Raw genomic sequence first — 72,089 nt, forward strand, 5'->3', positions numbered from 1 at the left:
GAAATATCACATCTTTTGTTTGTAGATGACAGTATTCTTTTTTTTAGAAATTCGGATCAGGTTATTCAGGAGGCTAAGGAGATTCTCCAACTCTACTAATTAGCATCTGGACAAAGGATCAATTTGGACAAGTCAAAAATTACATTTAGCCGAAATGTGCCACATCTCAGACAAATGCTTATACAAGATTGGTTAGGAGTTTAGGCAGTAGAACATCATGCAAACTGCAAAGTACCTGGGGCTACCCACTTTTGTGGGCAGGTCCAAGAAGAAGATTTTCAACTTCGTCCAAGAACGTGTCTGGAAAAAACTAAAAGGGTAAAAGGAGAAGAGTCTTTCAAAGGCTGGAAAAAAGTTCTAATTAAAGCTGTGGCCCAAGCAATTCCATCATATATAATGGGGTGTTTTCAACAACTTAAGAGCCCCTGCCAACAGATTGAGAGTTTAATACGTAACTTCTATTGGGACAGCAACAGGGGAGAAAGAAAAATTCATTGGGTCGGCTAGACAAAATTCTGTAAAGCTAAAGAAGAAAGCGGCTTAGGATTTCGGAGTTTTGAGGCTTTTAATCAAGCTTTGTTGGCGAAGCAGGGCTGGTGGCTTATCCGAACACCAGCATCACTAGCTGCTAGACTTCTCAAGGCAAAATATTATAATCGGACAACCTTCCTGAGATCAGCTATTGGATACCATCCAAGTTATACATGGCGCAACATATGGTCTTCAAGATGGGTACTAAATTTAGGAGGTTTTTGGCGGATAGGATCCGATACAACTACTCGTATTTGGGGAGATCCGTGGCTTCCTAACCAGAACGGTTTTAAAATTTGGAGTCCGTGTTCTTATTTTGATCAGGAAGCAACAGTCGACAATCTTATTGATAACGATTACCTTGTTTTGGAAAGAGAGCCTAATTAGACACATACTCTATGACTTCAAAGCAACACAAATCCTAAGTCTATCCATTGACATCAATCAGCAACAAGATAGTTTTGTATGAAAAAACATAAACGCCGGGCTATATGTAGTAAAAAATGCTTACCATCTTATACGATCATAGCTGCAACATGCTGCAGAATCTAGTGAACACCATTTCAGACCTCAGTTCAAATGGAAAATATTATGGAAGTCACAAGATCCAAGATGCACACTTACTTTTGTTTGGCAATTACTCTTACAAGGTCTACCCACTAAGAAAAACCTACAAAAAAGAGGTATTTGTAATTCCAGCCTATGTCCCAACTATTACCTTAAAGAGAAAACTGAAACTCACATTTTTAGAAACTGTGAATGGTCTCGCCGATTTTGGTATCTTTTTCACTCTCCGGACAGCACACTCTGTAGATCAAACAAGAGAAGAATGGATTAATTCACTACTTCATCGTTTTGATAACAATGAAAGGAAAATTTTTTTGGAGTGCCTTCATGTTTTGTGGTGGAATAGAAATCAAACAATTCTTGAAAATCATACCTCCAATCCAATGATCTGTTATGCAATGCAGTGCGCAGGGCCATGGATTACGCTGCTGCTCAACAACGCCAACACCTCTCTTCCGCAGCACCTGGATCTACCAGGAACAACCGCATTACCTGGGAACCACCTCCACCGCGTATATATAAAATCAATTTAGATGCCTCTTTTTTCATCGACAAAAATACAAGAACAGGGTTGGTGGGAGGCGATACCAGGGCAACGGCGGTGATTTGCAATGATGACGGTAACATCATGGTCGTCGCAACATGGTTCCTCTAAAAAGTTGCATCGGCGAAGGAGGCAGATGCTTCTGCATGTTTTCTGGCACTCAAATTAGTTTTAGACAGTGGCTTCACCAACATCGTGATAGAGGGAGATAACCTTCAAGTAGTGCAGGTCCTAATGCACACTCACCTCTCAAACAATTATTTTGGACTCACTATTTTTAATTGCCAAACTATTTTGAGAGATTTTAGCTATCATCATATTTCATATGTAAAAAGAAAAGGTAATTTAGTGCCGTAGAGGTGGCAACGGGACGGGTAGGGGCGGATTTTTACTCTATCCGACTCCGCCCCGCCCTACAATAACTTGTATAGAACCTACTCTATTTCTATCCACGGATAATAAAAAGGTGAATCTTAACTCGTTCCACGAGTACCCGTCTCATAATTATTAAAATTCAATAAATTTAATTAAATTTTAAAATTTATATAACTATCATCACATATATAATATAAATTAAAATAAAATTTTATATATGATACAATATTATTAATTATTTTATTAAATATTTTATATATATTACACATATTATATATTAATATTAAAGAGCGAATAATCCTATTCAAAAATTCGTCCCAAACAGATAAAGACAAAGTAGATATCCATAAATTTAAATAGTGTTCCTATTCTTAAATTAGTGGCGATAGATTAACATCATTGACTTTCTCTATCCCCAATAAAATTTGCATACAAACAACCCCTCATGATATTCGTAATTTGATCTACTTAAATCTATTGAGTTCTTTGACTCACTATTAATAATACATATACTTTCAAACAAAAAAAAGTTGACAAGTGCTTAGGAGCACGTGACTGTAATTATGAATTTGTATTGTGATTGCATCGCAACCAAAATTACAGAAGTACCCCTGGAATAATGTAGGAGGGGTTAGGTAGCCGGAATGATTGGGACTTTGGGAGAACATGTGATTTAGCAGACGGAATATAGTTCACACAAAGGAAAAATAAAAATTATATTTATACTATTAATTGTATATTTTTTTAAATATAAATATGTATTAAATATTTAAATATTAAAAAAAATACAGATATAGGATATAACATTTATGGCTACGACTTACCAAGTTAAAAGCAGATTAAAGCATAGCAGAAGTGGATGTGGATGGAGGCACTTGTGGCAAAAAAACATCTCAGTAGTGATCACTTTTATTAAAATTTAGTATTTAACTATAAAAAATATATAATTTTATATTATTAAAAATATTAATAATAATTATAAATTATAAAATGTATTGACTTCTAGCACTACTACACTCGTGGCACTCGTGGCGTGATAAATGTGAGTTATGGAAAAAATGAGAATCTGAATATTCAGAATTTTAAATTTTCAATTTTCAATAAGCTTCAACTTGGACATAGAAATTTACTAAACAGATTGAGTAGGTATATTTTTCCTTTTTTATTTTTTCCTTTTAAAATTAAATTGGATTATTGATCGTGTATTGGATTTGGAGTTGGGAAATGATTTTTATTTTTAAGAAAAAATGGTAAAAATGTTAGATACTTGTCTAAAAGGGCCAAAAAAGTTAAGTTCAAAAACCATTAATACCAGTAACAAATAAGTGAAATAACACACACAGAAAAAAAAGAGTCTCGGGTAATGATTTCTCTTGCTAGTTTTAACCCCTTTTTTTCTAAAGTTATACAATATATAAGAGAAGAGTAAATGAAAAGAAAAGAATTATAGGCTGCGCCATCGGCATTTTTGTATTCTTTTAACTTTAAAACTTTTAATTATTATTTTCTTACTTTAATTTAGGAGTGTACCATGCATCAGAATGAAAATATTAAAATTTTGATACGATATGTATTAAAATGATGGGATCAGAATTAATATCTATATATTTTAGTTTTAAATTTTATTTGATCCGTATATTTACAGATTGAGTTAGATTAGATTTTAAATATATCTGTAAAATATAAAAATGTTTAAAAAAATATTTTTATTAAAAAATATTAATAAAATATATTTTTTATTTTTTTAAATAATAAAAATAAAATAATACAACATATATTATAATTATTAATTAAAATAAAATATAAAATTTATTTATTTATTTATTTATTTTTTGTAAATCCATAAATATACGAATACTCATGGTTCTAAAAATCAGATTGGACCGGTCAGTTCAATCAAAAAAATTGAGAATCGGTGACCTAACCGATTCGGGTAACGCTAATAACTGTCTGACAAAAAAATGGCCAAAAAACCGGTTAAACCGGCGGTTAACCGGCGAACTAGAAGAACCGTCCGATTTTTTTGTGGTTCAATGGTTTGCAAATTCAGATGCCAAACGACGTCGTTTTGGCATTTTAAAATAAAAAAAGGAGAAAGCCGTTCGCGAAATGTCTCCTAAGCCACTAACCCTAATCTGATACTCCCCTCTTTCTTCCCCTTTCTTCCCCTTTCCCCTAACCTAATTGAGCATTCGGCGCCAGCGTCCATAGCCACCCACAGCCATCAAGGCCACCAAGCCCACCATAGCCGAGCCCGCGACCACCACCGGCCGAGCCCGCCTCCTCGTCGCCACCCACAACCATCGACAGCAACAGCGACCACCACCGGCCGAGCCTGCCTCCTCGTCGCCACCCACAACCATCCACAGCAGCCGCGACCACCACCGGCCGAGCCCGCCTCCTCGTCGCCACCCACAACCATCGACAGCAGCCGCGACCACCACCGGCCGAGCCCGCCTCCTTCTGAATTTGGTAAGACTCTGTTCTTTCACCTATGCTTCTTGATTTAGATTTTCTGAGGTTTTGATCTTGTTCTGTGAGCTCGCCTGTTCTATGCTGCCTTGTTGATTTTGGATTTTGATTTTCTGAGGTTCTGTGAGCTCGCCTATTCTATGCTGCCTTCTTGATTTTCATGATTCATGTTTTTTATTTTGAATATGTTTTGCATTGCTGCTTCTGTTAGCTGCTTCATGAATCATGATGAATATTTTTTGCTGCTTCTATTAGCTGCTTCTGTTTTGCATTGCTGCTTCTGTTACCTGCTTTTGTTTGCTGTTTCATTATTTTCATCATTGCTGTTATTGATTTTGAATATGTTTTGCTGCTTCTGTTTGTTGCTTCATGATGAATATTTTGATTATTTTCATGGTTTTCTGAAGTTGTTTTCTGGTCTTTGATTTTCTGATTGTTATAGATGGAACAATCACAAAGTAACCCACAGCCACAAGATTCTCAAACTGGTTCATCCAGAGGTAAATCTGATCCAGCTTGGCAGTATTTTACAGTGAAGTATGACAAAAATAACAAGGCTCAATATACATGTATTTTCTGCTTGAATACTTACAATGGAGGGGGATATATAGAATGAAATATCATCTTGCAAAGATCCCTGGACAAATTAAAGTTTGTAACAAAGTAACTGAAGATGTTGAACTTCAATTCAAAGGGCTTTTGGAGGAAAACAAAAAAAATAAGGCAGAAAAAAGAAAATATACAGCTGATTATTATGATGTGGAAAGTGAAACACAAGCGGAAGAAGAGGGTAAAGCGCCTAATCCTGTACAACCTCCGGCTCCTGCAACAATGGGAGACAAAGGAAAGAGAAGAGCGATTGCTGCTACTCCAATTGGAAGTTATTTTAAGAAAAGGACTACGCCAGGCTCTCAACCAGCTTTGAAAAGTGTCTTGGCCAGTAAACAAGTTAAACACAAGGTTAAGTTGGGGCTTGCAAGATGGATCATTGATGCACGGATTTCATTCAATGCAATTCAATCGCCTTACTTTCAACCTGCCTTGGACGGCGTTGCTGCAATTGGACCTGGTTTCAAGGGACCGTCATATGACGAAATGAGAGTTCATTTGCTGGCCGATCTTAAGAAGGAGCGTCAGTTGCTTGTGGAAGGTTATAGGAGCTCGTGGAAAAGGACTGGTTGTACACTGATGGCAGATGGCTGGACTGATCAAAGGTAGCATACGTTAATTAATTTTCTAGTTTATTGTCCTGCTGGTATGTCATTTGTTAAGTCTGTTGATGCTTCTGATATGATAAAAACTGCCGATACCTTGTTTAAATTGTTTGCTGAGAAAAAGAAATTGTTCGACCAGGAGTAACACGTTTTGCTACTGTTTTCATTACTTTGAAAAGTATATATGATCATAAAGAAGACTTGCAATCATTGGTGATTGACAAATATTTTACTTCTCATAAATTATCCAAGAGTGTCAATGGAAGATGGTTAGTTCAATTATCTTGGATAGTAAGTTTTGGGAGGATTGTTTTACTACTGTTATGCTTGTTGGTCCTCTAATTAAGTTATTGAGGCTTGTTGATGCTGATGAGAAACCTTCTCTAGGTATCGTGTATGCGGGCATGCAAAGAGCCAAAATTAATATCAAGACAATGTTTAGAAATAGAAAATCTGCATACACACCTTATACAAGTATCTTAAAAATGCGGTGGGATAAGCATTTGAAGCGTGACCTCCATGCAGCAACATACTTTTTGAATCCAGATTACTTCTATAGTGAGGGGTTTGTTGAGAAAGCAAATATCTTGAGGTCTTTGCTTGATTTATTTGATATTGAAACTCTTTGCGATGACTTGGTCGCCGCAATGCAAGAGATACAGTTGTATCGAGATCGAAAAGGAAGTTTTGGAAGGGAAAGTGCATTGAAAGCAATTAAGAGACTTGAACCTGGTAAGTATTTATATTTCTATGTTCAATTTACTTTGAATATTTTTTAAATATTGAATGAGAATTGATGGTTGAATTACATATTCTGGTAGGTGAATGGTGGAGGCTACATGGTGGGAGTGCTCCTAACTTGCAAAAAATGGCAATTCGTCTTCTTCATCAAACATCTTCATCATCCGGCTGCAAGAAGAACTGGAGCCTCTTTGAACAAATCCATTCAAAGAGGAGGAACCGATTAGAGCATCAAAGGCTAAGTGACATTGTTTATGTCACTTATAATCTACGCCTTCAATCTAGAATGCATCGCAAGAAGAAGAATTATGATCCAATTGACATTCAAAGCATTGACACAGTAGATTTTTGGATAATGCCGGATGAAGGTGATCCTGAATTTACTAATGGAGACATCGAAGGCATTGAAAATTTAATTTATATGGATAATGCTATGCCTTCATATCCTACAGGTGATTGAAATAGCAAAACTTGTTTCATTTCCTCTCAATATCTGATGTAAAGTTGTAACTTTAATTTTTTCTTGGTTTTCTATTTTATTTTATTAGATGGAGGAGATGTGGAACTTGATGTGGATTTCCCTAATGTTGCTGATTCTTCAAATACAGCTTCTTTTGGTGGTACTTCTGATGATGGTGGCTTTGGATTACCTGTTTATGATGGAGATGTTGGAACACTTTTAGTAATTGTATCTTTTGAATGTAGAACATTATGGATTTGTGATTATGTACGTTTTATTTTTTGTTTACTTATAAACTTTGATGTTTGAAGTTGTTTGTGAACCTCTAATATTAAGTAATGGATAATTTATTATGTGAAATATTAAATTTTATTAAGTTAGAGATCATTGAATTTATATACTTAAGATTATTTTAAGTTTTTTAATAATTTTATTTAATATTTAATTAAACCGGTTGAATTTCGGTCAAACCAATAAACTATTGAACCAGTGACCTCACCGGTTTATTGACCGGTCCGGTTCTCGTAACTTTGCGAATACCTATCCAAAATCTATAATTCAATTTTATTAGTATGCGAGTCGGATTCGATAACCTTATAGATGAAATAATAGCCGTAATTTTTAGATTCGATTTAGATAAATACTATAGATAAATGAATCGAATTCGATTCATAAACATTTCTACATCAAATGATATTTAAAATTAGAAAACTATTTAATATTAGGGAATTTTTTGTTTCCTAATTAAATGGGTGCATGTGTCTTTTTCTTTTTAAGAAAAAACCTAAAAAAATAAATTTTATGTGAGCTCTTTAATTTATTATTTTTACTTTTATTTACATAGCAACTGGCCAAAATTTTAAGGACATCGATAGAAATACAACCAAGTTGTATTATTAGTGTAGACTGTGCAGTAGTGGCACAAAGACAATAATACACGTGACTATACTTGAGGTAGGTACACAGTGCACACACAAAAAAGAAGGGAAAATGTTGAACAAACAAAGATCGAGAAGGGAAATTAATTACGAAATTAAACAAGAAGAGGAAGAAAATAAAAACCCACATGAATACATGATATTGATATTTCGTTTTTTTAATAAAATATTTTGACGATATTGTCAGATTTTGTTTGGAGTACTTGTTTGTTCAGATTATTTACAATAAAAATAATTTAATTTTTTATTAGATACATACATGTGTTAAAATGCTAATTTTAAATGTCAAATAATAAATTTTACTTTAATATAAGTGTTTTAAGACATGACAACAAAATTCTAATTTTTTATATCCACTAGCAGATCAAAACAATTGACAACATAAGGGAATCACGTTCTACTCCCTTCTAAAATGTGCATACTTATGATACATTAAAAATAATTTACCCGAAACTTATTTGGTCTGGTTGTTAATACACGCAAGATCTTAACAACCTAATATTTCACATTAAAAACAGTACGATGCTTATTTAAAAAGTGATTGGTATAATATTTAACAAACAGAAATATTTAATGATAACAAAATATTACTTATGTATTAAAATTAGTTATTATTTATTGTTATATAAATATATATATAATTTGATTAATTTTTAGTATATATTTTATAAAAATATTACTATATATTAAAATTAATTATTAAATATATAAATATATATTGTATACGAATAACTAATATATATTTACAGTGATTAAATATTTAATTATTAAAATTAAAATTATAAGGCCATGCATCAACAGCTGTTATTTCGGGCACAATGGTACGGATATAATGTGGAAAATTCACCACCACATTTTATATAAAAATAAATCTGAAAACTATTCAATACAAACCTCTCTCTTGAGAATTGAGATACGGCATAGGAGCGCATCCCTACTACATTCAATTGATAACGATATTACTAAATTGTCCTTGAGCGAACGTACATATATGTGTCCAAATGTATAAAATATAATCTTTGGTAATTATGATTTGTAGTCAAAATATCAACACGTTGAGGTCGTGGTGGCTTAATTATGATTTGTGCATTTTGGAAGACAGTGGGGTTGGTTGGTGTGTTTTCTTAATTAATGTCAAATTGCCAAATGCATGTGAATGTGATGGGTAGCTAGATGAGAGTGTAAAACTGTTACTCATGTCTCATATTACTCCTCTTTTAATTTAGTAACCATATTTTCTTCTATAAATAAACTAAACCTCATATACTCCACTCACCAGACCACAATAAACCAAATCATTCAATTGCTCTAATTTGTGAGTTCTCACCAAGTCTTGTTATATATTATATAGTTTATCATTTTCTCTTCAATAGTAACCATTTCAGATCAATCGAGGATGGTGACATCAGAGGCATTCGTGGAGATCCAGGTTCCACAGCAGAAGGTTTACGACGGAGTTAGGTTTCCGGCCGTTTTGGCTCCTCCTGCAGCAACGACGGTGTCTCTTACGGAGTCTATTAAGGGCAACAGAGAGTACCTGGACTCTCTGATTCGGGAAAGAGGTGCCGTGGTGTTCAGAGGATTCCCGATCCAAAACCCCTCTGACTTCAACGACGTCGTAGAAGCCTTCGGCTGGGAGGAGTTCCCCTACCACGGTGGCGCCGCTCCCCGCACCAACGTTATTGGCCGTGTGTTCACCGCCAATGAGTCCCCACCGGAGCAGAACATCCACTTCCACCACGAGATGGCCTTGGTCCGCTCTCTTCCCTCTCTTGTCTTATCTTATAAGCGTGTATTTGGTGTCTAAATGTTTTTTATTATGGTGGTTGGACAGTACCCTGAGTACCCCGGGAAGTTGTTTTTCTACTGTGACGTGGCGCCGGAGAAGGGAGGAGAAACACCAATAGTATTGAGCCACGTGGTGTATGATAGAATGAAGGAGAAGCACCCTGAGTTCATTGAGCGCATAGAGAAGCTTGGCTTGTTCTACACTAGGCACACTCAGGAAGAAGACGATCCTACCCCTATTGGCCGTGGCTGGAAATCTACCTTCGCCACCAATGATAAGAAAGTTGCTGAAGAAAGGTCAGTTAACTGAAGATAGTGATTTAGAGTATTACTCTGTAATTAAAGAGAAATATTAGTTAATTAATGTTTTTATTGGTTCAGGGCTGCTAAGCTGAACATAAAGTTGGAATGGTTGGAAAATGGAATAGTGAAGGAAACCATAGGGCCAGTGCCAGGAGTGAAGTATGTGAAGAGCAGACAAAAGAGTATATGGTTCAACCACTCCATGGGCTGGGATGACCCTAAGAAGCCCGTGATATTCGCGGACGGGGAGGCGCTGCCGCTCGATGCGGCCAAAGATGCTCTCAGAATGTTGGAGGAGGAATCTGTTGACCTTCCTTGGCAGAAAGGAGATATTCTCTTGATTGACAATTTGGCTGTCCTTCATGGCCGTAGAGCATGCAACACCCCTCGCAGGGTCCTTGCTGCACTTGTTAAATAGATCTTAATTTTGTAGGTATCTATTGCTCAAAATCAAACTTGCATTGCAGATCCAGTTTCCCTATGAAATAAGGGTGCTTCAATCCATGAAGCTATGTATCATGGTGTTCCATTCTCTAGTTGTCGTTGGATCTTGGTGTTTCCTCTAATTTTTTTGGAAGCTAGACCGAATGTTTTTTAAATTTAATCAAATAAAGATTGTTGCTATTAATTTTAATTTTAAATACTTTTAATTAGTTTTTTTTGCTGTCTGTACTTTTTAATTAGTGGGGCTATGAGTGGACCATTTCATTTTGTTTCAATAGTACAAGATTGATTATTACAATATAGTGCACATTTTTTATTCTTAAAAATATTTCATATAGTACAGTAGTACACCACTTTATTTAAAGGTGGATTTTATGGTGTAGAAATAATTTTTTTTTATACATAAGAAAATTAACGTGACAAATTTTGGAGTGATATTTATCTTTTGTTATAATTGTTTTGTTCAGATGTGATAAGATAAATACATAAAAGTTTAGATTTTGTTTTTTTTTAATTAAATATTAATACTAATAAAACTTTAATTACAGATATATTTTTGTTATATTAGGCCAAAAAAATTAGGCAAAAAATAAACAATAATTTTTTGACTGTAATGAATTACTATTAAAGAAATATATTTTATTGTGTTTACTTTATTAATAAAATTAATTAGTTTTTATTAAATATTTAAGTATGCATAAATAATATTAAATACTACAAACAATAAATATTAAAAAAATAAATAAGTGTTATTTTTATTTTGTGAGAGTATCTTTAAAAAATTTTTTCAGTAATACTAAATTTTTTTACATTTTATATAAAAAATTAACAAGTGTTATTTTTATTTTGTGAGAATACCTTTAAAAAAAATCTATCATTTGATTTATGAATCAATTAAAAAAATTTTTTAGTCCATGAATTATTTATTTTCTAAAATTAATTTATAATATTTCGATTTATAGTAAAAATAATAATTTATTTAAAATTATAAATATAACAACAAAGTTAAATTAAAAAAAATGAGAAAATATTCATATGCAAAACTGGAATATAAGTAAATATTCATACGTATCAAATAATTTTAAATATTAAACATTTTAAAAAATATTCATACGTACCAAATAATTTTAGTTATGTTTCAGACTCCAATTTTATTTTTTAAGTTATTTTCCCTCATCTTTTTTAATTTAACTTTGTTGTTATATTTGTAATTTTAAATAAATTATCATTCATATTATAAATCAAAATATTATAAATTAATTTAAAAAAAATAATTTATGAACTTACAAAAATCTAATCTTTCAATTTGTAAATTTTAACTTTTAAAAATTTTTAAAATATAAAACTGACTCTCTGATTTATGAACTACTTACACAAAATCGATTCTCCTATTTGTGAACTTACACAAATTTAATCCTCCAATTGATGAACTTTATTTTTTTTTTAATTTTTAAAATACAAATAAGACTCTCTTATTTGTGATTACATCTATACTAAATTAAAAATACCACTTCTACATAACCGAGAATAATACAACAATAATTTCATATACAGAAATCAGTCATTCATAAATGAAATGACAAACATTTTTAAAATTACTCTCATAAAATGAAAATAATACCTATCAATAATAACAAAAGATAGGTGTCACTCTTAAATCCATACCACGTTGATGTGTAAAAAAAAATATTTTTACACCATAGAATTTACCTTATTTAAATTATTCTTTTGAGCAATGCTAGGGGCCAGCAATTTTGTGATTGTTAGACATCAACTAGCCATCAATAATGATTTGATGGTATGAGATTGGTGTGAGATTTCATCCAATGGCTCACATTCCTCTGATGGTTACATGCTGGCCAAAATTGAATAAAACTGTTGGCCCCTAGACTTTTTCTATTCTTTTTTTTTAATGTTGATGTACAAACTCAACAATACACCAATTGTCTTTCTAAACCGTATTAATAATTGTTACGTACTTAACTTGAAGATAAGTAGATTGGACTAGACCAAATACCCAAACTGCGAAGGAAGGTGGCTTCGACTTGTGTTCGCCTAGAGCCACTCTCCGAGATATGTGTTTGAAGAATGGGGGTGGTACCTGCAAGAGATTGCGATGCCTAAATCAACAAAGGATTAAGTAGACTTTTAGGATATTAAAACTTAACTATATCGGAGTGTGTCAGAATATTTATAGGAGACGAGCCAATAATCACTGCTGAAGTAGTTCTACTTCTGATGGTAAATAACTATCTCTTTATTTTAGAATTGTTGGGATCTCTCTTCTGAAAGCGGATGAGAGATATAAAAAACCAATTACTTACTTTAAATAAGTATTACTTGTATTTATGTGCTGATTCACTTTTTTTAAAAGGCCAATTCTTAGAATTTAGATTTCTTAGCTTAATTTAGATCTAGTTTATTATTTGAGTGAGAATATAAACAATATTAATAATAGTAATAATAATACAAGGAATCCGATAATGTAAGTAGTGCAATCTAAAGACTAAACTAATAATAAGTGACTTTTACCGTTTACCCTTTACAGAAGCTTTAATTTACCTTTACCATAAATAAAAGAAGCTATGTACTTATGTCAAGGTTATAAATGATGATATAGGCCAATACAGTTGGCAATGGTGGCACAAGGTGTACGTCCATAGAAATCCTAATAATTAATAATCAAATATTGTTAACATATATACTCGTTAAAATTGTTGATAGTAATTAAAAATTTTAGAAAAATATTTGATAGGAAATAAAAATAGGGAATAAACATGTTTCACTAAAAATTCTATAGAAAGAGAGTAATTGGACCACACTACCAACCCCAAAACGTTGATATTTTTTTTTTTAGGGACAGTACTGACAAGTGACAATGAGGCTTCCATTGTGGGAGACAAGTCATCGGTGGCCTTGGAAGTTAGAGGGCAACCCCACATGGGGTCTTTATTCTTTGCAATGATGTAATTAACTAATAAGATTACGAATATTTTAATAATTCCTTTTTAATATATTATTAATTAATTCATGTTTGGATATTTTATATTTTTGAAATGATATATTTTGAAATCATTCATATCATACAATTTTCACTCTTGAAGTTAATTGAGAAAAAATACATAAATAATGTGTACTGTATGATTTCCTTTTGTTTTTTTCACCCGAAACAATCAAACATCTTGTTAATCAACTATGCTCAAAATTACATTCTGAAACTATTATGAAAATTTATTTTATTTTATTTTATTTTGGTTCTTTTTGTCTGTGAATAATGCCATCTAATCACAAATATTTTTTGGGCTAAACATGGCGTCACTTTCACTTAGTAAAGGGGGAAAAAAATGGTCTGAGCCCCATTACATTCCGTTTGGGCTAGATATCAGTTTCTACTCAGGCCCAAAAGAACAAAATCTCATACCCAGAAAAACTCGTAGAATACTTAGGTTTACCAAAAATCCAAAATACAAGTTCCAACACGTTAAAAAAAAAAAAAGAATCGAAATACCAAAAAAAAAAAAAAAAGAATCGTAATATGGTGAAAAAAGAACTTCACTTCAAGACCATTTATGTAAACAAATATGGTGAAAACTCACATACATATGAAATTAATATTTAAGAATCGTAAGATGATTTGACAAATTTAATTAAATCTTTATCTAACGATTTTTAAATATTAACTTCACATGAAGACAACTGCACGTGAGTCTTTACCAACAAATATATTCCCTGTCCCGAAAAAAAGAAACAAATATATTATGTTATCTTTTAAGAATATAAAAGATATAGCATATGATTTTGGATTAATATCAAATTTTTTAAAACATTTTATAATATATAAAATTTGAATCCAACAATTAGTTTTTTTTTATAGAATTATTCAATAATATAATATTTACTACTTAAATTGATATAGAATCGCTTAATACTAAGCTTTTTCACTCATCTTAAGGGTGAACTTTATCAATCACTCATAACTTGTCCCATTTATTAATTTTGTCTAATTCTCAGTGAGAATAACTTTAGCTTTTAATTTTATGCACCATAAATATATTGCATCAGTGCGGTGCATAATGCATATATTTGCAATCATTCCAAGCATAAGTACTCCTCCGATCCTAATCAAAGACGTAAAAGGATTTATTCTTTCGTATTACAAATGCCTAAAAATAAAGAAGCCATCATTTTTGCTCTAGATTTAACAGAGAAAAGTATACATAATTATTTGGACAGTACCCTTTTTCATAATATCTCTTTTGGACTGCTGATAATGAATTATATTGTAAATAACTTATACAATATTTTCTTAATCAAAAGGTTATTTTGAGAGCACTGTATTATTTTTTGAAAATATATTATATTATATTATCAACATGGGATTGATCTAAGTCTCACTGGATTTTGATTCATAAATGACCAAAATCACCAGGAATAGGAAATATAGGCAATTATATCTTATCCTTAATAAAATATTACAAAGATGAATACGTATTTGGAGTTGGCTGGGAACAAATTTAATATATAATTCTAATTAACAAAGTTTATATATCTGGGAATCTAGCAGATAATGATGAGTAGTAATTAGATAAACATACTTGATTATTAGTAAGTAGTGTGAGGCTTTGAGGTTAGTTATCTTTAAAAGGAGAGTGCTGTGTCCTTGTGGCTTTTAAAATTGATTATAAAAGTATATACAATTGTGAGTTGTTTTCCAGGAATGTGTTAGCATGCTTCAGATAATATGTTTATGAATTTTGAACTAACTGAAGAAAAATGACTAGGAATCAATTTTTAATTAGTTAATATTCATTTTTATTTTTAGAATATTTAAAATTTAGAATTTAAAAATTATAATCTAAAATTTAAAATTTAATATTTAAGATAAATATAATTTTAAAAAATTGATTCTAATTAAATTTTTGAATTTTTATGTAATTAGCCCTTTTAATTTTTTAAAACCCCTTTTTCTAATAGGCCATGATAAAAGCAGATATTGGGATCTTGGGCTGATTTTATTCGTATATAGTACTTATAAAAAATTAGATGATATTAATCCGATTGACACAATCAAAATGGTTATCATGACATGACCAATAATTGTAACATTTTAATATTTACAAAAATAGGCTGATTAATAATGGACTAATGGAGTATTTGTAAGTTTAAGAAAGCAAAACCTTTACTTATCTAGGTAATCCTTGACTTAAACTAGAGCCTGATGAGTTCATCGGTCAACTAGTCATCATCAGAACCGAAGGATCGGCTCTAACTTTTAAGAGGCTTCTAGTAAAAGTAATTAATTATAGGGTTTATTTATTTAGGACACATGCACGCTTTTTAATTTTAATATGAAAGTAATAATGGGGTAGGACATAGTTGTGGAGAACACGGGTATTTAATATGTGTATGGTGTCAGATTAAAAGAAATCAAACGATGCGAGTTCATGCCTGCTTATTGAACGGTCCGAGTTGTTTGGGACAAAATGAACGGTTTGAGTTGTGATGCTCCAGTCACGTATCGCGCAAATGTAGCTCTCCGTAACTGTGCCCTTAATCCCAACATAACCCCATAGTGAACCCACACCCACCATCCGATATCACTTTCACTTTCATACCAAAGAGTCCATTCCTTCCTCTTCTTTCTTTCTCCATTACTTCTTGTTCTGCATGCCGGAAGAAAAATCAAAATGCCAAAGAAACAAAAATCTAGAGATGTTGATCATCCTAAACTTCATATTATGCATTATTTCAGCCATCTTAATTATGTAAATTTTTTTATATTTTATAATTATAATTATTATTGCTAGGAAGTTAATTATTATTATTGTTGTTAGAAATTGAATTTAAAAATACAAACAGAATGATTATCATTATTGATAAAAATTTAGGGATATATATTTAAATAATAGTTAGAAATATATTTGTTTAAATGTAGTTAGGGAATATTTGAATAAATGATCATATTTAAAATAAACTACTATAATAGATTAGTAAAAAAATAATATATGGTTATAATTTTTTGTAATAATTTTAAAAATTATAATTATTTAATTAACTTTTATAATTAATTTTAGAAATTATAATTTTAGATATTATAACATTTTTTTGTAACCGTAAATAAACAACTAATCTAGATCTTGTAATAATGTTGTGAATTTTGATTGATGACGATTTGATTTCGTTAAATATACTTAAATATAGTGGATTTGTTTTTTTGGTAATATTAATTTGGTTGTTGTTAGCCTTTTAGTTGAAATAAATATGTTATTATAGTTGAAGTCTTAAGAACATTATTAGTTTAATAAGAATTGGAATTATGTATTAGTTATTTTTATTAATAGTTAGTTAGAAATAATTTTTAGGATTATTAATTAAATTTAGAAGTTAGAATTATTTGTTTTAGTTGAATTTAGTAAAATAATCTATGATAGTTGTGTACTTTCCATTAATATGTGTTGTTGAGTTAGTTATGCAAATTTTTTAATAATGAGAGTTAATTAATTGATAAGTTAGTACATGGTAATTACTAAATTTTGTAATTAACAAAAAAGTTTAGCATGAGTTTAATATTTTAGTTGCTCTAGTTAAAAAATTATTATCTTTTAGTAGTAAATTAGTAATTGTTAATGAGTTGACTAATAATTTATTATGTTTTTGTAGAGTTTAAGGATGTTGACATGTGATCATCCAGTCCCTCCGGATCAGTACAATGATATGGTGGAGGAGTATTTACGATTTACTAGTTTTTATCATTTGTCTCAGATTCGGGTAGTTCAATGTCAGAAAGCACTGGTAAATTCATTAATCGAAAGTTTTAAAGCCTTTGAGGCAGAGTGTTTATACCAATTTGGAGTTGTACCGAGTAAGTTGGACTGTAGAAGAAGTTGCATAAAACTGACGTGACTCTGGGATCTAAAAGAAAATTTACAGTTGACTGATGCAAACAGTATACAGAGGTACATGAAGTGCCACATTATGTTGTTGATCGGAATGATCTTGTTTCGGGACAAGTCTGGGGCATCTGTGCACTGGAAGTTTCTGCCTTTACTTCGTGATTTTGGCAGTATTGGACAGTACAGTTGGGGATCAGCATGCCTAGCACACCTCTACAGGACGTTATGTAGGGAATCTCGTTTTGACCGTAAGAAAATCGATGGTCCACTAACACTTCTGCTCGGCTGGGTTGGGATCCACCTGCCATATCTAACGCCGCTTCCTAGGGAACCCCACAGTTTTTCACTTGCAAACAGGTAATATTATCTTACATTTACCCTTATCTTATTTAGAATCCAATTGTGTTAATGAAATAAGTCATATTAATTGGGAGCGTGGAGACCGACGCTATAGATATCTTATGCTTGCTCACTTTAGGAAGGCCTTGGATGATCTTCAAGAAGGCCAGGTGTGTTTCCATTAAAGAAGTATTTGTTTCGGGTTTAGTATTAGTGTTAATCTTATTATTATTGCTATTGTTATTGTTATTGTTATGTGGATTGTAATCATGGGTTTCCTTTATTTTTCACTCGGTTGTGTGGGTTGCTTATGCTGTGGATCGCATGGATCTAGGCATAATTTCTTTATACACATCATGCACATATGCTTGCCAATCAAGTCGTTGATTTGCACAACATGCAAACACATGTCGACAAGAAATCCGGTCCACCTGGAACTTACCACAGTCACATCGTTGGTGACGGAGGTCGACGGCATACTCCAGTCCACTTGGCATCTCAAGTACTTCAAAGATCTTATTCTGCCGGTCGAAGCAATTAACCTGAATGTTTTCTTATGCAAGTTGGTTTGCATGCAAGTTGGATGTTTCCTGATTGCGTTTACTCTTCAAGACTGAGTTGATGCATTCCACTAGGTTTGTCGTCATGTGATCTCATTAGTAGCCACCATCAAATGCCAACGTATACTGTTCGCGGGAAATTCGGTCTAACCAGTTAGTGTAAGTCTCGTTCCGTTCTCGTAAACGCTGGTAACGCACTTCGTACTCGCGCACCGTCCTCGAATATCCTGCACGATAACAAAAAACAAACAAAAAAAGGGATGACAAACACTTGTTGAAGGTAACTCTGTTAATAACGAACTTAGAATAACTCAACGTTACCTATATTGACGACAAGTTTTTGCGGGTACGTGCCTTGAATTTTCTCAGAAAATTCGACTCTATATGCCTGATGCAAAACATGTGGAAAATTCTAAGAGGTGACCAAGCTCCATTACTGCGTGGCACAACTGCATTGATGAATTCGTGTCGGTCGGATATCAGTCCCACACCATCCCGAGTGACAACATGTTGTCGCAGGTTACTAAGGAAAAAGTGTCACGCATCAGAAGTCTTTCCCTCCACAATAACAAATGCAATTGGGATGATATTATTGTTGTCATCCTGTGAAACTGCCACTAACAGACAACCTTTATACTTTTCGTACAAGTGAGTCCCATCCACCTAGACAACTGGCTTATAATGTCTGAATGCTCTAATGCAAGGGTAATAACTCCAAAAGACTCGATGCAATACCCGAATATTACTCACCAAGTCATCACGTTGATATGCAGGTATAGTCTCAAAATGGACGACAGCTGATGGCTCCTTATGACACATGGCCTCAAACTATATAGGCAACGCTTCGTACGATGCTTCCCAACCTCCAAATATTTTTTCTAGTGCTTTTTGCTTAGCCAACCATACTTTCCAATAACTGACGGTGTAGTTGAACTTTGATTATACTTCTACAATAACTGATTTTACCTTTAACGAGGGGTTCTCAACCAACGGCTTTATTACTTCTGCAATTATGGTCGAATCCAACTTCGAATGATCCTGAGAAATGGTGGCTCTCGTATAGGTGTGACTACCATTATACCTCCTTATAAACCAACAGTACTTCCTGCTGATCATGCTAACCCTGATAAGCCAATCACACCCTGACCTATACTGTGTATACTTAGCATAAAATGTCAACGGCTCCGACTCATACACCTGGTAGTTTACACTTCTTCGGATGGTATACGCTTTCATCGCCTTAATAAAAGCTTCCCTGAAACTGAATTCCATCCCAACAGCAAATTTACCATCTGCGACAATAGAAATTTCTGTCGCGACAGCAGCCATACGAAAAATACTTAATACACGAATATTTAATAACCGAAACTAAAAGTAAATCAATACTCACTGCATCAATTATGATATAAATAAACTTTACATCAGGTTATTATCTCAGTCTAAACAAAATAAGAACATAAACACATAATTAAATACTGATTAATAAATACTAATTTATATTTATCTAAATCAATAACTAACTAAAAAAATTATTATCTTAAACTTAACTAAATAAACAGATAAACAAATGCTAATTGAGTATATTTTCACATTTCACTTAACTATTTGGTCCATCAATCAAGATAAATTATTACAAAATTCTAATCCTTTTTATAAATATAGGCAATTACGTACCTACACTCATATATTCCGGAAACTCCAGAACATGCATGGCTTCCAAATCCAAAATTCGCATGAAAGATGGCTCCTCAAACAACACTTCATTTGCGAACGCATTTGCCACGTCTGTCACATTTGGAGCCATAGTGCCATCACCTTGATCTTCATCTCCGTCTGGACCAACAACTTTATAATTGCTTTCGAACTCTTCTTCACTGTCACTATTGTAATCTTCCCATACAATATTCCGGTCGGCCTCAGATTGTTCGAATTCAACGTACAACTCGATGAACAAGATTTGAGCACGACTTTCAATATACATTGAAAACATCTCTTGCATACTCGCTTCGTCTGTTACATATTTGGTTTGAAATTGGACGAATCCACCAAACACCGGTATGAGATATCTGTATAAAATACATGATATTTTTCTTGATATCTCAGAATCTATCTTCTCACAGGTCACACATGAGCTCTTCAAATGAGATTGTGAAGAGAATAACAACATCTAACGGATTTTCACGAATAAATTTTATTTACTCCTTCAGATGTTTGTAACAAAATCTGACCAAAATAATACACTTTTAAAAAAACTGTGTCATCCATTTCTCTCACTCACCTAAATAAGAACAGAAATTTCACGACCAGATTTTTTTGCTTCATACCAAAGAAGAGAGAAACACGAGTAGAAGAAAGCAGAAGAAGAAGCCAAACAAGAAGAAGAAGAAGACGTGATTTTATATCTTTTACAAGTTATACACACACACACACACATATATACATACATATATAAATCGGACCCATCGATTAGTTTTAGCTTATTCAACTCAGACCGTGCAATTTGATTTTCGCATTCATAAAAAAATTTAAATATACAACACGGACGGTCCGATTTGCTTGCTTCGAAATTCAAATTTCCCCCTTTCAAATCGGACCCTCCGATTTGTTTAGCTAATTTTTTAAACAAGAAACTCGCACAGTTCGAGTTCTTTCCACTGTCACTTAGAAAAAGATCTCCCACATATTTGTCTAGCTCCCCAAAATCCATAACTAGGCACACATATACAAGGCTTTCATAACCGAAAAAATGACCTGACACCTGCATGTCAAGTTTATAAATTAAATTTTTTTGCTGAAAATATAAAAAATTTAAATTTTTAATGTATTTGTTTTATATTTATTAAATAAAAATATTTAAATTTTTTTATTAGTGGTAAACTTATCATATGTCCTAAAAGCACATATTAGCTACATCCTTAATTATATTAGAAATATAATTATTTATATAATTATTTTTTATCTATTTAAATTTTTTTAAAACATAATATCATGACATAGTATTAAGACAAATAAAAAAAATCTAGCAAAAATTAAACAAATAGAAAAAATATTCTTATTTAAAAAAATATTAAAAATATAATATTTTTATTGTCTTTTTCTATCTAACAAAATTATGAAGGAATAAGAAAGGCAAAGAAAAGAATTTTTATTGATTGTTGACTGATTGAATTGAAAATTATGAAGGTAAAACTAAATATATATAGTGCATTGCCTGTGAAAGTAAAAGTAAAGATAAGATAAGAAGATAACATAAAGATAAGATAACATAAGATAATAATGACTAAAATTAGAACTAAATTTATGTATCCTGTTGGGCTGAATTTGTGGGCCACGAGACTTCTTTATTGTTGTCATGGGCTAAGGTAGAAGAGTAGTTTAATACGCCCCCGCAAGCTGGAGGATGAAAGATATCGAGAACTCCAAGCTTATTGAGATTAAGATGGAAGGGTTGAAGAGACAAAGGCTTTGTGAAGATGTCAGCTAATTGCCTAGAATAAGGTATGGGGAGAAGTTTCATCACTCTAGCTTGAGCTTTTTGTCGAACCAAGTGACAATCGACCTCTAAATGTTTGGTCCGTTCATGAAAAACTGGATTAGCAGAAATATGAAGAGCACTTTGATTATCACAATATAAAACTGGTGGGCGGATAGGAGAGATGCGTAAAAATTATAACAGATTTAGTAACCATTGAAGTTCACAAGTTGTGTTGGCAAGTGCACGATATTCTGCTTCAGTGGATGAGCGGACAACGGTGGTTTGTTTCTTGATCTTCCAAGAGACTAAAGAGTTGCCTAAGAAGAAACAATAGCCTGTTAAGGATCGCCGAGTGTCAAGACATCCGGCCCAATCAGAGTCACTGAAGTCGAGAAGCTGAATTTCTGATTCTCTTGGGAAAAAAATTCCTTTGCCGGGGGCTAGTTTTCAGATATCGTAACACATGCTTGGCAGCTTGAAGATAAGATTCAGTAGGAGTTGCCATAAATTGACTTAATTGTTGAGTAGCATACATGATGTCTGGTCGAGTAGTGGTAAGGTAGATAAGACGCCCAACCAAACGGCGATACACAAAAGGGTCAGATAGCAAGGGACTTTTGTCTTGATATAATCTTGTGGAACTATCCATTGGAACAGAGGCAGGTTTAGCACCTAATAAACCAGAATCCTCCAAAAGATCAAGACAATATTTTCTCTGAGATAAGCAAATTTCCTTTGCTAATTGAGCTACTTCAATACCCAAAAAATATTTTAAAGGGCCCAAATCTTTAATTCGGAAGTGTTGGTACAAAATAGACTTAATGGAAGCAAGTTCAGAAATAGAATTGCCGGTGAGGACGATGTCATCAACATAGACTAGAAGTATAGAAATTTGAGCACCAGTAAATTTAACAAATAGACTATAATAAGATAAAGTCTGCTGATATCCATGGGATAGCAAAAGATGAGAAAGTTTGTCATACCACATACGACTAGATTGTCGTAGACCATATAATGACTTTAGTAACTTGCAGCATTGATTTGGGCGAGGAGATGTGAACCCGGGTGGCAAAGTCATGTAAACATCTTCAGAAAGATCCCCATGTAAGAAAGCATTATTGACATCTAACAGATGTATGGGCCAATGCTTCATAGAGGCCAATGCCAAAACTAATCTGATGGTGGCAGGCTTGACAATAGGAGAGAAGGTTTCCAAAAAATCAACACCTTCAGTCTGGGTGAATCCTTTAGCCACAAGGCGAGCCTTATATCGATCAACTGAACCATCAGGCTTGCGTTTGATGCGATAGACCCATTTATAGCCAACTGGCTTAACACCTGCAGGACAATCAACAAGACGCCAAGTTTTGTTCAACTCAAGAGCATCCAACTCATCTTTCATAGCACTACGCCAATTGGGATGCTGATTGGCATCTTTAAAGAACTTTGGCTTAACGTCAGAATGTAGAGATAATAAAAACCTTTTATGTAAAGATGAAAGAGAAGAAAAAGACATGACTGAAGATAAAGGATACCTGCACTTTGAGGGAGATTGATTGGTAGAGGTGAGAGACGAATTGCACAAGTAATTAGAGAGATATGCTGGAGGTCGGTGAGGTCGATCAGAATGACGAGGATGGGGTTGCTCAGGTGATGAGGAAGGTGACGGGGGATGAGGAGGTGATGGTAGACTAGTGTCTAGTGCAGAAGAAGAGGATGGTGTGGGTCTCAAAAGAGATTCGGTTGTCATGGATTCAATTTGGTTAGGACACGATAGTGAGGAAGAAGGAGAGGTTGTTGGAGGGAATAAAGAATTAGATGGAGTTGGGTCAATGGGTATGGGTGAGGGTTCAACTGGAAGGGTTGGTATTTTTGGTTTATGTGTGTTGATAGAAAAATTATTTGGGTCAGAATTTGTTGTTGGGTTGGAGGGAGAGATTGGGTCATTTGTGTGAACCAAAGGAAAGACTAATTCATCAAATACAACATTTCGAGAAATTTCAATCCTTTTGTCATCCAAAAGATAAATGATATATCCTTTAAAATCATTTTGAAAACCAATGAAAACACCCTTTTTGGCTCTTGGATCAAATTTTGATCTATTTGTCATTAGGGTAGACAAAAAACATAAACAACCAAAAACTTTAAGATTATGATAATTTGGTGGATGATCAAATAGAATCTCAAATGGTGTTTGAAAATTAATTGCAGAGGATGGAACTCTATTAAGCAAATAAACAGCATGTTTAACAGCATAAGACCAAAAAGATAATGGTAAATTAGATTGAAACATAAGAGCACGAGCTATATTTAAAATATGTTGATGCTTGCGTTCTACCCGTCTATTTTGTTGAGGGGTTTCAACACAACTACGTTGATGAATAATGCCCTTGGAAGCATAAAAATCATGTAAAATAATTCTGGTCCATTATCGAAACGGACAGTTTTGACTTTAGAGTTGAATTGTGTTTCGACTAAAGTAATAAAATTCTTTACATGATTTTGCACTTCTCCTTTTGATTTTAACAAAATAGCCCATGTAAAGCGACTAAAATCATCAACGACAGTTAAGAAATATTTATGATTATGAATAGAATTTTGTCGAAACGGACCCCAAATATCAAAATGTAATAAATAAAAAATTGCATTAACTTTATTAAAGCTTTGAGAAAATGAAAGTTTCTTCTGTTTAGAAAAATGACAAATATCACAAGTTTTATCATAATGCATAGAAATAAAAGGAAATTGCTTATGTAAATAATTAAGTCGTTGTTCAGAAGGATGACCCAAACGAAAATGCCATAGCTCGGATGGTGTAATGGTTGATTTTATTTTGATAGTATGAATGGAATGTGAAGTTGATGGAGTGTGAGGGAGAGTATTTTCAACAACATACAAGCCTTCTCTCATTCTACCAAAGCCAATCGTCCTCAAAGTGTTGGTCTATAAAGTGCAAGAAGAAGATGAAAAAGTGAGTTGACATTGAAGATTGGAAGTAATTTTGGATATGGAAATAATGTTAAAACTAAAGTAAGGCAGATAAAGAACATCATGAAGGATTAAGGATGAAGAAAATTGCACAACACCCTTATAGGAAGCAGTGACTTTAGTGTTATTTGGTAAGTGAATGATAATGGGAGAGACTTTATAATATGAAATAAACCAAGATAAGTTCGATGCAATATGGTCTGTGGCACCAGAGTCAATAATTCAAGAATTGAAAAAGGTATTTTTGTTGGAAAAATTAGGGTAAAAAACTGAAATGAGCCAAGTAGAGCTCAAATTTACCTAAATCAGCCAAATGAAAAATCAATACATGAATCAACCAGGACGAGTTACTATATAATTCGAATCAATATGATTCGAATTTGATTTGAACGTAATTCGAATCAATATGATTCGAATTACTAGGAACGGCCAAAATCAATGAAGTTCGAAACAACTTGTTTCGAATTATAACTATGGAATTCGAATTATGTTAATTCGAATTACTATGAAGGCACATTGTTTAGTAATTCGAATCAAGTTGATTCGAATTACTAGGTTAGGTTATGACATTAGATAATTCGAAACATATAGATTCGAATTATATATATATAGTGCGAGCCAGGGCTATATATATAAGGTGTGAACTCATGTTGCTCTCAACAAAGAGGGGAGATGGCTAGTGAGGAGAGTTTCCTAGTTCTGGTACATTACAGAGGGTCCATTAAGAGAAAAACCCGGTCCGGCGTTAAGTTCACTGATAAGGATCCCCTATGTATTATCGTGACGCCGACAACCACCTACGATGCACTTGTTAGCTCTGTGCTGGAGAAGCTGGGTCTTGAAGGCGTTAAAAGGGTGAAGAAGTTTTTCTACCGCATTCCTACAGCGGTGCTCCATGACACCGTGAAGTTTGATTGTTTCACAATCGGTAGTGACGAGGACTTGCAGGTTATGTTTCTTTCTCGTAGGCAGTTTCCCGAGGTTAGGACACCGGAGCTGTTGGCTAAGTTGGTTGATGTGGTATCTAGCTCGGGTGGTTCGAACCGGAATGCCACTACTGTAGCCGCGGTTGCCGGCTCGAGCTCGAGACCTGCTGTTGCTTCATCCTCTGCTCCTGTGTATGAGCCACCGATGCAGCCTGTTGCGTCCCCTTCGTTTGCCGTTGATCTGAGCGGCAATGTTGGAGATGAGGTTCGGTATGGGGAACATATTCCCACCGAGGTACATTGTCCCACACCGGCTGGTGTTGGTGATGGTTTGTTTGATGATCCAGATGACGATGACGTGGAGCCGGATTTCATCGCTGATGAAAGCGGCGATGATGTTGGAACTACTGTTCCGACAAGGGCTATAGGTGGATCTAGTTCTGGCACACAGCAGTATCCACCCCATTTTTCCTCATTGGACCTGGATGCCATGCGGCAAGACGACAATGATCTGCAGGCCTCAGGATTTGGTGCTAGAGATACCGAGGGGTCTGCCGGTATGAACGAGTTCCAGGTTGGCCAACAATTTCAAGATAAAGATGAGGCGCTGTTGAGTGTGAAGACATACAGTATCCGTAGAGGGGTCCAGTACAAGGTCGTTGAGTCTGACTATCGCAGGTATGTGGGAAAGTGTTCTGAGTTTGGGAATGGGTGCACATGGCTAATTCGGTTGAGTCTCCGACAGCGGAAGGGTATCTGGGAAGTGAAGCGATACAACGGACCGCATACATGTCTTGCCAGCTCCATCTCCAGCGACCATAGGAGTCTGGACTACCATGTCATATCCACCTTCGTTATGCCGATGGTTAGGGCTGATGCAGGTGTGAACATCAAGGTGCTCCAAAATGCCACGGCCGCACACTTTGGGTTCAGGCCTACGTACAGGAGGGTATGGATGGCGAAGCAGAAGGCCGTTGCCGTGATATATGGGGACTGGGAGGAGTCGTACAATGAGCTCCCTAGGTGGGTTTTAGGAGTGCAGCTGACGATGCCTGGCACTGTAGCTGTCCTCAGGACTTGTCCTGTTCGAGTTGGGGGACAGGTTGACGATTCTCAGGTTTATTTTCATAGGCTGTTCTGGACTTTCCCCCCTTGTATCCAGGCATTCCGTCATTGCAAGCCTTTGGTGAGTATTGATGGCACCCATTTATATGGGAAGTATGGGGGAACACTGCTAGTCGCCATTGCACAAGACGGAAACTCGAACATCCTACCCGTGGCATTTGCACTAGTTGAGGGTGAGAATGCTGAGTCATGGTCTTTCTTTCTTTCCCACCTCCGTGAGCACGTGACACCTCAGCCGGGTCTGTTAGTTATTTCAGATAGGCACAACGGCATAAAGGCAGCCCTCGAGGCTCCGGATGGGGGATGGCTACCGCCTGCTGCGTACCGGGCCTTCTGCATTCGACACGTTGCAGCGAATTTTGCGTTGACGTTCAAGGGAAAAGATGCCCGGAGGCTTCTTGTTAACGCCGCATATGCCAAGACCGAGGTGGAGTTCGACTACTGGTTTGACATTCTGCGCTCTGAGAATCCGGCAATGTGTGACTGGGCGAATCGAATCGAGTATTCGTTGTGGACACAGCACTGTGATGAGAAACAGCCGCTCTGGTCAAGCTCGTACTGAACGCTGGTCTTTTTCTCTGGGATTTGGTGGGGTTGGAGAATCAGAAAGTGATTCGAATGAACTTGGCACGAACTCCTTTTATAGCCGATTCCCTTGTAATTCGAATCAAGTTGATTCGAATTACTATGCAAGCCCGTTTTCACCTAATTCGAATCGAATTGATTCGAACTACTCTAACATGCCCTTCTCCTAGTAATTCGAATTAACATAATTCGAATTCCATAGTTGTAATTCGAAACAACTTGTTTCGAACTTCCTTGATTTTCGTCGTTCCAAGTAATTCGAATCATATTGATTCGAATTACGTTCAAATCAAATTCGAATCATATTGATTCGAATTATATAGTAACTCGTCCTGGTTGATTCATGTATTGATTTTTCATTTGGCTGATTTAGGTAAATTTGAGCTCTCCTTGGCTCATTTCAGTTTTTTACCCGAAAAATTATTTAAAATAGAAAATGTGTTTGAAGAACAAAGATAATGAGTACTCGGATTAGGCAAAAACGCATTTTGATTTGATGAACCATTATCTGTATATTTTGAAGAGATAGACTCGATCCTTTTGAGAAGTGCTATGAGAGCTTGTTGTTGGGCTAGTGAGAGGTCCAAAATTGGGTTTGGATTCGGCTGATGGGTATGCCCTTCAACATGACCTAGGACTGCCTTCTCATCATAAACTGGAGGGGCGATTGAAGGAGGAGTGGCGACGGCGACAGCAGCGGAGTGATGTGGACTACCAGAGTGATGTGGATGTCCTGGTGGGAACCCGTGTTTCGAATAACAGACTTCAATCGTGTGGTCACTACGACCGCAATGTGTACAGAACTTAGAGGAACCACCACGTCCCGCGCTGGAGGGGAAACCACCGCGACCCTTGCCAGAGGAAAAGCCACTGCGACCGCGACCGCGACCTTGTGAGGGGTGCCGCGAATCGACGGCGGCAGTGATGGAACGTGGATCGTCTAAAATCCCAGCGGTGACTTGTAGCTGTCGTTCATGTTGGATGACCAATGCAAAAAATTCTGGTTGCTGGAGGTAATTGGTCTAGGAAAAGTATTTGAGATCGCACCACCGGAAATCGTTCATCCAATCCCTTAAGAAAGCGAATTATAAAATCTTGTGATCTATGAGATGTTGCTGGACATGAACAGACTGGAAGAGGGCGAAAACTGTCGAGTTCCTCCCAAAGAGACTGTAGAAGAGTAGTTTAATACTATCCATCTAAGTTTTTAGAAAAAATGATATTATGAATTAAGCCAACACCAAATGTTGGTCTTCCATTGCTGAAGGAATTGAAGATACCATTTGTATGCATTATTTCAATATATAATATTTTGTTGTATGTGTCTGATCTTATGAGTATATGTAGTATAATTACTAATTTGAATATATGTGTAGAATTGGTCAAGATGTTATATGATGAGTAACGTTAATACTACAACATTTTAATTTTTCTTTACTAAATCTTAATTATTTTACTACATAAAATAATTAACACAACTAATCTATCGGTTTTTTTTAAGTAATTAATTATATTTGAACTCTTTTATTTTATTATTCCATCCCTAGCTCCAAAATGCATGACATCAAAATAACGTTGTCGATGTGAGTGTTGTTATTTTAATAGGTGATATATGTAAGTATCTTTATTATAAATACTTAGAGGACTCGAAAGTGTGTCTGTGATCTCTAGTTTTATTAGGATATATATATATATATTAGAAAAAGAAAGAAAGAAAAAATAAAGGAGAGTGGATCCCATTAGTTATGATGCATACACATACATTCTTGGTACTATAGCGGCGCATGATGCAATTATTCATATAAAAGCAAACAAAAGAGGTCACTACACGAAGAACTATCAAAAAGACAGGGTGATGGGTGCAATCAATGAAACGGAGAATAAAATTAAGTAAATAAAAATAAATAAATCCCAATAAAAGGAGATATAATCAAAGGAAGTATGATCTCTTATTAGCTTATGAATGATGATAATATATTGGGTAAGACTCGTGTGTACAGTTATTTTTATATAAAATTAAGTTAAAAATTGTTAAATAATAATTTATTCAAATCTATCAAATTATCTAATAATTTTTTAATATTAATTTTACATTAAAATAACTATACGTTAGTTTACACCTAATATTAATACTAGATAGGGAAAAAAAAAAAAGAAGGTGCGTGGGGTCAGGCACAAAGAAATTAAAGTTGAAAGTTGAGGATATGCATCAAAGCTCTAAAATGGTTTGAAGTTGTTGGAGTCATGTTTGGTGGCAGCAGCGTGTGATGAGAAGATCTCTAGATAGATCATGCATCTTGCAAAACGTGCTATAAACATTTACCCATATGCTCTCTTTCACACACTCCATATACACTACTAAATCAACATCACTAATAATAATAATAATAATAATAATAATAATAATGAATGAATGAATGAACGAACGAACGAACGAACGAACTAATTTGATTTGGTCGAGTGGTCAGCTTATTTGTCCGTTTAAATAAATGTTGGAGATTCGAATTCTACTTTGTGTATGCAGCAATCAATTGGCCAACAGCAGACCCTTAAATGGAGTTCAGATTCGCGACGGATTAGTCTTTGACATATCCGGTTGAGAAAATGACACTCACTTCTCTTTTATTTATAAAATATACATTTTTCTTTTTTATAAATTTTACAAAACTTTTTTTTTAATCTATTTTAAATTTTTTGTGTTAACTAATATTAACTTTATTTATTTTTTTAAAAAAATATTTTTTACAAAAATATCCTTTAGCAAAAATTTTATTTTTTATTATTAAATATTGCTTACCAAAATACCATTTAATAAATTATTTTTTAGGGCAATTTACTTATTTAAATAAAATGGTCGAAACTTTTATCTAAATGTGCAAAACGGATTGTTGTTACGTGCATATGCAAAAAATCCTATTCTATGTAATCCGTGGCAACCCACCACGGTTTCTAATTGTGCATAAACCGTGGCAGGCTAGGACGGTTTATGGAGAAACTGAGTTGCTTGTAAACCGTGGGAGGTTCCAGCGTTTTATGAAAGTGGCGTGGAAGGCATAAACCGTGGTAGGTTACCACGGTTTATGAAGAAGGTGAACTGGTTTGACCCTTGTGGGTTACAACAGTCACGGCATGAATGTGTTACAAACTTACAATGGAGTATTTTCTTCTACCAATTGTTTTTAAAATAAAAAAGGTATATAAAAAATACAAAAAAATAAATATAACAATTTTGATTTTAAAACCAAAAGTACCTCACTATTCCTAACAATGGATTATGTGACAATGATTCTAATAAAATCCCACCCAGAAAATGACAATAATCCTTTTGTGAAGAAAAGAACGCATCATGGGTTAATAAGTGCTTTATTTTAATTTTATATACACTTATTTTAATTTTATAACTGTAGAGAATTAAAGGTGACTTCTAGGAATGATGACAAAAATCACATAAGCGCCTCACCAGTTTTTTTTCTATAATTTTAATTAATTCCAAAAAACGATTTTTCAACTTTAATTTTTTAGATTTATCTTTTTTTTTTTTTTGTATTTGGAGTTCGGCGAACTCTATAAAAATAAGCAAGTTCACTTTAATTCTCGGCAAGCTTCACTCAAAATTTTTAAAATGCATATCATCGTCTCCAAAATAGTATATAGATCTACAAATAGTATATAAGAGTACACAAAAAATACACAGACAATAAGCATGGTTTCTTCAAGTATTTTTTAATTATAAATTAAAAAAAAAACAAGCCATATTTAACAATGGCAACCATTATTATAGTCTCAAAAAAATATACAGGTACACCGAAATAAATATTTAACAAGGATTTTTTTAATTATAAATTAAAAAAATAACTATTTCCCAAAAATAAAATACAACTTATTCCTGTATACTCTTATGTACTTTGGAGACGATGATAATAGTTACTATTGTTAACTTTTCAATTTGACATATTTGAAGTGGATTATTTTTAGAAAATTGTTATTTTTTTAATTTATAATTAAAAAAATTCTTGTTAAATATGACTTATTCCGATGTACCTATGTATTTTTGGAGACGATAATAATGGTTGCCATTATTAAATATGATTTTTTTTAATTCATAATTAAAAAAATCTTTGAAGAAGCCATGCTTGCTGTCTGTGTATTTTTTATGTACTCCTATATACTATTTGTAGATCTATAAATGGTGTCTTTTTTTGCCATAATTGAATCTACATAAACCGTTGTAACCCACAAGGGTTTATGACCAGATCACCTTCTTCATAAACCGTGGTAACCTACCACGGTTTATGCCTTCCACGCCACCTTCATAAACAGCTGGAACTTCCCACGGTTTACAAGCAACTAAGTTTTCCCATAAACCGTCCCAGCCTGCCACGGTTTATGCACAATTCAAAAACCGTGGTGGGTTGCCACGGATTACATAGAATAAGATTTTTACACATGCACATAATAATAATCCGTTTTGCACATTTGGGTGAAGGATTCTATCATTTTATTTAAATAAGTAAATTGCCCTATTTTTTATTGATTAAATTATATTTTTATCAAAATATTTTATAAAAAATTTAATAATTAAATTATTTTTCTAAGAAACCTTCAATAATTTTTTAATTATTAAATTATGATTTTACCAAAATTTTTGTTAATAATTTTTTATATTTTATTATTAATTTTTTGATATCAATGTATATTATTTTAACATTAAATAAAAAAGTCTTACCATTATTAATATATGTATAGCATAATATATATTGATATAAAAAAATTAATAAAAAATATAAAAAAATTATTAACAAATATTTTAGTAAAATCATAATTTAATAATTAAAAAATTATTAAAAGATATTTTAAAAAAATAATTTAATTATTAATTTTTTTTAAAAACATTTTGATAAAAATACAATTTAGTCAATAAAAAAACAATTTATTAAAGAGTATTATATTTTTTAAGTAATATTTAATGACAAAAAAATAAAATTTTTATTAAAGGATATTTTTGTAAAAAATAATTTATTTTTTCTTAAAAAATAAATAAAATTAACATTAGTTAATACAAAAAAATTTAAAATGAATTAAAAAAATTTTTTTAAAAAATTATAAAAAGAGAAATATATATTTTATAAATAAAAAATATATCATTTTAATATCTCGTAAAAAAAGAAAGTAAAATTTTTTCTAATAATAATAATAATGAATGTTTAACCTAGTAATAATCCTTCATTGTTTTGTAGATAAGAACTTAATTTGACCGAGACACAATAAAATCAACCACCCATAATAAGGCAGACACCTTGCATTATATAAATAGTGCCAAAAGTAGTGAAATGAAAGCGATGAGATTAAAGGCGTGTTGTGCGGACAACTACAAGACATAAGAGCTCCATAAACATAAAGGTTTTGAATTTTCATATATCATCACTAGTCGCCTAATACATTTCAATTACTTTTCTGACCCTTTTAATTATCTTCTATCAAACAATTCTTGTCAGAATTTTTTCCTTTTTTTTCTTTCTCTTCTTTTTCCAACAATATAGTATGAATTATATTAAAAATATTATTTATATATTAAAATCAATCACTAAAATTAATTATTAATATATTTATATATAAATATGTATGTAGTTTAATTTATTTTTCGAGTTATTATCTTCGAATAGTTTAACTTTTTAGTATAATTTTCAATATTTTATTAGTAGATAAATAAATTAACCACTCAGATGAACTCAAATTAATTTGATGCAAGTATATATTATGACATGCATGCGAAAGTAAATAAATAATAATTGAGGTACAAGTCACGATCCACTTGTAAAGTATTTTCTTGGCCCTAATTGAAGCTCATGTAGAAGAAGAGATACCCTTATATTATCTAATTCTAATGGATAGAAATGGTTGTCGATGAATTGATCTGACCCTATAACACGGTTTAGAAATTTATCACAAGTTCACAACATGTACCATGTGATACAAATCATTAACTATATATATCGTCTTATATATATTAACACACCTTTTTTCTTTTGCTCTAAGAGGATTAGACAGGCTGATTTTTTTAGATATGATATTAGGGTGTGTGTAATGCAGGAATATGATGATTATAGGTGATTTACACTGTTATAGCGGCGGTGAGTTTTTGGCATTTAGGGGGAAGAAATCGGTGGCACCGATTTGAGGTGGGGGAAATCGGTGCCACCGATTTGTGTGAGAGAGGGGAGAAAATCGGTGGGACCGATTTGTGGAAGGGTAGGGTGTTGGGTATGAAATCGGTGCCACCGATTTGTGTGTGGTATAATATTTTTTTAAGTCGGGATTAGAAATCGGTCCCACCGATTTGGGTGTGCAGCGGTCGGTCCCTCCGATTTGCCATTAGTCAACACAAAAACGGATGTTGGTATCACAGAAGCCCCATTTGTTCCTCGTTCGCTCCTCTCTTCTCTTCTCTTCTCTTCTCTCCTCTGATTCTTGTCTTTCATTTGTGTAAAAAAAAATTTCTGTGAGGCTGGGAATAGATAGTGTTATGGATGATAGAGTTGTATTGAAGATTTATTACTACGGGCAGATCTTATTACAAACATATGAGGGAGTTCAATTCGTGTGTGAAAATCCATTAGATGTTGTTATTCCATTCACATTGTCATTTGAGGAGTTGAAAGGTGTGATTTGTGAGAAGATAGGCACGCAAAGATGTAGGAGAATATCGTGTATTTTGTACAGGTATCCTTTACCTGTGTTTGGCGGGTTTGTTCAATTTCAAACCAAGTATGTGATGGACGAAGCGAGTATGCAGGAAATGTTTTCAATGTACATGGAAAATCGCCACCGAATATCGTGCATCGAGTTATATATTGAGTTTGAGCAATCTGAAGCAGACCGTAACATTGAGTTGGAAGATTATAATAGTGAAAGCGAAGATGAATTTGAAAGTAACTATGAGATCGTCGGTCCAGGCGAGGACGAAGAAGAAGCTGTTGGCGACATGAACGCAGATGTGGCGGAAGTTGCAAATGCACTAGCAAACCCGCATCCGTTTCAAGAGCCTTCTTTCATGCGGACGTTGGATTTGGGGGCTATGTACTCACCGGAGTTTCCGGAATATATGAATACAGGTGCGTAAACCTAGCTAGCTACGTGAATCTCTGAATTGTTGTTTACGTAGATGGAATAGAGAAAAATAAGACTATAACGATCTTACCTAGTAAAGTATGTTTATTAATTGAGTTGTAATGAAGGACTTCTTACTGAGTACATAATGAAGCATTTGTTACTTTTGATGTATGTAGCCCCTCCTGTTGTGGCGGATGGTGAGTTCACAGTGGGGATGGAATTCAGCTCAAGGGAGGCAGTAATCAAGGCAATGAAAGATTATACCATCCGGAGAGGTGTGGACTATCGGGTATATGAGTCGGAACCGACGACATTCTATGCCAAATGTATAGAATATGGGAATGGTTGTGACTGGTTGATCCGGGTAACCAAAATGCAGAAGAAGTACTGTTGGGAGATAAGGAGGTACAATGGAAGTCATACTTGTACCAGGTCTACTATTTCTCAAGACCATTCGAAGCTGGATTCCAAGACAGTTGCAGAAGCAATAAAGCCGTTGGTAGAGGTTGACCCGTCTATAAAGGTGAAATCAGTAATTGCTGATATCCAGTCAAAGTTTAACTACACCATCAGTTATCGCAAGGCTTGGTTAGCAAAGCAGCAGGCGGTCGAATCAATTTTCGGAAGTTGGGAAGCATCGTATGAAGCTTTGCCGATATGGTTTGAGGCCATGTGCCACAAAGAGCCATCAGCAGTGGTTCACTTTGAAACAATGCCAGCTTACCAGGGGGATGATTTGGTTCCTGATATACGTGTTCTACATAGAGTCTTCTGGAGTTATTACCCCTGTATAAGGGCCTTCAGACACTGCAAGCCAGTGGTGCAGGTGGACGGGACTCATTTGTATGGAAAATACAAGGGTTGTTTATTGGTTGCAGTGTCACAAGATGGTAATAACAACATCGTGCCTATTGCATTTGCCATAGTGGAGGGAGAGACTTCTGATGCATGGCACTTTTTTCTGAGCAACCTGCGTCAACATGTGGTGACCCGTGATGGTGTCGGACTAATCTCCGATCGACACGATTCGATTAGGTCAGCTATTGAACGAAGTAATGGGGCGTGGTCTCCTCCAAGAGCTTTCCATATGTTTTGCATCAGGCATATTGAGTCCAACTTCTTGAGGAAGTTCAAAGCACCTTACCTGCAGAAGCTTATCGTCAACATTGGTAAGTTTGTATACAATGAACTTTTAATTTATTGTAAGCATGATCAAATAGACTGGTGTTCATAGCTGACTGAATGTTTTTCATAGGATATTCAAGGACGACCAGGGAGTACCAGATGCGCTATGAACGATTAAAGGAACGGGGTGAGGCTTACACCAATTGGCTTGATCGGATCCCTCGTGAGCAGTATGCTTTGGCATTTGATGGTGGTTACCGATGGGGTCATATGACCACCAATCTTGTGGAATGTATCAACTCCGTCTTAAAGGGTGCACGCAATCTCCCAGTCACTGCACTTGTTAAGGCGACATTTTACAGGCTGAATGAGTTGTTCACTAGGCTGAATGAGTTGGAAACACTCGGGGATTGCCAGGAATCGGCGCTAGAAATGGTAGCCGGATCCAAGCCCAACTGACCAACAGTGTCAGTGGACCGTCCATCTCCTTGCAATCGACACGAGTTGCCCTGCACAATGATCTATACAAGTGTGCCAGGCATGCCGAACCCCAACTAAACTGTATGATCTGGCCGAAGTTGCAAAGCAAGGATAAAAATTTCCAGTGCACCCCTGCACCCGACTTATCTGCAAATAGAACTTTCCCAAATAACAACATTATGTGACACTTTACATACATCTGCATGCTAACTACATCATTCAACACTATACGATCTCTCACACCCCTAAACCACGTTAACTTTATAAAGCTCCCTCTACATTCATTTTTCCTGGGTGCAACTCCAAAGTGGTGCAAGCACTTGGCTTCCAATGCCTCAAAGCTACTCATGGTCGGACCTGTAACCGGAAGACCATTTGTTGGCAGACCGAGAATTACCGCCACATCCTCCAAGGTCACGGCACACTCACCAACCGGAAAATGGAATGTATGAGTCTCGGGCCGCCATCTCTCAATCAGAGCATTAATCATTGCTGACTGGCCTTTAATAACTCCAATTTGGGATACATAATAAAATCCAGTCTCGCGTAACTGTGCCTCAACAATTTGGTTATATGGATCCGGCGGGTGTAAATGATCGCACTCCAACATCCTTGAAGCCTACAATACCACATTTTCCAGTATAAGAACAAATATAACACAACTATATTATTCAATAACACAAGTATACTTAACATGTCCATTAAAACTAATTTCCAGCATAAAACCAATTCAAACAAAAAAACAGCATACTAATTTCTGATTATTAATATTATTATTATTATTATTATTATTATTATTACTATTATTATTATTATTATTATTATCATTATTATTATTATTATTCAAACAGCAAACACACTTTCTCTACTATTATGATTATTATTATTGTTATTATTATTATTATTCTTATAAAAAAAGCATACTAATTTATTATTATTGTTATTATTATTATTATTATTATTATTATTTTTATTATTATTATTCAAACAGCTTATTATGATTATTATTATTGTTATTAATATTATTATTCGTATAATAAAAAAAGCATACTAAGTTACTATTATTATTATCATTATTATTATTATTATTATTATTCAAACAGCATACATACATACTAATTTCTCTATTATTATGATTATTATTATTATTGTTATTATTATTATTCATATAAAAAAAATAACCATACCAAATTTTTAATTATTATTATTATTATTATTATCATTATTATTATTATTATATTCAAACAGCATACATACATGTACATACATACATACATAGATACATACTAATTTTTCTATTATTATTATTTATTATTACTATTATTATTATTATTATTATTATTATTTATATAAACCAAACAACATACTAATTTTTTATTATTATTACTATTCTAACAGTATATATACTAATTTTATTATTAATCATAATAATTAACGATCATAAATAAATTAACTAATAAAATTTTCATTATTAATCGTTACAGTTAATTAAATTCGATTACTAATACTGACAGTAACAACAACAATATATTAATATCTCCCTATTTCAATTTATTAGGTACAGATTTTCTTTTCTTTTTTTTTAATGTACTATTTTTTCAAATATTTTTTTTCCTTTTTTCTTACATTAAAATACACTACCCAGAGATCCAGAAAGCTTCATCTTCATCACCATTACAAATAAAACAGCCACAAACATTCATCTCAACAAACAAACATTCATCTCATCTCCATACATACATACATACATACAAGGTTTATTCCTATTTTTATTTCTAACCACCTAATAATAAAATACATACATATATGTTTAATTTCTAATTTCTACTTATAATAAAATCTAAAATTATCACTATCATTATCATTAAATAAAATTATGAAAAAAAAATTTACATGATTTGGATCTCCAAGATAATTAACAATATGAAGCTCCGGTTGATTTACTTCCTTAGTTTTTCTTTTTTTTGGCATTTTTTTTCCTCTTTTGCTGATCTGTGGTGGTCCAACAATGGGGGGTGTGTGGGGTTGAGAGGAAGAAGAAAGGGAAAGTTGAGAGTGAAAGAGAGAGTGTTGGAGAGTGAAAGAGAGAGGGGTATACGGGGATAAGGTCACGGGCTGCACCACGGGAGCCACCTGCATGCGGGACATGTGGCAACGGGCCACCAATCGGTGCCACCGATTTCGGCACCTCCCTCTCCCACAAATCGGTGCCACCGTTTTCCTTCCCCCCAATTGGTGCCACCGATTTCTTTACAAGCGCCGTCACATCTCCGTCAAACACCCCAAACCCCCATAACGTCGCACAACACCAACGCCATCCCCATATCAAAATTAAAAAACTCACCACACTTAGCTTGAAGTGTATGTGGGCCAGTGTCATCAATTTGTTCTTAATAAAATCCTGAATGCATTTATATTTGTTGCATGAATCTGGTTCTTTGAACTTTGAAGTATAAAAGAACATTTTAGAGCAAAAAACAGATAAAGTATGAGGACGTGGACGTTGCTATCATATCCCATGGAATTGTTGCTTTAAAAGGATCTTACAAGATAATAATTTATTTTTTTAATTGTTTAAGAACTAGAGATTTATCATCAATCATTTAAAAAAGGAATACCAATAAAAAATAACTTTATAATGATACCAAATTGATATTATCCATTTGTAGGAATAAAAGCAGAGATAAATTTTATTAGCTACGTCCTAATGAAATATACCCTAAAAATGATAAGTGGAATTGAAGGAACAGTGGCGGAACTTAGTTCAGACAAGGGGTGGCCATGGCCCCCCCAAACTTTTATTAAAAAAATTAGTAATATTTTTTCAAAAAATAAAAAATAGTTCAGTTGGCTCAAATATTTTATTATGACTTAAAATACTAAAGTTTAATCTTCATTTCTTGTTTTTATTGCACAATAGTTTTAGTTTTAAACGTTCAAAACATATCGAATTTGGACTGAATTGAGTGTATTCGCATTTCGCAGTTCTCTATTCAATAAGCAACACTCCTTCTACCTTTGAGTTCAAATATAAAAAATTAGGTATTTTTATTTATGTAATTTAATATTATTTTATATTTTACTATTTATTTAATTTAATTTTTTATATGATAAAAAATATTAGAATATTCAATAAGTATTGATATTATTGTATTTGTATAAATTGATAAAAAATTTAATAAATATTATAAATTTTAATATTTGTCCTTCTAATTTTTTTATATATTTTATTGGATATATATTCAAATTTTTATATAAAATAATTATAAAAAATCAAAGAGTTGATGATGCATTTTTTAAGAGGAAGGCTAATATTCAAGAAGGAAAACATATAACTTTTACAATATCAACATCTGTAGATAGTTCTTCTACTCTAATGAATCACGAAAAAAGTAAGATACAACTTTCAAAAGTTTAAAGAGTTACATCTGATGAGTTTGACCTTAATTCTTTGAAACGATACTCTGAAAAACGGCTTCAAATTTGGGAATATCACCCAAATTAGAGAGATGAGGTTAGATGAGCTTATCTTAAACGGGGTCTATATTAAAAGTATCTTGACAATTATTTTCTATTTGACCCCCCAAAATTTCGTTTCAAGCTCCGCCACTGTGAAGGAAATAAGAATAATGAAGATGGTGCAAAGATTAATAAGAAAAGTGTGATGTATGTGTATCGTAGGCGAAGAAATTAAAGGACGATGATGAAAGCAGAGAGGGAAAATTAAAACACAAGATGGGTATTTGTACCCCTCTCCACCAACAGACCATTATTAACCCATAAAAAGAAAGAAAGAAAACAAACAAAAATAATTCACAAAAATATGTACGACAAATAAATTTTAAAATATCACAATAAAATTAAATATTAGATATCCATTTTTAATGTAATTTTTTTGCATTATTAGAAAAACAATAACATTTCTTTTAATTTGGAGATTTATGTTAAGTAAATATTTTTTTTTTACAATTTGTTTATAGAAAAAAAAATTAAAAATCAAATTTTATTCTAATTTTTATCCATTTTTTAAAGTATTCTATTATTTCAGATTAAATTCGAATCAAATGCAAAAATTATCTACCAACTACAAGGTCAATTTTCACTTACTTTTAAGAAGAATTCTTCTTTATTATTTTTGTAGCATTTTTTTTAAAAGGTGAAAATATAAGTATAGTTAATTTTATATAAAGTAGATAAATAAAAATGAATAGATAATTTTGATTAAATTATTATTTAATAATTCTTAACTATTAATTTTATATGAAGTTAATTATACCCAATTTTTATTTTTTTTTTAATTTGTTTTTCGTTCAAATCTTTAAAAATTTTTCTTGTGAATTTTATTATTTGTTTACTATCTCCAACATAGAAAGATAATGTGAGTGGCATGATAAGACTGGCATTGCGTCTCATCCAACGGACATGGAATGATTGTTCGTACGACTCATTCTGCAAAATGAACGGCTGACATGTGACATGTGCTCCGCGATACACCAGATCCAAGCGTGCATCATAAAGATACCATATAAATTCCCCATATTATATGCTTCATCTTAAAATATTAGAACCAAATAATTGAGGAGTCAAAATAACGGCTAATTTTTTTTATATTGGGTTGTTATTGGTGTTTTCATTAATATTATAATATTTTGGTGTAATGCAGTGATATGGGATAAGAAGAAATCGTGAATAACGATTTTAAATAAGACAAAAAAATTAAAAAAAGTTAATAGAAAATCGTGAATTACGATTTCAAATAAGACAAAAAAAAATAAGGAATTGTGAGTCACGATTTCAATTTTTTTATTTAAAAAAATGTGATTTCTAAAATCATAAATAACGATTTTTTTTGTTATGCAAATCGTAAATAACGAATTGTATTATTTATCACACTTGTGAAATATACCAATTTTAACTCATACTATCGTATTACACCATTTCATCCATCGTATAAAAAATAATTAACTGTCAAAATAATAATACCTCAAATAATTTGTTGTTATAGGAACAAAATTTGTTAAATGTTGAATACCCGAATAGGAATTTTAGCACGTAAAGTTTTTTACACTATTTCCGGATTGAAATTTCTCTATGTATTATAATTGAAATTTCTCTATATATCATGAATTTTGTATGGCGATGAATGAAGTTGGTTGAAGTTGAAAGAATTATTATGATTTGATACAGGTAGATACTACGCGCCGAAAACATTGTTACATGAAAGAGAGAAAAAAAAATCAACTGTCGAGCATGGAATTATAATTGAAGAAGACAAGTTCTGGTAGACACACACGTGAATGCTTCATTGATCAGTGCATTGACAAATGTCTTAACCTGAAAGGATAAAAGAAACCTAAACTTTTGACATTCATTAGCAGCGTACTTCAAATTCCATAGCTTCCTTCTCCTTTGTTACTATGCCATTGCTTCTATCTATAGCACTCTCCCAATTGGACCACTCTTTTTTCTTTTAATTTTAAATGGTTTATTTTTATGAATTTAATTTTGATATATTGACAGTATAAAATATTTTACATAATTGTATAATTATATTTGTTCTTTACAATTAATGTGAAAGATATTTATTCTGATTGATATGACATTACGTGATGTATTCGTAAAATATTTTACACTAACCGTATATAAAATTAAATTATATTTTTATTTATGAGAAAAAGTAATACAAAATAAGAAGAGATCAAACCAGAAAAGCGGTTCTCCTTTGAGCTGAGCTGGTAGATTTAAGAACAGATATCACTAGAGGAAAAAAAAAAAAGAGAGAGAACAGAACACTTTATGTCAGAAGAGAAGTAGACAAAGCCAAATCCGAAAGCTAATCAAACGGGAAAGAGAGCATCATGCGTTGGTCACAACTCATCTAAAATGCAACAGCGCCACACCAGATCCTAGTCACCACACTCCAAAAAAATGCAGAAACATTTATTTATTTATTATTATTATTAAAAAATATATTTTAATAATTTTTTTTAAATATACTAATTCACTGATATTTTAATAATTTATAACTGTTAATCTTAATTATAAATAATATATATAATTAAATTAATATCTGCGTATATTTGAAAACTTTACTATTGTAATAAGATGCAAAAATTTAAAAATGATTGTATGATGATATTGGGAAATGTGGTGGGTAAGAGAGAGAGAGAGAGTGCAGAAGAGAGCAGAAGCGAGGAGACAAGATCATGGGATGTGCATATTTTTATTGCAGAAAAGGCCTGCAAATATATAAGTGTGTATATGGATGATGAAAATCCTCTTCCCCCATTGCCATCCCATCCATCCATTCTCTGACATCTCAAAAAAGCATAGCATACCATATAAATCATTGTTTTAATTCAGCAATCAGGTTTTCTTTTCACTTTAACAAACAGCGTTTACTTAGGTGAAAAACAAGTCTACTCCAGGGAGAAACACGGATTAATTAAGACAAATTTTGAGGCAATTAATACTCCCTCTTTATTCTTTTCTCTTATATTTGAATTAATTAATTAATTTTTTACACACAAATGTTGACTTTTGTCGTTCCTGTGTGGAAAGAGAATAAAAATAAAATAAAAATTTATTATATATATTTATTTTAATATAAAATTAATAATTAAAAATTATTAAATTATTATTTATTAAAAATTTTTATTTGTGTCCATATTCAAATAGATTTCTAAAATTTTGTGTCTGAACGATTTTATTTTTAAATTTTTTTTATTATATTAAAAGCTTTAAATTAAATAAAAATAAGACGCATAAATTTGTACTGACATATATGTTTTTATTTTAGTTAGATTAGTTATTATTATTTGAATAAATAAATTTTAAAAAATATAATAAAATGATCTATGTATTTTTTATAAAATTTAAAAATCTTGACTCAATAAAATTTTTTAGAGACGAATACATCTCATATAAAATATTTTAAGAATCTATTTTGGCTAATTTTTTTATACAAAAAATTATTGGTATTTTTATTAAAAATAAATACAGGTAGGTGATTTTTATAAATAGAGAGTCAACACGTAAAATGTGTATTAAATACGTGTCAATATTTTGACCAATACATAAGAGGCGTATTTATATATCTACAATAATATAATATACTTTAAATATGAATATTGAAGTATATTAAAAATAATTTGTGATTTAGGTATATATATTTTATATTTTGATTATAGAGATAGGATAAAGGGAAAAGGAAAGGAGCATTGGGGCAGGAGTGATGAGCAGAGCACAGTAGTAGCATAGTGATAGTGTAGGCATACCAATTAGCATGCTTTACTTGCTGTGCTAAACAACCTAACCTTGTTGTTATCTTACTCCTTTTTATTTGAGACCCCCCCTCCCCTCCCCTCTTTGTCTCAGGTTGCGTGCCTTATGCTCTCTATTCCCCTTGCTGGAATCTCCATACCCTTTTTAAGTAAGAAACAGAATCAGCGTGCAAATATAACACTACTACTCCTCTTCAGCTCTGTCTTTAACGTGGCTGCAATGGATGAAAGCTCAAGAAATGACATGAAACTTGAACTCAGGCTTGCTCCACCTGGTGCTGAAGAACAACAACACTGGGGTTTCATTAATGGCATCAGAACAACAACAACAAAGAGAGATGAATCTTCTGTGCTATCTCTTGGTTACTTCCCTCATGCAACCATAACCACAACTACTACTACTTCTTCTTCTTCACAAGCAGCAGCACTACCGTTGCATAATAATAATGCAGACAAGAAAGTTGCAAATACAGCTGTTCCCAACACTTCTCAGAAAAGGTACACTCTTTCATCATAATCATCATAATATTCTGTGGTCCATGCAACCAATAACACACATCTCTGTTACCTCACCATAGATCTAGCTCTCAAGTATTCTCAACAGAGATGTCTCTGCCTTCATTTGTTATGGTTATCTACTCTTCCTTCCACTTTCTGACCCTCTTTCTGAACAGAACTGCTCCAGGTCCAGTAGTGGGTTGGCCTCCAATCCGTTCATTCAGGAAGAACCTTGCAAATAGCAGCAGCTCTTCAAAGTCACCTCCTCCTCCTCCTGAGCACCATAACAAGGTGGTGGTTGGTGGTGGTGGTGGTGGTGGTGGAAAAGGCATGTTTGTCAAGATCAACATGGATGGTGTTCCCATTGGTAGAAAAGTTGACCTCAATGCTTACGATAGCTATGAAAATCTCTCCAATGCTGTGGACCAACTCTTCAAAGGCCTTCTTGCTGGTAACTAACTAACTTGGTAACTTTTGTCACCTTTTTTTCAATCCCTGTAGTTGGATATATTTATGGCTAATTAGTTCAATATCTTATAGTCAATATTTTCACCAAACAAGTGACAAGTTGAATTTTTTAATTGCCCCTTTAGACCATTTTGTTCCCATTTGTTTTAATTATTTTGTCTTCATCAGCTCAAAGAGATTCCTCTGGTGGTGGAGTTAACAAGCTACAAGAGGAAGAGAAAGTGATAACAGGTTTATTAGATGGAAGTGGAGAGTATACTCTTGTTTATGAGGATAATGAAGGAGACAGGATGCTTGTTGGGGATGTGCCATGGCAGTAAGCATCTTTTTATCTTTTTATTTCTTTATTTTTATTATATATATTCCATGACCAATCACAAATTTGCATCTTATTCTCCTATTAAAATTCTGCAATAGCAATGAGTCTAGTTAGATTCTTAATGCTAAACCAGTAATGCTTTATTTCAATGTTAATAAGATTAAGATCAGACATGAGAGTCAGACAACCTTTTTCTCAATTGTTGTGAATAATTCCGAGGCACTACATGCCATGGCATGTCTGTTTTTTTCACATGAATATATATACACGCACTTGTACTTATGTCCCCTCCTAGAAACAATAAATTCCCACTTGGTGATGCTCAATTTATTTAATTATTGGAAAAAATCCTGATTGGTCTGCTAAATGGGTTTGGCAGCATGTTCGTATCAACAGTGAAGAGGCTGCGAGTCTTGAAGAGTTCTGAGCTTTCTGCCTTTACCCGTGAGATGGAATCTTAAATTATATTCTTATTCATAACATTTATTTATATATATATATTTGAAATGTGATTAAAGAATTGTTGCTGTTGTTTTCAGTTGGTGGTAAGCAAGACAAAGATGCAACTTGACTACTGGGAAGTTGTTGAAGAATAATGAATGATCTAATTTGACGTTTTGGAATGAAAAGTAGTTGCTTAATTACATTACATCAACTGAGTAATGTTTATGAATGTGTCTATCTTTTGATTTCTATGAATATTTGAAATGGTTCTCTGGATTGTATAAATAGGGAAACAAAAACAAAACTAAACGGATGTGTATGTGTACTCATGATTTTGTGTTGAGTAACAATTAACTTCTTTTGCTTTCTTTGCTGCCTGCTTTTATTCATTTCTTAATCATTTTCATTAGCTCATGGGACACTTTTCTTCCTCCACACTACCTATATTCGAGATCAATTTTGTATAACAAATAATTTCTTTTTGTGGACTCAAGGTTAAGTAGAAAATCTAAATGATAAAAAATATACTATATGGTATGTTTTATTTGCGTGCCTAGGGTAGGACATAAGAGTTTCTCCGATTATGGGGTCTTTTGAAATTTTGGTTTTTTTTTTGTTGGACTTATTGTGCAAATTAAATTATTTTTGGGACGTATTGTAATATGAGTTTAAGCAGGGGCTGATGTGCAAAAATAAAATTTTTAGGGAAAACTCTCTAAAATTTAAGAATCTAGCTATAATTGATTAATAGCTCACCTTTGGGTTGAATTTTAACAAAGCTAAGGGTATAAGAAGAAAAAATTAAGGTATTAACTGAAATTAGATACTTGCTTTAATAGTAATATATAGTATCATGGGTTTCACGTTTGCTTGGATCATATGTGTTTAGTTTTTTTCTCCGTGCATCGGTGTGATGTTGAACACACAGCCTTTTGTTTTTTTCTTTTGAAAGAAAAAACTCGACACATAAAAGTGGAGCAAACAACCTACGATAACCATAAATTAATTACACAATTTTTTATGTTATTTCCGGCCAAGTCATCAACACCATGGATTAAGAACCACACCAATCTTTAACAGAACATAATGATCTAGCAACACAATCAGTTACGTCTGTTGTCTTGTTCGTAAATATGACATCATTTCTATGTGACTATATATTCTATATAATTGAGAAGAACCTAATTAGCCAATACTTGCACAACTCTTTTGTCAATTGTATTGTCTTCCAGCTCTTAAAGTGGTTTTTTAAGGTACTTAGAATAGTCCATTCGCATCCAAACTCTTTGATCCATACGCACCACACATGCCAGGTGTACTCACAAGTAACAAAGAGGTGTTGCACAGTTTCAACCTCCTTCTTGCACAAGACGCACAGATTATCATTCCCTTCAATGATCCTGAACTTACTTAGTCGCTCCTTTGTATTTACCCGACCTATTAAGATAAACCAGGTGAACAACTCTACTTTAGGCGGGACCAGTCCTTTCCAAATCTCATTTGCAAATCTGTAGTTCAGAATCTCATTGTCCATAGTCTGTTCCTGCAAAACTTGAACAAAGGAGTTAGTAGAATAAATGCCTTACTTGTCAAATTTTCACACCGCTCTATCTTGCACATCTGCTATTAATCTAACAGATTGCAAGACATGAATCATCTAATCCAATGTATCAACCTCCCACTAGCGGAGTTTCCTCCTCCATTGGAAGTTCCAGACCCACTCTAACCCATTCCAAAAGCCACAGTCTCCAATCACTGATCCTTTTTGGTTTGAAATCAAGAAGAGTCTCGGATAGGAGTCTTTCAGCTTTCCCGCTTAGAGCCAAGAATCCTCCTAAAATCTAGTGGACCTACCATCCCCTACCTCCATAGCCAGGCTATCAATCATCTTCTGTCGGGCATGTTGGTCCTTTATTCGCAACTGACATATGTCTCTCCACGGGTCTCCTCTCACTGGTAGAGCCTGAGTTGATAGCAGATGATCTGGCTTTAAGTTGTTGCAGGAGCACACAATTTCTTCCATAACGGATAATCTTTTTTTGAGAAGCACCACCACCATTTAAACAGTAAAGCAATATTGCGGATCACAGTATCCCCTACCCCAACCCCCTAGCTTCTTCGGTGCCTGGACCATCTCCCACTTAACAAGAGCCATGCCAGGTTGTCCATCTTCCTTCCCCCAAAAGAATCTCCTATGCAAAGAGATTATTTGTTGTGCAACTGCATTTGGCATCTTATACAAGCTCAAGTAATAAATAGGTAGACTGTTTATTACTGACTTTAAGAGTACCAGCTTTCTGGCCTTACTAAGGACCTTTGATTTCCACAAGCTAAGCTTTTCTTCCACCTTATCTATAACCGGCTTTCAAGTTTTTGTTAATCGGGGATTTGCTCCGAAACTAATTCCAAGGTACCTTACCGGTAGAGCTGTCCGCTGGCAACCGAGTAGAAGGCATACTCGACTTACCCACTCTTGACTGCAATTCACTGGGATCAAATTGGACTTGTCAAAATTTATACTTAACCCCGACATTATTTCAAAGCATCTCAAAAGTCTCTGATAATTTCTCACTGTGTCTTCTTCTGGCGGACAGAACAATATAGTGTTATCAACAAATTGTAGATGTGATAACTCTATATTATCCCTACCGACTAGCAGCGGAGAGATACACCTGTTCCTTACCGCCTCCCCGATCATCCTATTAAGTACATCCACCACCAAGACAAACAAAAATGGTGATAATGGATCCCTTTGCCGTAGCCCCCTCTCCATCTTGAACGGTTTCGTTGGTGACCCATTAATCAGAATAGAAATAAATGCTGATGTTATACACTCTCTGATCCATGCCCTCCATCTACTCCCAAAACCCATCTTCTCTAAGACAGTATCAACAAAATACCATTTAACTCTATCATATGCCTTTCGGAAGTCCAGTTTGATTATTGCTGACGCCTTCTTCTTTAATTTCAGCCAATGCACGGTTTCACATGCAATTAATGCTCCATCATGTATCTTCCTGCCTTTCACAAAGGCACTCTGTGATTCTCCAACTAATCCTGGCATTACACTCCTCATTCTTCTTGTCAACAACTTTGATATAACTTTATAGATGCATCCCACCACACTGATCGGTTTGAGGTCTTTTATCTCCTTAGCCCCAACAAATTTCGGTACCAACGCTACCCACGTAACATTAGACTCTGCTGGTAGACTTTTCGTCTCGAAAAAATTCAACACAGCAACAGTGAACTCCGTTCAAATCTCATGCCAACACTTCTTTATGAAATTCATGTTGTACCCACCACATCCTAGAGCCTTAGATGATTCACAGTTCTAAACTGTCTCTTTCACTTCCTCCACCGATGGCATCACTTCAAGGGATTCACCTTCCTCCCTTTCTAACCGATTAACTAAACCATCTCTAAAGCTCAAACTTGGAGCAACTTCTTGGTGGTACAGACTTTTATAAGAATCTCTAATTGCAACTTTTATTCTTGCATGATTCCGTACTTGTCGCCCATTAATCACCAATGACTCAATCTTGTTATTCCTTCTTCTCGCCGAAGCAATATTGTGAAAATACTTTGTATTCCTATCCATCTCCTCAGCATGTCGAGATCTAGACATTTGCTTCCAGTGAACATCCTGTCTAATATACCACTTCTCACAGCACCTCACTAACGCCCTTCTCCTTGCCTCAATTGTACCATCATAACGTCCATTGCTGATCGTATCATCCATATTCTTTATCTCTTCCTCAAACCTCTTTATCTTCTCAGTGATATCCTCGAAGTGCTGCTTATACCATTTACCCAGTGGTAGTGACAATCCTTTCATCTTATCTAAGAACTGTCTATCTCTTAATGCTCTCCACTCTTCCTTCACCATTCTCAAGAACCCTTCATGTGTGAACCACGAGTCCAAGCTACGGAACGGTCTAGGGTCTTCAAATTTTCTTATGTCCTCCACTATCAAAGGGCAATGATCTGATAACCCTCTTGGTCCTCCCTTCAGTCGCATCTCCGGGTACATATCAAGCCAGTCTACATTAACCAAGGTCCTATCAATATGACTGCACGACTGTCCTCTAAACCATGTATACTTGCGATCATTAAGTGCCAAGTCAACTAATTCCAAGTCATCCATCCATTTTCTGAGGTCATCTACGGACGCTGGCAGACTATTCGTTTCTTTCCTTCCTTCCAAATGCAATATTTCATTAAAATCTCCCAAAAAAATAGAACGGTGCCTGACATAACCCTGCGAGATAAGACAACTCTTCCCATATAGATATCTTGTCGGCCCTCACATGTGGTTCGTACACCAAACAAACAGCACAATGAAAATTATCCTTAGCTATCACCCCTTCTACACACAACCACCTATCCCCTTTATAAAAATTATTCAATTTGAAAATTGGTTTATCCCAAATTAACAACAACCCTCCAGAAGCCCCAGTAGAGCTTACACACTCCTAGCTAGCTCTGTCACTTCCCCAAATGCGTACTACATCTAACTTAGACATCACCTCTTTTTTTGTCTCTATCAAGCCCAACATGTCCACCATAAATTTATTTTCAAAATTCTTTATCATACAAAATTTTCCAACGCCTCCTAAACTCCTAACATTCCAAGAGCTTAAGATCATTTAGCAAGTTTATGACACGTCTGTTTACGATTTTTTGGCCGACTTTTTCAAACTTTTTCTTTATGCTTTTCCTGCCTCCACTTCAGAGCAATTGCTTCATTTTGCTCCTGTAAAATAGCCATGATATTCTCCTCGTCGCTGCACTGGGCACTAGACTCTACCGCTAGCTTTCATGCCTCTTTGTTCTCTGCCATTTAATCCTCTTGCCAACTCTGTCTCTGATCCCCCTATGGAACCTACTACCTCCGCCTATGCCAGCCTCCCAGTCAGTTCCATCTTCTGCATTGCTCTCACATACTTCCTCTTGTTCATGACAATGAACGTCTGCCCCCTCCTCCTCCAATCCTTCCTCCACCTCCAGCCGCACCAATGTTGTAGCGCTATTCCCCTCTTGTCCATCCTGTGCAATTTTTAGTGATTTTTTAGTGCCATATCCACGCCTAACAACGGCATTCTCCACCCCTAGGCTCAATCCCGCAGATCGCACCACGTTCTTTTCTGTCACATATTGGTCGTTCAATTGAGGAGCACTTGGATCGGTGGTTCTGCCTGTCATCTCGAACCGCCGCCATTCCGTCCGATCGTGGGTCCCTTCTGCCTCGTCGCTCGTCTCTCCACTGTGCCGTGTTTTGTTCTTACGTTTTAGATAATGAAATTCAACCTTTTCAAAAAAGAAAAATAATTACTTTATATATTATATATATTGTAAGGGCTTCTAAAGGATGGGCAAATTCTGTGCAATCTAACCCCAAATTACCATTTAGATTCTTTTTTAGTTTTATTTGTAGGTTTAAATTTTTGAACCTAAACTTACTTAAAAAAATTTTTGGTCAAGTTATATTAGATGAGATTCGAATCTAATACCTCTTAGTAAAGATGGGGACATATCTCATTTGAGCTATTCGTTTATTGACCTACTTAAATTTTAAATTTCTCTATTATTATCCGATTCAATCGGTAAAAATAAAATTTTCTCTAAATATAATCTTAAGGCTTAATTATCATCTGTCACAAAAAGAGGATCAAGGCGTATTTTTTTGGTATTAAAATGGGACTAAAACATCTAAAAGAGAAAAAAAAAACTAAATACAAATGATACAGGATAAAGTAATACATTGAATCAACTTAAGTTAGTCAAGTGGTTGGTTCATTTGTCAACTTAAACAAGTGTCGGGAGTTTGAATCCCGCCTTGTACATGCTGTAATTTATCGATCAATGACAAATTCTTAAATAGAAATTAAATCTATGACGGATTAATCTTTGATCTATCGAATTAGAAATATCGTAAAAAAAAAAGTAATATGTGGACATTTTTTTAAAAATTTTTGTGAAATTCGAGAATACATGAATAAAAAAATTAAAATGTAATTCAATATTTTTTTTAGCCAAACAATTTACACGCCTATTACTTTTCTTTAAATTTGTAGAAAAAGAATCCTCCCGTAATAATTTTTAAGCTCATTTATTCTCCTGACGAGAGAATTAGGGTGCTTGTCAAGGCGCATTATATATATATGATGGAGTAGGACCATATGTAGAAATTGGGTTTGTGGCGGCCCAAATATGAGACTAAGTCTATGACTCTGTATGTGTGGGGTTATAAGTCACCTCGTAGAGACAAATAAACAAAACTTTAACTTTGCGTGACTCAACTGAATATATGCATAGAGAAATTAGGGTAAGGATATTTGAACAACTATTAAAAATTGCCAAACAAATATAAATATATAATATCAATCCACCACATGCTGTATTTTAATAGAAGACACAAGTGTATCAAAAACAAGAACCGTATGTTACGTTGATGCAAGATATAAGTCTCACTATTTTATTGTAATTAAGTATGTTTATATATAAAAACATGTCATGTATTATTGTTTCTTGTATGTTCATCTTTTGTCCATAAGCTATAGGGATAAATATATAGCTTGTAAAAGGGACCGGAGTTGGTGTATAACTGTATATAGAGTATATGATCCAGTTTTAGTACGTAGTTGGTTAATCCCGAGTTTTCTGTATATAAAATAAAAATAAATAAATAAATAATTGTCACAAAACTTGCACTATACATACTATATATTTTATTTTATTTTTTTTAATAAAAATATTACGTATACAAAAAAAATAATTATCAAATTAGTTTTTATTTATTTGTATATAAATATATGTTATTATTAAATTATTAAATTTATTTTCAGTTTTATATTTTATACAAATAAATAATTTGATAGTTAATTATTAGTGTATACATAACATGATTATTTTTAAAATTTAGTGAAAGTTAATAACAAATTATAAACCAAAATTTAGGTTTTGATGGTGTGAGAATAAAGGAAGGATAAGAGTAATTTTGGGAGGTAAAATAAATGAGTTTTAATAGGAGAGAACTTAAAATATTTAGTAAGGAGTTTTTTGTCAGAGAATTTTATTCTTATTCGTTGAAGTTATAACATAGAGATACTGTATACACGTCTCTAGAATTGTAATTGAAGTCACTAACAATAACAATATCCATATTCACATTGAAGGTTGTAGTAGGCTTAGAGAAGTGGGAATTGAATCTATGCCTTTTTCTTTTAAGTTACTGTAATAACCCTTTAAAGCAAACTTTCAATTCTGATTCTGTTTAAACTCAACAGCGAAAATTTATGAGACAATTTATTTTTGTCTCATGAATATTAGAAAACAGAACAGAGCAGAGAAGAGAACAACTAACACCATCATGTATCCTGGTTCGGTTGCCTTGTGCTATGTAACCTACGCCCAGTGTTGTGGTGAAATTTCCACTATAGTTAAAGTATTACATACACCAATTCCACAGGATTGACACAATCCTTTCACAATCAAGTTCTAACCTAACTTGACTTTGGCTATGCTAATACCTAACTCTTCACTTTTAGTGCTCACCCAACTAAAAAAGGGGTACCTTATTGGTACAAGATGCAAGACATAGACTTACCTAAAGAATTCTGAAATAACTCTAGGCTTTTATCTCAAGTGTATCACTCAGCCTCTTTCCACTCATTGGCTTTTACTTGAGCTCTCTCAATATGCCTTTTCACTCAAGAAATTACAGAAAGATAAACATTGAAAAGTAAAATACAATCTGTAAAAACATGAAGGATTAACTCTTCAACAGCCTCTTTGCTATGTGATAAACCAAATTTGCATGTCGCTTATTCAGTTCTTCATTTTTGGTGGAATGCTTCTTTGATAGAAAGCACTATCCAAGTAGATGAACTTCTTCAGAGAACTTCTTCACAGAACAAAACCTCAATACACTGGGTTATCTCTCCTTACCTTCAAACTGAAGTGATTTTCCTATTTGTATAATTACAATTTTTTTCACACCATAGACTTGCTTCACACAGTTGACTTCTTCTTCTCACAAAAATAGAGCAACAACTATGCAGAAGAAAGATGGGACTGTAGCAGAGATTTTAAATTTCATGCATTCATACCTTCCATCTTCTCTTTCATCCTTTTTCCAATATCTTCAAAGATCTGAACCATTTATTTTTGCTTTGGCTCCAAGTTCCTTTCTTAACCGTTGATCCACAGCAGAACTCCATAACATCCATTTTCTTCATTTTACCAGAAATGGGTATGAGGAGAAAGGAAGCTTCAGCAAGTTACTTTGAGGTACCAATAATGGAAAGATCTTTCTGATTTGCCTAAGATCTGATTTTGCCCTAGCTTCTAATTTCTTCTTCTTTCTTCTTTGTGTATTGTTCGAAAGACCAAGCTTGCAACCAGTAACTCTCCTTTTCTTCTAGGATGTGAACCCTAGCATAGCCATCTTGTCATGCGTGGGTGAGAGAAGAGAAGAACGAGAACAGAGAGTTAGTTCCGTGGAGAAGGGATTAGTTTAGATGCAAATGAAATTTAGTTACTTGGTTAGCCACTAAGTTAGATAAGAAATTGACTTGGATCACCTAATGGGCTTGCTTATAAATATGGGCTCACTTTATCAAATTTGAGGCCTTTGTGATTAGGCTTTCTCTTTCTTTCTTCTTTGATGAAATGAGTAGGAAGGATGAAGCTCTCTTGTGTTTTGTTGCTGACCGGAGCAATAAGAGAGAGTGAAGACATCAATCTTGTATGAAAAGCTTGGTAGGATCAACTTGGGCTTAGATTTTCTTCTTTTACTTCTCAGCCCATTTGGTTTCTTTGCTTAGTGACTTTGGGCTTTGTTGGTTAGATATTCACCAATAAACTTGTTTTGGTTTCCTTCCAATCGGTCTGCTAATTCTTTGATTTATGACCTACAACACTTAACCAAACACATTCAAAACTAATTAATCACCCAATAAAATAATGTTTGTCATCATAAATTAAGTTAGTTAATTTCTTAACTCAACAATCTCTCCCTTGATGACAAAGATAATTCTAACATAAATCAAAAGGAATTGAATTTGAATAAAGTTAAGGAACTTCCCTTCGAGTAATGTCACTTGTTTTCGTATTGCTCCCCCTCTTCTTTTCAAGAGTTGCTCCCCCTAGATTTGTACTCATCTCTTCCTTCCTGTTTACATTATTCTTATAGAGGACACTATGAAATACAACACTCAATTCTTCTTGACTAAGGAATTGTACACAAACAGCAACTAAAATCCAGCTTAATACTGAACAGATCATAATAGCAATTTTAACAAATGTCCAGTTAAAAACTACTCAAAAATTAAACAGAAGAGAGCATCAATGACTAATAATGGCAAAATAGCAACAAATCATGTAAAGCACCCATAGTTCACAGCAACAACAAAATTAGCAAAATTCATATGCTACTAAATTCAATCCATACAACTACTCCCCCTTTTTTCATCAAGGGTGGAAGAGTTAATGTAAAGTGAAAATTTGCAACTTGAAATGAACTAAAATCCTGCAACAAAAGGTTCAGAGACTTTCCTTTGATGATACCAGATTAACTTGATGTGCTCCCCCTTTCTTTCATATGAACTGCTCCCCCTTAATGCATGCTTATCGCTTAACCTGAGGACATAAACAATAATGCCAACACAACAATCCAATGTATATACATGCTTATCTAGAATTCTATAGTTGCACAAAAGTCTAATAATCCATACAAGCACATATTGTAAAATATGGCAGCATGTAAGCAACAATTCACTAGCACAACATAAAATTCAAATGACTTAAAGTCAACCAAATTCAATTCACAAACACAAGTCAAACAAGTTCAGTTCACAAACACAATTCACAAGCACAAGACTAATAAAAACTAATATCCAATAATCTCAGTAAGCTTTATGCTTTATCAAGCTTCATATATACATTTTTGTCTTTTTTTTTTCCATCAAGGTGAGAAAAATAAAACAAAAAATAGAACATGCAAAAGAGTGTGTTAGAGGCATGTAAGAACTAAATGTTGCGTCTTGAAATATAAAAAAATTGGAAGAGAAATAAAGATCATATTTCAACTAGCAACATCATAATTATATAACAAAACTCACAATGTGCAAAGACTAATTCTTGGTAAAAAAAAACTCATTAGGACCAGAAAGAGTTTCATATCACTCGAAGGTTTCAAAAAACAAAAAGAACCACATGTGTAATAAGATTCAAGCAAGGTCCATGTCCATTTTTACACTACAAAATCTAGATCTCTCATTTATTATCCAACAAGTGTCTCTTTGACTTACAAAATAAAATTCTCAAACAGGACATTAGCACAATTAAAACAGAAATTGCAGTTTTTCAAAAATTGAAATGATGATAATGAGAAATGTAAGAAAAAAAAAATGCACAATACATGAATAGGTTTGCAATTGCAGCAAGTTAAGAGTGTTTTTAGAACAAGAAAGTTTAGAACCCTATTCCAAGAAAGTTTAGAGCCCAGAAGATAAAATTCAAAGCGATGGATCTTCTTCTGAGACAAAAAATTCAACAAACACATCAGCAATTTTCAAACAATGGATCATGACTTAAAATCCCTAGACTAGTCCTAAGCATGCAAAATCTGTCCTCAGCTAGTGGTTTCGTGAAAATATCAGCTAATTACTCTTCTGATTTAACAAATTGAATACTAATATCCCCTTTTTGAACATATTCTCTTATTGAGTGAAATCTCACTTCAATATGTTTAGTCTTAGAGTGCAAAACTGGATTTTTAGAAATATTAATGGCACTCATATTATCACACAACAAGGGAATATTTTTAGCACTTAATTTGTAATCGACAAGCTGTGTTTTTTACCATAAAAGCTGAGAACAACAAGAAGAAGCAGCTATATACTCAGCCTCTGTAGTGGATAAAGCCACTATTGGCTGCTTCTTACTTGACCAAACTTTCAAGGACTTTCCAAGGAAGCAACATAAGCCTAATGTGCTCCTTCTATCAACTCTATCTCCGACAAAATCTGTATCACAATAACCAACTGCAGAAAAATAATCAATCTTAGGATACCATAAACCAAAATTGGATGTGCCATGAACATATCTAATGATCCTCTTTACTGTAGAAAGATGAGACTCTTTTGGTTTAGATTGAAATTTTAAACACATTCCAACACCTTGTACAATATCAGGTCTAGAGGAAGTTAAGTACATAAGAGAGCCAATTATTCCTCTATACCTAGTCTCATCTACATCTTTCTCAATTTCTCCCTTATCTAATTTTGAATTAGGATGCATGCGAGTTCCCACGGGTTTGGTATTTTTCATACCAAATTTCTTAACTAGTTCCTTGGCATACTTCTCTTGATGAATGAAAATACCATTTTCAGTTTGTTTAATTTGTAGCCCAAGGAAGAAATTAAGTTCACCCATCATACTCATGTCAAATTCACTTGTCATGAGTTTTATAAATTCAGTGCAAAGGGATTCATTGGCTGATCCAAAAATAATGTCATCAACATAAATTTGGACTAGAATGAAAGAATCATTAGAATTCTTAATAAATAGAGTTGTGTCTGAGGTGCCTCTTTGAAAACTATTTTTCAAAAGAAAAGAGCTAAGTATCTCATACCAAGCTCTAGGAGCTTGCTTCAGACCATAGAGAACTTTTGATAATTTGAAGACATGGTTAGAAAGCTCTTTATTTTCAAAACCAGGTGGTTGTTCCACATACACTTATCTATCTATCACACCATTCAAAAATGCACATTTCACATCCATTTGATATAATTTAAAACCACAAAACGCAGCATAAGCTAAGAGGAGTCTTATGGCTTCCATTCGGGCAACAGGGACAAATGATTCATCAAAGTCTATTCCTTCTTCTTGGTCATATCCTTGTGCCACTAGCCTTGCTTTGTTTCTTGCAATGCTACCATCCTCTCTTAGCTTGTTCCGAAATATCCACTTGGTGCCGGTCACTTTCTTTCCATTCGGCCTTGTAACCAATGTCCACACTTGATTCTTTTCAAATTCAAGAAGTTCATCTTCCGTTACCTTTACCCAAGAAGGATCATCAATGGCTTATTTGACATTCTGAGGCTCCATTTGAGAGAGAAGGGCAATGTTTATTCCTTCATTTGTCTTTCTAGTTAAAGACTGAGTTCTAACTCCATGAGAGACGTCCCTAATGACAAATTTCTTAGGATAATTCTTCAGAAATCTCCATTCACGAGATCTGGTAGATTTGGAGGCAGATTCAGTTACCAAGGGATTTTGGGTACTGCTGATTTCAGGATCTCCTTCAGATTCATGAGACAAAATGGAATTGTCTCTTAAATTTTTAGCTACTGTAGTTTCTGGTTCAACTTGTCCAAAATTTTCATTTTCATGATTTTGTACAGTCTCATTGTACTTTTAAGCTTGATTCCCTGCATCACAATCATCCAAAATACTTTGCACCAAGTTAGTATCACAAAATGTAACATGTATGGACTCCTCAATAATCCTAGCATCTTGATGATAAACCCTATATGCTTTACTAGTTGTAGAATATCCTACAAATAAGCACTCATACGCCTTTGGATCAAATTTTCCTAAATTATCTTTGTTGTTAAGAACAAAACATTTGCATCCAAAGATGTGCAAGTAATCCAAGTTTGGTGGATAACCTTTCCAAAGTTCATAAGGGGTTTTCTTTAAAAATTTACTTATGATAGTTCTATTCAAAATGTGGCACGCTGTGTTAACCACTTTAGCCCAAAGGAATTTTGGAACATTGCTCTCACGAAGCATAGCTCTTGTCATTTCTTGAATACTTCTATTTCTTCTTTCTACAACACCATTTTGTTGTGGTGTCCTTGGACAAGAGAAGTTGTGAGATATTCCAAATTCCTCACAAAAGGATTTAAATAAATTATTTTCAAATTTGGTTCCATGATCACTTCTTATAGAAGAGATCTTTAAATCCTTTTGATTTTGAATTTTCTTGCAAAAGATTTCAAAGGCCTAAAAAGCTTCTTTTTTGTGTGCAAGAAATAAAACCCAACCAAACCTAGAAAAATCATCCACAATTACTAAACCATAATGTTTACCACCTAGGCTTTTAGTTCTTATTGGACCAAATAAATCAATGTGTTAACTCAAGTGGCCTTTTAGTAGAGATGTCTTCCTTTGGTTTAAATAAACTTTTTGTTTGTTTACCCATTTGGTAAGCATCACAAGTGATGTCTTTGTCAAACCTTATCAAAGAAAGACCTCTTACTAACCCTTTCTTTACAAGTTTGTTTTTTTGAAACATACTTGCATAGCTCAATCTCTTGTACCAAAGCCACTTTTCAGATTCTTTAGAATGAAAACAAGCTATATTTTGATCCTTTAGTTCATCAAGGGTAAGTCCATACACATTATTACAACGCTTGGCAACAAAAAGCACTTCATTACTCTTTTCATTTACAACACAGCATTCAAATCTTTTGAAAGTTACTAAATATCCTAAGTCACACAGCTGGCTTATACTCAAAAGATTGTGCTTCAATCCACATACCAAAAATACATCATCAAAGAAAGTAGAGTGTTCATTACCTACTTTCCCAATAGCAATAATTTTACCTTTACCATCATCTCCAAAGGTCACAAAACCTCCATCATACTTATTTAGTTTGATGAAGTAAGTTGACCTTCCAGTCATGTGCCTTGAGCATCCACTATCCAAGTACTACATGTCCTTTTTGTTCTTGGATGCTAGGCAAATCTGCATGAAGAACTTCAAGTAACCTTAGGTATCCAAATTAATTTGGATCCTTTGAAGTTAATCCATCTTGATTGCTCAAAAGTATTGAAATCACATACAACATTGTAAATTTGGTTTCCAACAATTCTTTTTTCAATGAAGCATTGTGAATACGAATGACCAAATTTTTTGCTATTAAAACAGTGATTTCTTGATGCATGTTGCTGAAATTGAGATGAGCTACCATGCTTGAAATGATTAAAGGGCTGAAATTTTTTGGTTTTTGGAAGAGGTGCATTTCTTTTGACAAACTGATTTTTGTTATAATTGTTCCTCTTTGCAAATGCATCTTCACTAGAATTTTTGACCACTTTTGGACTTTTCAAAAATAAGGTTTTGTTAAAAAATTGTGGTTTCTTGAAGCTAGCTCATTTTTCTAAATGTACCCCAGACCTGACCTATTTGAAGTAGGTTCGATTCTTGGTGAAGGCTCAGTTTCACTTGTGTAAACTTCATCAAATTTCTCCTCAAATGTGGTAACATATCCAACAGCAGATTTGTTGGATGTGGATTTAGTATTTGATGAAGAAGCCACAAATTTCATAGAGGAATAATTAAAAACTGCACTTTCCTTAGTTATATAACCTAAACCAGATTTTTCAAACAATGGTCTTTGGCTTGCAAGTAATTTGTCCAAGTTACTAGAACTTTGAGCAAATTTTGCTAAGTCACCATTCATCCTTTTAATCATATCATTTAATCTTTCATTTTCAGCAATTAACTCTTGAGAAGGATCCACAATGTGCTTTTCTTTTAATTTTTCAAGTTCAGATTTTAGAAATATGTTTTCTTCAATAATGTCCAAGGCATATTCAGTTTTTTTCACTTTTTCTTTTAAAAAATTATTTTCATCTTTTAACACATCTTTTTTAGATCTGCACTTATTATACTTATCTAGCAGTTTTGAGGTGTTTAGAGTGAGATCATCAATAATAGCATGTAAATCATCTATAGACAAGTCATAGTAATTTACCTCATCAAGATTATTGTTTACAGCCATGAAGCAGTCTTTATCTTCGCCTTCAGACTCTTCTTCTTCATTGGATTCATTCTCAAGATCCTCCCAAACTGCCATGAGCACTCTTTTCCTTTCTTTCTTTCCTTTGTCCTCCTTCTTGAGTTTTGGATAGTTTAGCTTGAAATGTCCAGCTTCCTTGCAATGATGACACGTCACTTTGTTCAAGTCCATCTTGTGTTCCTTTGAGCTTGAACCCTTGTACTTGCCCTTGTTCTTCATCATCCTTTTAAATCTCCTAACAAAAAACATAAGCTCATCATCTGAAGTACCATCACTAGACTCACTCTCTCTTGATTCCATTTTTGACTTGAGGGCTATTCCCTTTTTCTTTGAGTCCGGGTTTGTGCGTGTGGTTTCATAGGCAAGAAATTTTTCTCTCAGCTCATCATAGGTTATAGGGCTTAGGTTATTGCTCTCGACTAGGACAGTGACAGTGGTTTCCCATTCTTTTGTGAGGCTTCTAAGGAGTTTTCTTACTAGGGCTTGTTCTGAGTAGTTTGTACCCATAGCATCAATGTTGTTGATTATGATTGAAAATCTCTCAAACACTTCATCAATGCTTTCTCCATCCTTCATATTAAACATCTCGTACTCTTTTCGCAGCATATCAATCCTCGTTTCTTTGACCTGTTTAGTACCTTCGTGTGTAACCTAGAGTTTCTCCCAGATTTTTTTGGCTGTCTTGCATCTAGACACCTTTCGGTACTCTTCAAAGCTGATAGCACAGTGAAGAAGGTTGATGGCTTTAGCATTTAGCTCCATCTTCTTCTTATCGTCTTCATTACATTCAGCTTCTTCTTTTGGAGTCACCACTTCATCAACACTTGTTTTTGTTAGGATCTTGGGACCGCTCACAATAATCTTCTATATGTTGTAGTCAATGGATTGAATGAAGATCCTCATCCTCTCTTTCCAATAGGCATAGTTTTTCCCGTTGAAGAAGGGAGGCCGATTATTTGACTGGCCTTCAGTAAGAGTGTAGGCAACCGTAGATGTGCCCAAGTTGTTCGCTAATGGATCTTTGCTCCAAGCGGTGAAGCTTGACTCTTGAGACGAAGGCTCCTGATACCAATTGAAGGTTGTAGTAGGCTTAGAGAAGGGAGTTGAATCTATGCCTTTTTCTTTTAAGTTACTGTAATAACCCTTTAAAGCAAACTTTCAATTCTGATTCTGTTTGAACTCAGCAGCAGAAATTTATGAGACAATTTATTTTTGTCTCAGGAATATTAGAAAATAGAACAGAGCAGAGAAGAGAACAGCTAACACCATCATGTATCCTGGTTTGGCTGCCTTGTGCTATCCAACGTACGTCCAGTTTCCACCACAACAGTGGTGAAATTTTCACTATAGTGAAAGTATTACATACACCAATTCCATAGGATTGACACAATCCTTTCACACTCAAGTTTTAACCTAACTTGACTTTGACTATGCTAATACCTAACTCTTTACTCTTAGTCATCACCCAACTAAGAAAGGGATACCTCACTGGTACAAGATGCAAGACATAAACTTACCTAAAGAATTCTGAAATAACTCTAGGATTTTCTCTCAAGTGTATCACTCAGCCTCTTTCCACTCATTGGCTTTTACTTGAGCTCTCTTAATATGCCTTTTCACTCAAGAAATTACAGAAAGATAAACATTGAAAAGTAAAATCCAATCTATAAAAACATGAAGGAGATTGACTCTTCAACAGCCTTTTTGCTATGTGATAAACTAGATTTGCATGTCTCTTATTCAGTTCTTCATTTTTGGCGGAATGCTTCTTTGAAAGAAAGTATTGTCCAAGTATATGAACTTCTTCAGAGAATTTCTTCACAGAACAAAACCTCAATACACTGGGTTATCTCTCCTTACCTTCAAACTGAAGTGATTTTCCTATTTGTATGATTTCAATTTTTTTTACACCATAGGCTTGCTTCACACAGTTGACTTCTTCTTCTCACAAAAACAGAGCAACAGCTACGCAGAAGAGAGATGGGACTGTAGCAGAGATTTCAGATTTCATGCATTCATACCTTCCACCTTCTCTTTCATCCTTTTCCCAATATCTTCAAAGATCTGAACTATTTATTTTTGCTTTGGCTCCAAGTTCCTTTCTTGACCGTTGATCCACAGCAGAACTCCATAACATCCATTTTCTTCATTTTACCAGAAATAGGTATGAGGGAAAAGAAAGCTTCAGCAAGTTACTTTGGGGTACCAATAATGGAAAGATCTTTCTGATTTGCTTAAGATCTGATTTTGTCCTAGCTTCTGATTTCTTCTTCTTTATTCTTTGTGTATTGTTCGAAAGACCAAGCTTGCGACCAGTAACTCTCTTTTTATTCTAGGATGTGAACCCTAGCATAGCCATCTTGTCATGCGTGGGTGAGAGAAGAGAAGAATGAGAACAGAGAGTTGGTTCTGTAGAGAAGGGATTAGTTCAGATGCAAATGAACTTTAGTTACTTGGTAAGCCACTAAGTTAGATAAGGAATGGACTTGGATCACCTAATGGGCTTGCTTATGAATATGGGCTCACTTCATCAAATTTGAGGTCTTTGTAATTAGGCTTTCTCTTTCTTTCTTCTTTGATGAAATGAGTAGGAAGGATGAAGCTCTCTTTCTTGTGTTTTGTTGCTGACCGGAGTAATAAGAGAGAGTGAAGACATCAATCTTGTATGAAAAGTTTGGTAGGATCAACTTGGGCTTGGATTTTCTTCTTTTACTTCTCATCCCATTTGATTTCTTTACTTAGTGACTTTGGGCTTTATTGGTTAGATATTCACCAATAAACGTGTTTTTGTTTCCTTTCAATTAGGCTACGGATTCTTTGGTTTATGACCTACAACACTTAACCAACACATTCAAAACTAACTAATCTCCCAATAAAATAATATTTGTCATCATCAATTAAGTTAGTTAATTTCTTAACTCAACACACATCATCTTATAGAGTTAGTTAGAAGAAATCTTTCATATTATTTTTCCTCTTTCAAAATATATAGTGAGTTCATTATTGTGAGTAGTGTTCAATTTCATATTACTTTGTATCTATTAGAAGATGAAATTCTACTGTAGACTCAACAATTGGTATCAGAGCTAATGTTATATTATTCATTATTTGCGTGGTAAAATTCAATTTTGAATATAATGACTTCTACTAGTGGTAATGTCAAAGTAGGCAAAAATGAAATCGAGAAGTTTAATGAAAAAAATGATTTTTCTTATTGGAGGATGCAGATGAAAAATTTACTTATATCACAAAAATTACATAAGGCACTGGTAGAAAAAGAGAAAAATTCGGAGGAGATGAAAGATGAGGATTGGGAAGAATTAGATCTTGAGGCGCGGGTTGTAATAATCTTATGCCTTGAGAGGGATGTTGTTTTTTGGTAAATGAAGAAGCAACTGCAACAGGCGTTTGGGCATAGTTAGAGAGTAACTTCATGATGAAGACTCTAACTAACAGAATCTACTTAAAATTCAAATTATATACATGCAAGATGGAAGAAGGTACCTCAATCCGAGAATATATTAATAAGTTTGATAGGATTATATCAAACATAAAGGATATAGATGTGAACGTTGAGGATGAGGATCAGGCACTCATATTATTACTTTCATTACTAAAATCCTATGAAAATCTGGTGCAGACATTGATGCTGGTGGGTGACACTCTGACCATGGATGAGACGAGAACATTACTATTAGCGGATGATCTATGTAAGGTTGCTACAAGTGTAATGTTATCTCCAAATGGAAGAGAGTATAATGATCAATCACAAGGATTGTTCGCAGCTAGAGGAAGGACTAGTGAAAGAGAAAAAGGTAATAAGCGTGAAAAGTCTAGGCCAAAATCTAGACCTCACGCGGAGATAACATACTTTAAATGTGAGAGCCTGGACATTTCAAAGCAAATTGTCCAAATAAGAAGATAACTTTCAAGAAATAGATCAATGACAACCCAAAAGAAAAGCAAGAAGCAAGCTAGGTCTCAAATGATGAGGAGGAATGTTACTATGTGACAGAACAATCTTATGAAATCTTCGATAAGTGAATTCTTGATTCAGGAGCATCTCACCATATGTGCCCAAATAGAAAGTAGTTTACTACCTATCAAATCATAAATGGTGGCACAGTTTTAATGGGCAATGATCATGCTTGTAAAATTGTGGTGTTGGGTACTATAAGAATCAAGAAGCATGATGGAATAGTAAGAACCATGAAGGATGTGAGACATATTCCAGACTTGAGGAAAAAATCTTATCTCCATAGGTTTGTTGGAGAAAAATAGTTACAAAATAGTTGTGGAAAATGAGGTACTAAAAGTTGTTTGTGGTTCTTTGGTAATGATGAAGGGAGTTCATCACGGTAATCTTTACTCTCTTTTGGGAACAACAGTCACAGGTAAGTTAGCAGTTGGCGGTGGAAGTAGAGATCAAACAAATTGCACAAGAATATGGCATATGCGGCTTGGACACATGTCAGAGAAAGGTCTATCATTGCTTTGTGGACAAGATTTGATGAAGAATATGAAGAAACCACAAATGAAATTTTGTGAGCATTGCGTGTATGGAAAGGCACCCAAGGTGAAATTTTCTACAAGCAAGCACAAAATGAGAGGGTTGTCAGATTACGTGCATACTGATGTTTGGGGCCCGTCTAAAGTTACTTCTAGGGTGGTTCTAGGTATTTTGTTACTTTTGTTGATAATTATTTCAGGTATATTTGGGTTTACTTCCTCAATCATAAGAATGAGGTATTCGACACTTTTAAGCAATGGAGAGCAATGGTTGAAAATCAAATAGGTAGGAAGCTGAAAACTCTACAATAAGATAATGGCACAGAGTACATGGATATGGCTTTCAAGGAGTTCTGTGATCGAGAAGGCATTGTGAGACACTGGACAGTGAAAGAAACACCACAACAAAATGGAGTCGCTCAACGACTGAATCATACGCTACTTAAGAAGGCACGGTGTATGTGCTCTAATTTTGGGTTAGGCAGAGAGTGGTGGCGAAGTTGGTTGCTACAACTTGCTACATAGTGAACCGATCCCCACATTCTTCTCTAGATGGAGACACACCTTATAATGTGCGGTCAGTGGAACATGTAGATTACGAGAAACTCAAATTTTTTTAGATGCACAACCTATTATCATGTCAAAGATAATAAGCTTGATGATAGAGCTAAAAAGGTAATCTTTTTGGGGTATCTAAGAGGGGTTCAAGGGTATCGTCTTTGGAGCGTAAATGATTCTAAGTTTGTAATTAGCAGGGATGTTACCTTTGATGAATGATGTATGGTAGCTTTGTCTAAAGATATGATGTTGGATGATGGTGATGTTGGAAAAACTTCAAATACTCAAGTGGTGGAGATATAGTCTAAATACCAATAAATAGATTCTAATAATGTTCAGGTGGAGCATCCTAATGCTACTCGAGATGATGTAGAGGATGAACTTGATCATGAGGAGATTTAGCGAGAAAATGCACATGTATTATGACAGCAATAGCAGGATTCTTTGGCATCCACTAGGCCAAAGAGAAATTATAAATTCGTTTAGAAGTTCGGATCAGACAAGCCTCTAAGACATTATGGGCAGGTAAACTTAGTAGACTATGCACTCTCGGTAGAGGATGATGAGCCGGTCACCTTCAAACTTGCTATCAAATACAAAGATAGAGAAAGTTGGTTGGTCGCTATAGAAGAAGAGATACATTCTCTCCATAAGAACAAGATATGGGAGGTGGTCCTGTTGTCCGTGGGAAAGACTGAAATTTGTTGTAAATGGTGTATGTATAAAAGAAAATAAAATCTTACTAAGTCAGATGGTAAAAGATTCAAAGCTAGGTTAGTAGCAAAGGAATTTGCATGAAAAGAAGGTGTTGATTACAACGAGATACTTTCTTCTGTGGTGAAACACACTTCCATAAGAGTGCTTTTGAGTCTTGTTGCTCAGGGTGATCTTGAGTTGGAACAGTTAGATGTAAAGATAGCTTTCTTGCATGGTGACTTAGAGGAAGAAATTTACATGTATCAACTTGAGGGTTTCAAGGTTGAGGGTAAAGAAAATCAGGTATGTCGCTTAAAGAAATCGCTATATGGATTGAAACAATCTCCTCGACAGTGATATAAGCATTTTGACTCCTTTATGTTAAAATAAGGTTTTTTCAGAAGTAATTATGATTGTTGTGTATACATTCATAAGCTTTTTAGAAGTGATTATATCTATCTTCTATTGTATGTGGATGACATGCTTATTGCTTCTAACAGTAAGGTAGAAATAGATAGGTTAAAGGTTCAACTTGGTAAAGAATTTGAAACAAAAGATTTGGATGTTGCATGAAAAATATTAGGCATGGATATTAAAAGAGAGAGATCAGGCCGAAAATTGGTCTTGAGCCAGAGAGGGTACATTGAGCGCGTTATTGAAAGGTTTGAAATGAAAAATGCTAAGCCAGTAGTAACACCGTTGGCTCCACATTTCAAGCTCTCTGGTAAATAATCTCCCACAACAGTAGAAGATAATGCTTATATGAAAAATGTACCTTATGCTAGTACAGTCGGTAGCCTAATATATGCTATGGTGTGTACACGCCCAAATATTTCATAGGCAATTAGTATTGTTAGCAGGTTCATGGCAAATTTGGATAAGACATACTGTGAAGCAGTCAAATGGATATTAAAGTACTTGAAGGGTACCATTGACATAGGTTTATGCTTTAGTGAAAAATCATGTCAAATCAGCGGCTTTTTTAATTCTGATTATGCTGGTGATCTACATAGAAGACGTTCTATAACCGGTTATGTATATAAAATACAAGGTGCTCCAGTTAGTTGGCGATCGATTTTACAAGCTACAGTGGCACTATCTACTACAGAGACTGAGTACATGGCAGTAGTAGAAGGGGTGAAAGAAGTGTTGTGGGTAAGGGGTCTTCTAGATTATTTAGGGCTTTAGCAAGATTGCGAGAATCTGAGTTGTGATAGTCAAAGTACAATTCATTTGGCTAAAAATCAAGTTCATTATGCTCGTACCAAGTATATTGATATAAGATATCACTTCGTGTGTGATGTTATAAAGAAAGGCAACATTTCTCTTGTAAAAGTACACACAGATGAAAATTCTGCAGACATGCTGACTAAAGTAGTGTTAGGAAGCAAGTTCCAATACTATTTGGAATTGCTCAATGTTGTTCCATGTTAGGCATGGGGATACGAATACCATACGTTGATCGTCCAAAATTTGAGTAGATTTTAAATTGTGATCAAGGTGGAGAATTGTGAGAATAAAAGAAGGATAAGAGTAATTTTAGAAAGTAAAATAAATGAGTTTTAATAGGAGAGAACTCAAAATGTTTAGTAAAGAATTTTTTGTCGAAAAATTTTATTCTTATTCGTTAAAGTTGTAGCATAGAGATACTTTATATACATCTCTAGAATTGTAATTGAAGTCAATAACAATAATAATATACTTATTCACATCATCTTATAGAGTTAGTTAGAAAAAATCTTTCATATTATTTTTCCTTTTCACAAAATATATAATGAGTACATTATTATAAGTAGTGTTCAAATTCATATTATTTTGTATTTATTAGAAGTCAAAATTCTATTGTAAACTCGATGGTTTAATTTTTCAATATATACTAACTAAAGTTATCTTATAATTCTTACTCATCGAAGAAGAAGAATTATTATTAGGGATAAGTATTATTTTGGTCCCTAGCGTTGATGGTCAGAATCGAAATCGTTCCCATCGTAATTTTCGATTTAGAATCATTCTTAACGTTTTTTTTTAATTAAAATCATCCTTTTGATTTTTTTTGGACAAAAATACCCTCACCACCACCACCATCACCATCACCACCACCACCACCAAACCAAGAAGCAAAAACAGATGCAAAAACTCAAAATCAGCATAAGCAAAACCAAGAAGCAGCAAAAGCAAACCAAGAAGCAGAAGTAAAAAGCAACACTAACACCACCACCACCACCAACACCAATACCACCAACATCAACATCAACACCAACGCCATCACCACCAACACCACCATCAAACCAAGAAATAGAAGCAGCAGAAGCAAAAAGCAAGAAGTAGAAGCAAGAAGCAAAATCAGGAAAGCTAGAAAGTAGAAATAAGATGCAGAAGCAAAAAGCGAGGTGCAGATGAAGCGGCAAGGCGGCGGCAGTGGCTCCCCCTCCCCCTCTCCCCTTCTCCCCACCCCCCGCGTCCTTTCTCCCCTCCCACCCCCACGCGTGTTTTATTTTATTTTTTTGAAATTTTATAATATTTTAGTAAAGTAGGGGGAGTTTAGGAATAGAATTAAAAATTTTATTAAAAATAACGATTTTAATACAAAAGAAAACATTAAGGATGATTTTAAATCGAAAATTACGATAGAGACGGTTTCGATTCTGACCCTCAACGTTAGAATCAAAATAATACTTATCCCTTATTATTATTATTCAATCCTAATAATAACATGGTTAATTTTAGTCGAAAAATATCAAATTGAATAATCATCATTAAATAAATACAACAAATTAAGACTAGAAATCACAAGTCCTTCAATCGTACTCATAAATTTGGATATACTTTCACTCTTAATATCTATTTCGATAATTTTATCCATAAAATTAAACAACTTTTATATTCAAGATTTACTAGTCCATTGATAATTACTAGATATATGCTGTGGCTTATGAAGTTGGAACCGTGTAGAGCATTAGAAGAGAGGTGTCGGCAATTACTATATATATATATGGATCGGATAATTATATTATAGGAAATATTTTAAGTGCATCGAGAGTATCGGTACACCAATTATTTTAACAGTTGATTTGAATTATAAAAAATATATATAATATATATTAATTAAAATCAACGGTTAAAACAACTGGTGTACCGATGCTCTCCGGTGTACTTGAAATGTTTTCTATATTATATTCATATAAGAGCAATTAATTTCCAGCTCCAACAGTGTGCTCCATTTTCTGTTAGCATTATATGATGATATGACTGGACATCACAATAATTTAGAACCTCACTCAATTTCCAATGTCAAATCATTACTTCTGTTTTGTAGAACCAATCTTTCCGATTCTAATAGTGATATCTATAATCTATACTCATCATATATATGATAATTGAAAAGAATAATTATATAGATATAATTAAAAAAAAGTGTAGCATTATATATAGATGGAGAAGGTTTATGAACCTAATTCATGGTTACATAGCTACACTGAATATATATTATTCAAGTGGATATGTGTAATAATCTTGCTATTAAGATCGTCACATGAACCCTTCATTCTTTAATTTCTCCATCCAAAACCTAAACATTGAATGATGATCAAGATAGCTTTTCCTTTTAATATATGAAGAGTACTACACATCTAAATCTGTTTGTTAATCAAATTTAATTAAATAAATTTAACATAATAAAAATTAGTTATAACTAACATTATTCAACCTCTTATTATTTAATCAGTTATAACTAACATTATACTCTAATAATAAATCCTTTTCTATGATACTTATTGTAGCCCTGAATTTGAGTGTATATATACTAATTCATGATCTTTTCTATATTTAGCTGCATTTCATTCTGAATAATACACACTAATAATTACAAGGTGATAATAACGACATGCATGATTAAAACCAAAACAAATGATGAACTGAATATATATATATTTTAGTATTTCTGTAGGGAGCAGTAGCTTAATTAGCATGCATCTTAATTAGCTTCTAATTAATATAGTTTCTATATAAAGATCAAAAGAAACAAACCCGCATAGCTACAAATTAAAGAATATTAATTTTCCAAGAATAATTATCAGTAGTCCACAACAAAGAGTTAAATTAGAACTCAAATTTCACTCTAATAATTAATAACTGATATTTTTTGGTGACATGTAATTAAAAAGAAACAAGAAGATGGAAGAAAAAGAAATACAAATTAAAGAGCACTACTAATTAATAGATTAACTCTTCTAGGATATTACATATGTCTGAGAATTAACCATTACTTAAGGAAAGGAGAAATTAATAAATTCAAGTTAATGAATCAATAAGAGTTCAATTTGTAGGCTTGGATGATGCATCATCATATCTATCATCAAAAACTTGCCTGGCTTGAGCCTGTGTGCCGTAGCTGTTAATTAACAACATACAAAGATAGCAATAATCAATCGAAGTTAGTAGTGATTATCAGATCACACCAATAATAATCATGGACTCATCTTCATCTTCTTCTGTTTTTCTCCACCGTACTTGCCGAACACTACTTTTGCCTACAAAACCCTCTGAATCCATGGGAATCATGCTTCTGCAGTTTTCTATCTATTACTTATATATATATAGAAAATGATAATCATATAATGGGTTTGTAACTTTTGTTCTTTGACCCAACCCTCTTCAATATATTCTTGGCCAAACAAGTAATCATCATGTACATGTAAGTGGAAATATATTTTTATTTTTATTTTGCTTTTGCTTTTCCTTTTGCTTTTGCTAAGCTGCAAGCAAAAATATTCATCACTTCTTATTTTTTAAAATAAAAATTTAAAAAATATGTGTTAAGTGGTTATACTTTATGTATTTTTTTAATATATTTTTACTATAAAATTAATTAATTACAATTAAACTTATATTATTGCTAATACAAAATGATTTAGGTAACATATAATACTTGTAATAATTATATGGGAACTCTATATATCTTCATGCAAGATATATGATAACATACATTCTTCTGGTAATTATTTATTTATTTATTTATTTGTAAATATATTTTCCATTTTGTGCAAGTGGGTCAAGGTTGAAAAACTTGTCAACTAGGGTTTGATTTCTATGTGGACAATTAAAAACCAAAAGAATATTGGCAACAATTTGGGTCATCACTTTCACCACTATAATAAGTATTCTAATGGGAGCCCTTCTTATTAGTCAACACAACCAATCACTATGTCAAGCCTCTGGTCTTGTGTGTATTCTTTTGTACTTTAGAATAAGGTATATAACTTTAGAATTCCGGATTTTTGTGAATAAATATGATACTACATGTCAATCACTTAATATAACAATACCTTAATGTTTTTTTTTTTATGTATTATAAATAATTATATATGTTTTTATTTTCTTTTTATTTTTCTAAATTTCGTTTACCAACTAATTAAAAAGAAAACAAACCTTGTAAAATAAGAAATTAGTTAGAGCCGCATAATTATATTTTGTAGATATGATTATTAGCAGTTCCAAATTGTTAATTATAATATAGTATGAACTTCAATAACATATACATTAAGTTTTCAAAGAGAAGAAATAACCTTACTTTTAACAAAAAGGCTATATTATAGTAAATAAAAAAATTAACTATATTAAATATATATCAAAATCAATCACTAAAATATAATACATATTAAAATACAAGATATATATTAAAATAATTAAATTATATATATATATATATATATATATATATATATATATATACACAAATATATTATTATTAATTTTAGTATACAAATAATATTTTTACAGGAAAAAAAAAGAGTAAAGTATCGTTTTTGTCCCCAACGTTTGGGGTAAATTCTATTTATGTCAATAACGTTTAAATCGTCCTATTTGTATCCCTAACGTTTGTAAAAGTAATTCAATGTTATTCTGCCATCACTTACACATCATGAACACTTTAGTTTGAGTTTTAAGAATCTCTTCTTGAAATTAGAATACAAATGTTTGGAATAGAATCAATGATCCATTTCGAAAAATAGCTCATCAAAAGTTGAAACTAATTCCTACAACATTTACATAATTCACTTTTTTAGGGACATAATTGAATCTAAACACAAATAGTGGGTATAATAATAAAATCGAACACATCCAAGTGATACCTAATTGAGAATGAATACATTCAAGTGAGAATAATTGAAAAATATAATCTGATTTGTTAGCATAATTGATAGTAAAATAACATTGAATCACTTTTATAAACGTTAGGAATACAAATAAGACGATTTAAACGTTAAAAATACAAATAGGACTTACCCCAAACGTTGAGGACAAAAACATTACTTTACTAAAAAAAATTAGCCACTAATCATGCATATTGAAGTTTACCAAATCTACAATTATCTCATTAACATAATGATTCAATCCTGTCTAAATCCGAATAAGAAGCTTCTATTATTGTAAATATTATTCAATTGTGATATTATATTTAAAACCAAAACTTAAGATGATCTGCATTATATATTTCAGTGTCATGATTTCATTTT

The 72,089-nt window shown here is 33.5% G+C and overlaps 5 protein-coding genes across 5 annotated transcripts; all 5 read left to right on the top strand.

Moving 5' to 3' along the window:
• The first annotated feature begins 6,026 nt into the window (after positions 1–6,026).
• Positions 6,027–7,233, top strand: LOC130956898 (uncharacterized). The gene is made up of 4 exons (XM_057883839.1): positions 6,027–6,435; positions 6,525–6,896; positions 6,993–7,132; positions 7,216–7,233. Exons 1-4 carry the CDS (start codon positions 6,027–6,029, stop codon positions 7,231–7,233), a joined length of 939 nt encoding a protein of 312 aa, XP_057739822.1.
• A 1,742-nt stretch (positions 7,234–8,975) lies between these two features.
• Positions 8,976–10,567, top strand: LOC130955309 (clavaminate synthase-like protein At3g21360). Its single transcript, XM_057882150.1, has 4 exons — positions 8,976–9,157; positions 9,228–9,595; positions 9,677–9,927; positions 10,012–10,567. Exons 2-4 carry the CDS (start codon positions 9,239–9,241, stop codon positions 10,349–10,351), a joined length of 948 nt encoding a protein of 315 aa, XP_057738133.1. The 5' UTR covers positions 8,976–9,157; positions 9,228–9,238; the 3' UTR covers positions 10,352–10,567.
• Positions 10,568–25,304: 14,737 nt separating this feature from the next.
• LOC130956900 (uncharacterized) lies at positions 25,305–27,245 on the top strand. Its single transcript, XM_057883840.1, has one exon. It carries the CDS (start codon positions 25,305–25,307, stop codon positions 27,243–27,245), a length of 1,941 nt encoding a protein of 646 aa, XP_057739823.1.
• A 6,546-nt stretch (positions 27,246–33,791) lies between these two features.
• On the top strand, positions 33,792–35,962 carry LOC130956901 (uncharacterized). Its single transcript, XM_057883841.1, has 3 exons — positions 33,792–34,380; positions 34,555–35,547; positions 35,634–35,962. The coding sequence occupies exons 1-3, from the start codon at positions 33,792–33,794 to the stop codon at positions 35,960–35,962; spliced, it is 1,911 nt and encodes a 636-aa protein (XP_057739824.1).
• Positions 35,963–43,213: 7,251 nt separating this feature from the next.
• On the top strand, positions 43,214–45,362 carry LOC130954591 (auxin-responsive protein IAA26-like). The gene is made up of 5 exons (XM_057881350.1): positions 43,214–43,764; positions 43,941–44,215; positions 44,401–44,548; positions 44,931–44,995; positions 45,091–45,362. Exons 1-5 carry the CDS (start codon positions 43,373–43,375, stop codon positions 45,120–45,122), a joined length of 912 nt encoding a protein of 303 aa, XP_057737333.1. The 5' UTR covers positions 43,214–43,372; the 3' UTR covers positions 45,123–45,362.
• Positions 45,363–72,089: the final 26,727 nt, after the last annotated feature.

Source organism: Arachis stenosperma, chromosome 10, assembly GCF_014773155.1.
Source record: "Arachis stenosperma cultivar V10309 chromosome 10, arast.V10309.gnm1.PFL2, whole genome shotgun sequence".
NCBI lineage: Eukaryota > Viridiplantae > Streptophyta > Magnoliopsida > Fabales > Fabaceae > Arachis > Arachis stenosperma.

Coding starts and splice junctions, on each gene's coding strand:
- LOC130956898 (XM_057883839.1), top strand. CDS start 6,027: ATGCTTGTTGGTCCTCTAATTAAGTTATTGAGGCTTGTTGATGCTGAT. Junction 6,436..6,524: donor AATTAAGAGACTTGAACCTG/GTAAGTATTTAT, acceptor ATATTCTGGTAG/GTGAATGGTGGAGGCTACAT. Junction 6,897..6,992: donor TATGCCTTCATATCCTACAG/GTGATTGAAATA, acceptor TTATTTTATTAG/ATGGAGGAGATGTGGAACTT.
- LOC130955309 (XM_057882150.1), top strand. CDS start 9,239: ATGGTGACATCAGAGGCATTCGTGGAGATCCAGGTTCCACAGCAGAAG. Junction 9,596..9,676: donor TCCACCACGAGATGGCCTTG/GTCCGCTCTCTT, acceptor GTGGTTGGACAG/TACCCTGAGTACCCCGGGAA. Junction 9,928..10,011: donor AAGAAAGTTGCTGAAGAAAG/GTCAGTTAACTG, acceptor TTATTGGTTCAG/GGCTGCTAAGCTGAACATAA.
- LOC130956900 (XM_057883840.1), top strand. CDS start 25,305: ATGGCTAGTGAGGAGAGTTTCCTAGTTCTGGTACATTACAGAGGGTCC.
- LOC130956901 (XM_057883841.1), top strand. CDS start 33,792: ATGGATGATAGAGTTGTATTGAAGATTTATTACTACGGGCAGATCTTA. Junction 34,381..34,554: donor TCCGGAATATATGAATACAG/GTGCGTAAACCT, acceptor TGATGTATGTAG/CCCCTCCTGTTGTGGCGGAT. Junction 35,548..35,633: donor GAAGCTTATCGTCAACATTG/GTAAGTTTGTAT, acceptor TGTTTTTCATAG/GATATTCAAGGACGACCAGG.
- LOC130954591 (XM_057881350.1), top strand. CDS start 43,373: ATGCTCTCTATTCCCCTTGCTGGAATCTCCATACCCTTTTTAAGTAAG. Junction 43,765..43,940: donor CCCAACACTTCTCAGAAAAG/GTACACTCTTTC, acceptor CTTTCTGAACAG/AACTGCTCCAGGTCCAGTAG. Junction 44,549..44,930: donor GTTGGGGATGTGCCATGGCA/GTAAGCATCTTT, acceptor TGGGTTTGGCAG/CATGTTCGTATCAACAGTGA.